General features: G+C 50.4%; 1 protein-coding gene across 1 annotated transcript; it reads right to left on the reverse strand.

The window, feature by feature from the left end:
* Positions 1-2,144: 2,144 nt before the first annotated feature.
* Positions 2,145-26,098, reverse strand: RSPO4 (R-spondin 4). The gene is made up of 5 exons (XM_077832503.1): positions 26,020-26,098; positions 9,401-9,589; positions 8,781-8,924; positions 8,054-8,239; positions 2,145-2,224 (listed from the first exon to the last, which is right to left on the reverse strand). Exons 1-5 carry the CDS (start codon positions 26,096-26,098, stop codon positions 2,145-2,147), a joined length of 678 nt encoding a protein of 225 aa, XP_077688629.1.
* Between the last annotated feature and the right edge of the window lie 45,208 nt (positions 26,099-71,306).

Below are 71,306 nucleotides of genomic sequence, written 5' to 3' on the forward strand. Positions count from 1 at the left end.
GGGCTTAGATCTAGTTTTGGTTCAGTCCCAGCTCTAGCTTGTTGGTAGGGCGGCACTGTAATTCTATAGAACAATTCTTTCTTAGCTGAAATGCTATGATGCCCCCATGTAATGTCCCCTTCCCACCCTAGGGAGTCTGGAACTCTGCCCTAACAGAACTTAATCTGGTACCTACACCACTCTGATGGGCAGGACTCTCAGGAAAGTCTGCTTTGAAACATCCTGAGTTCTCACCCTCCCATTGGCGAAGGGTGCAAGGAGGTCTGGAACTGGAAAGCGAGAGCTGCCTGTCTTCTTGATTGGGTTTTGTAATGCCACGCATCTCTGTGAGAGTGATACACATATTTGAGGAATTTGCAGATACTGTCTAACCCTTTCTGCACACCAGCATGACAGAGTCCACAGATCCCCACAGGGCATGTCTAGAGCGAGGGCTGGACTGGCCACCTAAGGGGCAGAGTTTGCCTTTGGTGCAGTGAAGAATCCAAAAGCTCAGATCCTTCTCTGGCACTTGGATAAACTCTCCAGAGTGGGTGGGCTGGGTAGCTCATGAGGAAGTTCTTTCTATCTCTGTTCTTTTTATCTCTGGTGGTCACTCATGCTTGCCTCCTACTCCTGCATGGCAATAGGACAAGAGATTTACGTACAGAATTTCAACTCTCCAGACTCTCAGTCCAGTATTTCAACCAAGTTTAAATCCCACTCTAAAACTGAGGGACAGTTTGGGGTGTTGCAGAGGAGCAGGATTCTTCTATTGCCCCGGTTTGTCCAGGGGAGGAAATCCCCCAGTCCTTACGCAGGCAATGGGAGTGGTACCCGAGTAAGGCCTGCGGGATTGGATGATGGGGCTCCGTATTTGGAGTTTGGTCCTATCCTGTGCCGAGTGCCAGATTTGCAGTGACAGGGCAGCTGAGGGCACTTGCCACCTGGCAGGATCACAGCCCTGGGGACGAAGATGGAGCATGGGCAGGTCTGGTGCAATTCTCATTCCTCTAGGCTGAGATTTCCAGCCTGGGGAATGTCCCCCTGTTTCAGTCACTTGGCTCTCCCCTGCTTTTATGTTCACAGATGCTTTCATTTCTCACACAGACAGCTGGCACCCAGGAAAGAGCCAGCACTATGTGTAAGCCTCCTCCCCCCACTTACCCCCGAGCAGGGGTCTGTGGGAGCAGCAGGCGGGGAAATTGTTGGAGGGAGAAGGCTGGGAGGCTTGGCATGGGGGCAGTTCAGACCTCTGCACGGCCACGTAATTGGGCTGAAGGTGCTGGGTGGGAGCTGGAGCATAGCCAGCCTCGCTGTAACGTAGCAGCGAGGGGGCTCTCCAAGAGATGCTGCTCCCCACCTCTTGGTTATGGTCCATTGCCGGCATTCTGCTTCAGTTCCATTGGGTCGGGGGGGGAACCTGCCACATCAATCCAGTCTGGAGGCAGGGAACGCGCCTGCCAGGGAAAGGGGCACCTCCCACCAGTCAGCTCCAGAAGAGCTGGCGAAGCCCCGTGTCCGTCGAATGTCCTGCTGGCCATTTTTGCTGTGTCGCCGCACTGGGTGATGGCGCCATGCACCTATAGCTTGCCTCTTTGCTCTCAAGACATTCCCCATCCGTAAAGGGGGAGGAGGCCGTTCAGTGCCGGACTCAAAGCTCCTCTTCCCCCTGGCGGTGCAGGCCCCGCTCGGTGCTGTTCTGTAACTCTTCTCGCTGGGCAGGGAGCTGAGCTGGGGGTGCAAACCCACCATGCTGGCCCAGCCAGCGGTGTTTTCTCGCTCGCTGTCACCTGGCTCCCTAAGGCAGCTGGCTCTGGTTGCACCAGAGAAGGAGCTGGACTGTGAGGGTGCATCAGGGGAAGGGGAAAAAACAGAGCTTTGCTCTCGCCGTCGGGCTGAAAATTAGATTTTCTGAAGAGGAAAAGTTTCACAGGCCGGAAACGGCCTCAGAAGAAGCATGTAGGGATGTGTGGGTGTGTGTGCATGTGGGCGTGGGTGTGGGGAATTGTGCAATATTCTCTGGCTGGAAAAGGTGGAAAAACGAAAGCCGAGAAGGAAATGTTGCTGAGACCTCAGGGTGAAGACCTCCTTTGTGCCCCACAGCGCTCCCATGGGGCTGCCCCCAGTGCTGCCTCCCGAAGTCCCACCTGTGAGGATGCAGGTTAGGTGCACGCCAGCGAATCTCCCTTCTGTTTCTTTTGTTTCTTTTCCCTTTTCGTTTTCTTTGTGGTCTTGGGCTTCTCTGAAACACAGAAAGGATCGCTCGTTGGCTTGGGAGCCGGGAACGCCTTCGAAACCTGGTTTTACTTCTCAGCTCACTGCGGTGAAAAGAGTTTGTTTGGAAAGGGATACTCCCTTTGCGGGGAGAGGAGCTAGTGATTGGAACAGGAGACTGGGAGCCCCACCCCTCCATCCAGCCCAGCAGGACTCCTGGGTTCTCCTCCCAAGTCTAACACTTTGTGCCCCTGGAGTCGTTATTTAATCGCTCTGATTAGACCTCCGTTTTCCCAGCTGTGAAATAGGGAGGAGGGTCAATAGTATTATCGCCATCTCCCAGGGGTGTTATACTGAGCTAAGGAAGGAGGGCCTGAGCTGAAACTCAGGAGACCTAGGTTCAAACCCCTGCTCTGTCCCAGACTCCCTGGGTGACTGTGGGCAGGTCACTTACTCTCTCTGGGCCTTGGTTCCCATCTGTACAATGGGTGGATGGATCCCATCCCCTACCTGGTGAACCCTTGAGTTCCCATTCAGTTCAATGGAGACAGGATGCGCCCCTTGGGCTGTAGTTCTGACCATGCTACCCACCTCTCTGCTCCCTCCCTTACTTTATGGTCAGGGTATGCACAGGCTGCAGCCCCACATTCAGCCCAAACAACGAGCAGCAAGGTCCAGCAGCTTAGCTGGCAAAGTTCCTACCCAGCCTCTTGGGGCCAAAACCTCCATGGAAGTCAGAGGGGTTCCCCCAGCAGAGCAGACTGGTCAAGAGGTAGAAAGGAGCCAAACATGGCCCCAGAACCTCAGCTCAGGCCAGGGCTGTTTCTTGGGCATCCAGGGTAGAGGGAAGAAAAAGCAAAAGGACAAAAGGGGGAGGGCAGCTGATGCATAAAAGCAGAGATGGGCCCACCTCTGGGATTTGGGCACTGCCTCTGGGATTTGAGCACCTCGGCCTTTCTGTGTTGGGAATAGGGGGGCTCACTTCAGACCCATCTCTGCAGTAGAGAGGAACATGAGAGCAGCACAGATGAGACCCCACCCTTTTTCTAGCAGGGAGCTGGGCACTCAGGAGCAGACCTGGGCTGTGTGATTAATGGCGAGAGACCCCCAGATCCAAAGCTCCCTGGAGCCAGTGGATAGCCGCCCAGCCGCTTCAGCGGGCTTTGGATCCAGGTCAAATATTCCTCTCAGCTCTGCCGAGCAAGCCTCTGTGTCAATGTACTGGTCTCCCTGCCCCGGCGGATTTCCCCCATGTTGGGAGAGAAGGGTATCAAACCAGGCTCCATCCTGGGCCTGGAGAGAAGGGTGTGTCCCGCCCTGGGGAGGGGGGTCTCTACAACAGCCCCCAGCGTAGTATGAAGGAAACAAACAGGAACACGGGAAAGCTGGAGGAAGGGATATTAAAGAGGAGAAACATAAAATGCCAGGAGGAGCCTGGCGCCCTGTCAGATTCCTCACATCCCTGGAACTTTCGCTGGCGGTGACAGCGTCTGACACCCACCCCAGGGCGATCCCTAATCCGGGCAATTGGGAACACATGAGAATGGAGTTTGCTTGGTGTTCCTCCTCGCCACGGCTGCTCCCAGTTCCGCTCTGCTGTTAGGAGCCCGGCTGCCAGGGCTTCCCATGTAGCAGAAGATTCGTTCTGCATTTTTCTTCTCATTTGTGGTACAAGCCACGCGGCCAAGCCCCGAATGAGTTGGCTCCCGGATTGTCCGCTTCAGCACTAGCTCCTGTCTCTGCTGGCGTGTTCCACAAAGGGGAAGTTCACACCGGGAGAAGGGGGGATTGTCAGAGCCCCCTAAACAATACAGGTTTCTACACACACAAATGCATGTTCATCCAGAACAAGCCCACGCATTCCTGCAGAGGACAGACCACCCAGGGCCTGAGCCAAAAGAACAGGGAAGAGTCCCATTGATTTCAGTAGGCTTTGGATCAAGCCCCTATATATCGCCTGTCATTGTAAAGCCTTTTTCAAACTCCACAAGCCTATATATAAAAATTATCCATGGGGGCCCATTCATTATCACGCAAAAGCAGCGACTTCTACAGGCCCATTGAGAGAAATCTGGGGCCCCAACACATCATGTTGGCTGGGGCCCAACCCCTCCCATTTCACCCCAGTTACCGAGGTTTTGGGGGGACCCTAGTGCTCTTGTCCTCTCTTTCCTCCCCTCTTGTCAGCCCTGCGCCTCTGGGATTTAACAGCCACGCTGCGGGACAGTTTAGGACAGGAAGTGAAGAATGCTGCATTCTGGAGGTGAAGTGGAAATGCCCCCTTGGGAATTTGGTCACGACACCAGGGTTGACACTCCTGATCTTGCAAAGGGGCCACTGAATCTTTATAGGCACCAGTGGTCAGGCACCAGGCTTTAGGCTTCATCTGAAGGGTGCCCAGCATCCCCTAGCCCCACCATGCACCACTGATTGAGAGAGAACAGCGCCACCCCTAAAGGGATGGCAACACAAGGCACGGGCAGTGACACACACACACAGCCCTCCTGGCTGGTCTCTTCAGACACGTACCTTTCTTGCTCTGTCCGGCTGACCTATGCCTCTGGGCAGAAAACTAGCTAGGGGCCTATGCACTGCTGAAACACCCACCAGAGCTGGAATTTGGTGGGCTGAAGGCCTGGTGTCCAGACTGAGTTCACCCTCTGAACCAAGGTGTAAGCTTGGGCTTTGACAAGACGGACCCATTGCTTGGGCATTTGTTCCCATGGGGTTTCTGATCCAGGGTCTGTGCAGGATTGTTCCCAGCTCTCTGCCTTTCCTCTCCCTACATCTGATTTCCTTGCTGGGCGTCTGTTTTCTTTTCCCCTTCTCCGTGTTACCCCTGGCAGTGTTCCGGCAGCTTTGATCACAGCCCAAACTCTCCATTTTGTTTCATGTCAGTTCCCAGCGTGGAATCAAGCTGATGATGTTACTTTGAACTGTCAAGGCCCAGAAGGACAAGCTAAAGCCTTTCCTAGCTTCCCCCGAACAGTGTCTGTAAATCAGATTCACTGACGGCCTTGGAAAGATCTGGTGCTCCACCGACTGCCCTGTGGGGAGGCAGAATCCCCATTCCAATGTCTCCGTTTGAAAGGAGCCCTCGTGTTTACAACCCCCCCAGCTCTGCTCTGGTAGCTTCAAAGGGCTGCTCCATGCTTTGTGATCCACGGGGGATACACTGAGCCATCAAAGGAAACTTTGACTTATCAGTACCATTCCCCTGTGGCTTGGATGGGAAGACTGCTCCTCCCACGAAATGGAGAGAACTCACCCGAGGTATCTGATGCCGCCACAACATCTTCTTCCTTTCACTAACCCTTGCCTCTTGCCCCGGCATTGGGGAGGGCCCTAGTTTTATTCTGTCCTCTTTTGGGTCCATGTTAACCCCTAAGGCCAGATGCCTTTCTACAACTGAGATTGGGGGAGGCCTTGGGAACATGCCTGACGTGGTGGCTCTGAAGCAACAGCTACGTTGACCCATCAAGGATCCTCTTCAGCATCCCAGCCCCTGGGATCCTGTATGCCAGCACTGTAAGGATGGTGGCAAGGAAGCCTAAGACTGAGTCAAGATTGTTGACAGAGGCTCCCTCCAAGCTGACATATGGATTGTCCTGCCTGGGTCTGTTTTTCAGCACAATAGGAGACGGAGGGGTTTGTTGTTACGGAGCAGCACATTGTTTTGAAAGGTCAGTAACGAATAAACATGCAATTGCACACACGGCAGGGAGGAGCAGCCAAAGCAAGACACACATACACACCCACCCCCCGGCTCAGGGCTAGGGGAACATCCAGCTTCAGGAGCAGTGCGTACAGGAGCAGGGGCATCCCGTTGTCACCAGTTTTCAGAGCTCGGGAGAGGAGGAGAAAGCAACATTTCCCCTAAATTCCTGCCACCTGGCTCCCATTATGCTCCCCAATGCTGTGAGTTGGATGGAATGACGAGCCAGTGGAAGATCACGGCTCCTAGGCATCATTATTAGGGGAAAGTATTTGTGATTTATTTTATTCCTAATACAAGCTGAAAGGGCCAAGAAGGAGGAGGAGGAAGAATTTCTCTATGCTCAGCCTCCAGATCTCTCTTTACTTCAGCCCTTCACTCCTCCTTTCCCCTCTCTATCACTCGTATCTCCCTCTCTTTTCTCCCTTTCCTTGCATTCTTTCCCTACTTCTTTTACGAGCTATTGATCAATCGACTGATCATTCGTTTGCTGTCTCCCCCTTCGGCTTTTGTCACTTGAAGCAATGTGGTTCTTCACTCAGCGAGTCAGGGCTCAGAGCCGTAAATCACTCAAACTCTGGGGCCAGGTACTCAGATCTCATTCCAAGAGCGACAGACCAGTACTCCTTACAAGCCAGTTATGAAGCAAATATGTCTGAGAACACTCACAGCCCGGCCAGTCACATCCAAGAATGACCTCAGCAACCTTCTGGTTTCCATTGGCCCCAAAGGTCCACAGCAAGGATTTTAGATTTGATTCCTAAACCGAGAATCCCCTGCTCTTGTCTGGGAAACTCGAGAATGGCGATCACTGGATACAGGGAGATGGTGGCAATAGAGGGGTCTATGTTTCAGCAGCAAGCTATCCTTGAAGCTGGAGGCTCCCCAGTTTGGATAATGGAACTGGATAGGTTTGGAATTAGGGCGCAGGATGGATTTCATGGCCTGTCAAGGGAACATTAGAGCAGTAAAACCCAATTTAGCGAAAACCTCCGTGGGTCGAGTCTCCTGGCAGGGGTCATTTTGCAAACCATGGATCAGAAATCACCTTTATAATACTCAATATTAATTTAGCAAATATGCATGTGTGTAATACTGTGCAGCTCTCTAGAGCCTTTTATCCAAGGATCTCGAAACACTGATGTTCTCACTCTACCTCCCTGAGCCAGGTATTTAGCAGATGGAGAAACTGAGGCAGACAGCAGCGTTGTGATTTGCCCAAAGTCACGTGAAGCAGTAGTGGAGTCTGGCCTAGAATTCAGGGGCTGATTTGTCAGGCTCCAGCTGCTCTTCCTGCACGCGCAATTTGACCCATATGGATTAGTGCCTTAAACCACATGCCCACAAGTGAGACAGTTGTCGCTGAGCTCAGCAATTTGTAATTCTGTTGTCTTTATTTTGATGTTTAACAGAACACCCTGAACACAAGCCCTGAGATTTGCAAATGGATGAACAAGAGCAAGTGGCTGCTCCCTTCCTATGGTTTGGCCTCCTCCTGTATTTTGGGAGAGGAAGGCCTTGCGGCTATGGCCAGGCCTGAGGACAAAGGGTAGGGCTGCCCAGCTATTTTTAGCACAGCGAGCATGAGCCCACGGTTGTCAGCCTGGGTTCAGCGGCTCGCTGCAGCAGGCTGGGCAGGAGTCCCCAGCAGGACCTGTGTTCAATTCCTGGTTCTAACACAGTCTCCCCAAGCGAAGTCTGATCGGTTATAGACCCTTCCTGGCTCTGCCGTTCTAGGCTGACCTTTAAGCCACAGCCAGGCATTCATAGCATAGCAGTTGACTAGACTGCCAGAACAACCCCCCAGGAAATGGGAGTGTAACGGCTGGATTGCAAGGCCAGCTCCAGAATTGCTTCACACATGTGGATGCTTGTGTGAGTGCAATTTTCTTCATAGCCAGATGGATTATGGACATGGGCCCAGGCTGATTTCAAAGATGAGATCAAGGCTTCCCGATCATGAAAGGTGTGCTGTTATGGGGAAATCATATTAATTCAGCACCCTTCTCTTTGGTTGTTTAGGGACATAAAGAAGGTTTGAGCATGAATTTTCCCCAAATGGCTCTAAATACAAAAGGACTAAATCAAGTCTCCTCGGCCAGCCTGCTTGGGCATTATCTCCTTCCACACCCCATTCCTCACCTCCAGGGCAATGCTTCTTCATTCTACATTTCCTGGATTCCAGCTGGGCCAGGCAGGTCACTGCCTCCTCTTTGGCGCTCCTGACGACTTCGCGCGTCCTGCTCTTCGATCCCCACTTGCAGCCGCATGTTCTCCCCTCATTGCTGCAGGGGCTCCATTTGCTCCAGGGTCCCATCTCACACATCTCTGGCAGGGGAAGGAAAGACCAGTAACGCAACAGCGGCAGTGGGGACCTAACACGGCCTTTTCAGAAGTGGCCTTTTTGCCTCCTGCCGGCACACTTTGCCCGGCCAAGTTTTCGCAGGCTCAGAATTTCAGATTTATTTGCACAAAACCCCAGGCAGCCAGATGCGTGCGAGCACAGCTTGAAGGAGGGGCCAGAGCTTGGATAAGAAATGCTGTGGACAGACTTGTAGAGACTGCAGCCTGAGGCTTTGGGAAAACATGCCCTTCCCCTTTAATCCTCATCCAAAGCTCACTGAAGCCCACAGGAACCTTGCCTTTGATTTCTGTGGGTTTTGCATCAGGCCTGGAACCATCTATTAGAATTCTCCGAGTGTATGCAAGGCTGGCAAAAATGTTGCTCTGGACTGAAATCCTGTATCTGGTGCTGGGGGATCCCAGACCCATGGGGGATTGTTCAGGAATCAGACAGATGGGAAAGGGCAGAGGGAACCAGGGGAGGAGTGTCCTAAAGGAGAAGGGGCAGAGATTACCCAAGACTTACCCTGGCACTCCCTGGTGCTATGCTGGGCTGTGGTATTCGATGGGCACGTGCTGAAACACTTCCCTTTGTGCAAATAAAACTTCTCTTTGCATTTCATGCAGAAATCTTTGCTGAAGCAGCTCTCACAGCTCGGCGACCTGCACTCTGCAGGAAGGCACGGGACATCAGTCAGTGAAACTGCCCCTCGGTTGGCAAGAGGAGTGTTAGGGCAACAGGGATGACAGAGCAGGGCACTTCTAGTCACCTGGGAATCTCAAAGCCCATTGGCAACATTGAAAAATCCCACCCCCATTTTAGTGATGCAGAAAGGTGAGGTGGCTTACCCCAGTCACACAGCAGAGCAGTAACGGAGCAAGGAATAGAACCCAGGAGTCCTAGTGCTCAGCCTGCTGCTCTAACCACTAGACAGCCCTGCTCCCCATGCAATGTAAAGCTGACTGGAGGGGCTGGGTTCTTAGGCAGGAAACAAAGAGGAGAAATCCGGACTTTTCCCTTTCTGAAAGGCGAGCGTATTGTTTGTCATAAGGTGGGGTACGGCAGGGGAGGGCGAAGCAAGAGGGAGCTGAACGCCTCCCTCTGGACAGCAGGTGAGCGTGGCAGCTTGTAGGAGAGCTACATACTTGTGCATCTGTTGACCTCTTGGCCTCGGACCCCGAAGTAGCCAGGTGGGCAGGCGTGGACACATGCCCCGTACTGGCGGATTCCATCCCTCCAGATCAGCAGGAAGAGACGCTGCTGGCAGGCAATGCACCCGTTATCCTCCGAGCACATGATGCAGCCCGTGCAGTTCTCAAACAAGCCAGCGCTCGCTGCAAGAGAAAAAAGGCAGAGAAGAGAGGCTGTTGCCATCAGCCGGCACATTGTGCAAGCCGGGAGCAGGGGGAGGGGGACTAGGAAGGAACAAACTGCCCCAGGCTTTCTTGTCCTACATAATCCCCAACTCCCAAGGCTGGGATGGGCTGACCATCGCTCCAGCTAGTGCTAGTCCATCCCAGTGCAGGGATGGCTGATGTGCAACGTAGGCTTGAGAATGTCGAGGAGAAGCCAGGGAAGGAGAAAGTAGAGCTAAATAATAGGCTGGTGGAGGGCTGATTAGGAGCTGGTTTCAATGAAGGGTCTGGGCTAACCCTGCACACTGCTCCCTCGCTTCAGCCAAAAGGCATCACACTCAGCATCCTGCCCCACTGCCCTCCTTAGCTGGAAACCGAGGGCAGCTAGCTTAGGGCTCTCAACTGCCGCTCATCCCCAAAGCATCTGACCGCCAGGTGTGGAATTAGGGGCTGTGTCTTTAAGGGCTGAGCTTCCCAGACAGAGTCCAGTGGTGGGTAGGGGGGTGCTATAACTTATAGGCACAGCCCGTTGGAACTGGACACAGGATAAAGCAGAGAGCTGTGCAAGCACCTTAAGTACGGAGGTGATCCCCAAGCGCCACGCTGGGGCTAGGGACTCCTCCTGAAGCTAGCTAGGAGCATGCTGTGTGATTGGAGGAGGAGTGAGAGGGTCGCATGTGACTGCTGACCGTGGGAGCTGAACATTGGGAAACTTCAAGGGATGGAGAGAGGCCCCCGGCCTGAGAGAAGCTCAGACGGACAGTCCACGTGTTTACGGGCTCCTTCATGTTCTCCTTGATACTGCAGAACACCTGGCCCCACGCTTGTGATCTCGCACCTTCGTTTCAGCAGCGCTGTCTGGATCGGATCCAGGGCCCACTGCAGCCAAGGAAGGCTCCTGTGGGTGTTGGATGGAAGTGTAGACATTACCAGGCTGGGTCAGAGCAGAGACCCACCTAGTGCAATCTCCTGTCACCAGCCATGGCCCCGTCCAGCTGCATCAGAGTAAGGTACAAGAATGCCTGCAGCAGGCAGTGAGGGGAATCAAACCTCTCCTCAGCTACTCCAAGCAGCCTAAACCCAGGGGATAGGGTTGCCAGGTGTCTGGTTTTTGACCGAAACGCCCAGTTGAAAAGGGACCCTGCCGGCTCCGGCCAGCACCACCAACTGGGCTGTTAAAAGTCTGGTTGGTGGCGCAGTGGGGCCTGGGGCTAAAGCAGGCTCCCTGCCTGTCCTAGCGCTGCACGGCTCCCAGAAGCGGCCGCCAGGTCCTTGCGGGGCCTAGGCTCGTGGGCGGCCAGGGAGGCTCTGCACGTGGCCTGCACTCTGAGTGCCAGCTCCACGGCACCCAATGGCTGGAAACCGTGACCTAGGGGCCACAGGGACCTGGCGGCCGCTTCCTGGGTGCCACGGTAAGCACTGCCGGGACCCCGCACCCCTACCCCCTGCCCCAGTCCTGAGTCCCCTCCCGCACCCAAACTCCATCCTGGAGCCTGCACCCCTGTCCCAGCCCTGAGCCCCCTCCTGCACCCCAAACCCCTCATCCCTGGCCCCACCCGAGACCCCACACCCCCAGCTGGAGCCCTCACCCCCTGCATCCCAAGCCTCTGCTCCAGCCCTGAGCCCCCTCCAGCACCCAAACCCCTCATCCCCAGCCCCACCCCAGACCCCACAGCCCCAGCCAGAGCCCGCACCCTCTCCCACACCCCAACCCCTTGCCCCAGCCTGGAGCCCTCTCCTGCACCCTGAACCCCTCATTTCTGGCCTCACCTGGAGCCCGCATCCCCAGCCCAGAGCCCATAACCCCCTCTCCCCCCTGCATCCCAACCCCCTGCCCCAGCCTGGCGAAAGTGAGCGGGGGTGGGGAGAGCGAGTGACAGCAGGAGGGGGGAATGGAGCAAGCAGGGGTGGGGCCTCAGGGAAGGGGCGGGGCCTCAAAGAAGTGGGGAAGGGGTGTTCAGTTTTGTGCGATTAGAAAGTTGGCAACCCTACCAGGCGGTAGCTCTCAGCTTTGCCTCCCCAGTCACACTTCTCCCGTCTACACAGCACTGGCCTCCTCCCCTCTGCGCTGTCCCTTTAAAATTCTCACTCCTAGGCCCCACTCCCCAGCACTGGCCCTGGGCGATGGCGTCCTACGTGCATGCATTTGCCACTCTGCTGGTGCCCTGGAGACTGAACGCTGCAGACAGAACACCAGGAAAAGGATGTTTCAGTCCCACAGCCCCCTGCAGTGATACTCCATCCATAGGGCAGGCACAGCCCCAGCAGAGCCAGCCGCCCCACATTGCCCTGCCACTCCGCCTCAGCCCTCTGCTTGGGACAGGTGCCCAGCCTCCATCTCCGTCCAGTGCTTGGCCTCTGTTGAGTTCTGCCAAGGCTGTCTGTTGTCCTGATGGGTGGGGGGAAAAGGGGGAATTAGGACACCCCTTGGTTTCACACAGGCTAAGAAACGGGGCATGATTTTTGGACCCCACAGATCGGTATCTGAATGAGTGTCCTAGAAGAGATGGACTCCATGTCTCCTTAGCTTCTGGCGTCTGTCTGCCTGTAATGATTTCTCTGAATCACTCATCACTAATTTCTCAGCCCTCCCTTTGTGCGTTGAACATTCCTGTTTGTTTTTCATTGGCCAGGACTACAATAATGTCTGCTTTTCCATTCACCCAAGGATCTCAAAGCACTACACCGATATTAACTAACCCTCGCAAGCCCCCTCTGTTACAAAAAGGGCTGAGATAGAGATCAGTCTCATCCTTCACTTACATGCACATCGGTGCAGAAGGGTCACACACAAATACACACAGACAAAACCACTGGCATCAACTATGGGACATTTCCTACATCTCTGAACTGTTGCTAGAACGCTTTGGAACTGTGGCTCTGTGCGACCAGTCACCAACTGCTCTGTAAAATCAAAGGCCTGAGACACAGAAGTTCGGTACTTAACTATGAACTTTACTGACCACTTCTGTGCTGCTTGGGTACCCGTACCACATGAGTAAAGCTCCATAAATTCTGGCCCAGCAAACTTGCCAGGCAGGAATCTAAAGGGAAGATTTCCAGGACATTCCATGTAGAGAAGGGTGATAAATACCAAATGAAATTTACAGCACAAGCCAAACCTTCCAGTCCTTGCCTAGCCCATAAGCAGCCAAATTCCCATGGAGTTCAGTGAGTTCTGGGTTTGATAGGAGTGCTGCTTAAGTACAGACTCAGGCCCTAATTCTGCGAAGTATTTAAGCCCATACTTAACTTGAAGACTTCAGAGGGATTTAAGCACATGCTTAAGTCCCTCTTAAGCACTTAGCTGAATTGTGGCCTTAGCAAAGATTGCTAGATTAGTCCCTCTGTGAATGAATAACCTTATCTAATTAGTGCCCGTAATGCAGTACATGTGGGAGGCATCTTTAGCCCATTAAATAAGAGTTGCACGTATCCTAAAGCATGTTAAAACAAGGATCAGTTAGTGGTTAAAAATATTGCCTGACCTGACACAAGTATCCAAGGCCTGTTATGCTCACAAAAGTTTATGTTCAAATAAATGTGTTAGTCTCTAAGGTGCCACAAGTCCTCCTGTTCTTTTTGTGAATACAGACTAACACGGCTGCTACTCTGAAACCTGTTAAATGTTACAGGAAAGGAAGAAAGTTTAGGAAATGTTACAAAAAGGGCAGAGCCAGATATCGTCATATTGCCCAATACTACAGTCAGGGCCGTCCCTAGTGGGGTGCGCCCTGGACAAGTCAGCCTGTATGGGCCCCCTTAACATTTTTTATACAGGTGAAATCTGGTGTGGGGAGGGAACACCAGTGCTGGGGGGCAAGAGATGATGGAAAGTCACAAGATGGCACCTGTGTTAGGGGCGAGGGGGCCCCCTGTGCTGGGGAGTCCCAGAAAAGGGAGGGGTCCGGGGCAGAAGGGCAATGGATAGGGTCAGCCTGGTGCTGGCGTGTTCCGGCTGCGCTAGGATGCTGGCGGCGGTGGGTAAGCAAGAAAAAGAAATAGAACACGCACTTCCTGCCGGTGAGTGCGGGCCTGACCCCTGCTGCCGGTGCCAGGACCCCTGCTAACTCCCTGGGCCAGCTTGGCTCCTCAGGCACCCCTAACCCCAACCCCCGGGCCAGCCTGGCCCCCGAGGCACCCCTTACCCCTTCTCCCCAGCTGGTCTAGCGCCTCCCGCATGACACATGCACACTGAAGCACGGGGCCCCCAAAGCGCACGGCCTGGAGCAGTTGCCCTGATTTTCCATACCCAAGGGACAGCTCTGACTATAATAACATCTGCTTTTCTGTAACACCATTCACCCAAGGACCTCAAAGTGCCAAAGAGATATTAACTAACCCTCACGAGCCCCCTCAGAGCGAGGTCGTAATACATCCCTGATGGAGATAAGTAAGCTGAGGTACAGAGATGTTAAACAACATAACCAATCTCACACCACAAAGCAGAGGCAAGAAAAGAACCCAGGAGTCCTGAATCCTTTTCCTCTGCTCTGCTACATCACATTCTCCCACTGGAGAAACACTAGCAGCAGCTGGTGTCACAGCTTGTTAAACGGGAAGGGAATGGAAGGGGAGAGGCCTTGGAGTTCCTGGAGGTGAGGTTTGCCCTCTATGAATCCATCACCTTTAGCCCAGGCCAGGGCGTTGACATGAACACGAGAGAGGCCGAAGCCGGTCTGAAGAGAAAAACGGGCCAGTAAATATATACAGTGGAACCTCAAAGATACGAACACCAGAGTTACCGACTGACCGGTCAACTGGACACCACGTGAAACCGGAAGTAACCAATCAGGCAGCAGTGGAGACAAAAAACAAAAGAACCCCCCCCCCCAAAAAAACCCCCAGCAAACACTGAACTGAGCCTGTATTGCGTCTGAAAGGTAGGCACATCTGGGCTGCCTGTCCCCACCCCCATGTGCTGGGCAGCCACATACAGAGGTGGGGACACTGAGATTAGCAGGCGAAGCTGTGAGCCTCCACTGCCAGCCCAAGACAGCCAGAGCAGGGGCAGCACTGGGGTCTGTGCTGCTTTCCTGGAAGCCAGGGGTGCTGTTTTTGCCCCCCTCCCCCAGCTGGGAGGGGGCTTGGTTTTACCTTTGCATCGTGCCTCAGCCAGCTCTCAGAGCCTCGGCCCGACCTGCCTCGAGTTTAACGGCCTCATTCAGGAACTCAGGCTGTCTGCCTCAGGCACCTTGTCAGCCCCTGCCTCTGACTTTGCAGCCCCCCTTTGGCTCATGGAACCGACTGGGACCTCAGAAGAGACCGTGCATTCATTTGCCACATGTGGATCCCCAACTTGCATACACAAATTGCTATCTGGCCGCCCAGCTGCCTGATTTACATGTGCAAAATGGGTGTGTTTCCATATTTGTGGGTGCAACGAAATGTGGGCACAATTGGGTGTGAAAACGTGCAGCCCCTGGCTAAAATCCCTGTGGCCGTGAAGCTCTTTAGGACACAAATGATCCCAAGGCCCCTGAATATCTTCTATAGAACCCAGACTGGGATGGGGATACAGCTGAGTTTATTCTACTCAGGCTCCACCCACAACCCCAAACCACAATGCCAGAGTCACTGGATGGCTCTGCTGAAATGACCAGCAATGGGGTAGTTAAAACATATTAAAAGGGAGGCCCCCGTCCAGGTACAAAAATGCACTCCTACTTCATCGTCTAACGGCACTGCACAAGCACACACAAACGGCGAGCTGAGCCTCTGTCTGCGCCCAGTCACACGGAGAAGGGTTTGGGGGCATTTGCTCATATAAAGAGCGAGACATTTAATATGTGTAACGAAATCTTACGTTCTGCAGTAACCGCACCAGAAGCGTCGGTGTGCCTCCAAGCGCTGATTCAATCTGTAATGGATCTTACTGCATTAAGCCAGGTTTTTCACAGAGCCAAAGCTTAATAAAAGCTAAAAGGGCAAAATAAAAATCCCAGGGGCTGAGAGAGTATCTAGATTAATATCTCTGGGGCTTGATCCAAAGTCCGTTGGGAGACTTCCCTTTCCCTTCAAAGAGGTTTGGATCAGGCCCTTGATTCTCTGGGCACTTTCGTTGCATCCGCCACTTAAACCGCGCTGCAGCTGCATGTGTTTGCATGCAGTAACCATGCATAGAGCTACAACAGATTGTACGGAACGTGCAGACAGGTTTTTGTAGTGTAAAGAACCATGAAAAGGTCATCAGCAGCTTTAACAATGGGATCTGCTCTTAAACAGAATGTAGCTTCCTGCTGTCCTGATTGCCCAGCCCAGGGCTCCTTTGCGTCCCAGCAAAATAGAGTTTAAAGCCAATGAAACAGATTGTGAAAGTCATGTAAAGTGAACCAAGGAACCAGTGAAAAGGGGGCTCTGCTCCACGTGCCAGGGGATGTTATTTGACAAAGATCTCAGAGAAGATGAAGCCACACTTGATACCAAAACGTAACCAGTTAAAATACAAACAGCCGGATTCTGATCTCACTGTCCACCGGCAGGACGCTGCTGATGTCCAAGGAGCTACTCCTGATTTACTAGTGTAAGCAGGATCAGCAGCACACCCATAAGCCCCTTTCTTCCTATAAAGCATTTGAAAGGCACATGTGTTATCAACACAGATTTTTCATGTTCCCAAGACATTGATCTGCCTGCTAGCTTCCCCAGTCATAAGTGAGACCAAAATGTGATGCTGATCAGAATCATAGAATCATAGAACTGGAAGGGACCTCAAGAGGTCATCTAGTCCAGTCCCCTGCCCTCATGGCAGGACTAAATATTATCCAGACCATCCCTGACAGGTGTTTGTCCAACCTGCTCTTAAAAATCCCCAATGATGGAGATTCCACAACCTCCCTAGGCAATTTATTCCAGTGCTTAACCACCCTGACAGTTAAGAAGTTTTTCCTAATGTCCAACCTAAACCTCCCTTGCTGCAATTTAAGCCCATTGCTTCTTGTCCTCGCCTTAGAGGTTAAGAAGAACAATTTTTCTCCCTCCTCCTTGTAACAACCTTTTACTTGAAAACTGTTATCACGTCCCCTCTCAGTCTTCTCTTCTCCAGACTAAACAAACCCAAATCAGGTTGGTTTGACACGATTTGTTCTTGACAAATCCATGCTGACTGTTATTTATCACCTTCTTATCTTCTAGGTGTTTGCAAATTGCTTATTATGAGCTACATGTTGCCTGGGATTTTACTTAAGCAGTACCCAACTCTGTGCAATGGGCAGAGTATTGTGCTCAAATTGTGGATCTGTCCTGTCTGTGCATTAAGGCGGGGGTCCAGAATGCCCCAGCAGGTTTCCTGGGAGAGGATGCTGCTTTACCAGGGACCAGACTCTTGTGGTTTAACTTTGTGGAGAGCCTGAAAAGCAGTGAGGTGGTCGTTTAAGGCAGGGGCTGCGTCTCCCAAGGGTGGATCTTTGATAAGGGTTTCCCAGCGGTCTGTAATGTGGGTTACAGCACATCCCAGTTAAGGAAGAAAGGAATCCTCCTCCAGAACCATTTTGTAGTGGAGTTTGCACACCCAGAGTGGGGCTGGCAGCTTGAGCCTATCACCATTATTATCTATCACCCGGCTTTCCATAGCTGCTGGCATCCTCCGTCAGGATGCAGGCCCCAGTGTCCAGGCACTACAGGAAGATAAAGTCACTACCCCAAAGAACTTAGAGTCGAATAGCCGCACACCCTTGGTGCTTCCTTTTCTAGCCTTACTCCCCCCCGCCCCACCAGTGTGACTGTCCTTTACAACATGCCCCCGCCCTGCAGCCAGCTGGCATTCCAGACCTGGTCCCATTTCCTGGGCAGTATCCGGCTCAGAATAACAGCACTGGTATCTGCTCCAAAGCAGTTATACGGCAGCCCACGTGCTTCCCGTCGTCAGTCTGTCTTCACGCAGGGCCGCATCCAAACCCCACTGAGATCAGTGACTCCCACCGACTTTGGATCAGGCCCTCAGTGGAGAGTCATCACTACAGAGGGGAACCATGCAGGTTCCCCTGCCCCCAGCAGCTCCAAATGCGAGGCGAGTGGCAGTCACCAGGTGGACAGTGTATCAGGAAAGCAAAAGCAGATGGGTGTGTGTGGGGGGGGGAGGTTTATGTCCTTCATTAATCATGTTCCCTCCCGCTAGCTACTGTACCACCGGGAGTATCCAGCCCCTGCCCCAAAGAGCCCACCGCGCAAACAGACGAGCCAGGCGCTACTGCTGCCAGAAGTGAGCTGGGCTTGGGCAATGAGGGATGCTGCTGGGCTGCCCCACTGCCCCTTCCGTACCAGCTGCCGCCCGCCTTTTCCAAGGAGCCACGTCCACTCTCAGGCTCTCAGGGCTGGAAGAGCAGGAGGTGGGAGAGGTCTGTAGAACACCTGGTGAGCCAGGGCCGGACTCGCAGGGGGATAGTGCAGGTTGGGGGTAAAGGGCTGGAACGAAGGTGCGGTTCTCTGGCTGGCTTCATGCATGGAGCAGCAGCAGCATTGCATGGAGGTCTCAGGTCCGGGAGGGCAGTGGGGGCTGAGACAAAGAGGCAGGTCAGAGCGGGGCTGGGGAAGGCTGGCAGGTCTAGCTCCCTGGGTTCTCCAGACTGAAGAGGGGGACACCACCTTCTGAATGGAGCCCAACCAGTTCCTACATTATGGCTGGCATCTGTGAACGTGTAGAGAGAGGAAAAGCAGAGGGAAACCGCGCCCCTCTTCCTGACTGGGCCATTGCTCTGGCGCGACGCAGCTCTCCTGCTCCAGCTCCCTGCCAGGAGAGAGCAAAGAGCGAACGTGCTTTGAGTCTGGGTTCTTGCACATTCCACCCGCCTCCAGCTGGAGCCAGGCTTCGGCTCTCCTTGGATTTGGCTGGTGATTGCCAAATCAAAGGGCCAGTCCCGGCTGGAGGTGTAATGTGAACAGGATTCATTTTCCGTTTCCTTTCCTCTTGGTTTCCCTTTGTGCCACTTGAAGAACAGCCCCCGCCAGCCACCGCCACCGGGGAGAACACTATGCACCCACAGGGCAACAGCTGCTGCAAGGGCTTCTCGTTCATCAGAGGCCAGCTCAGTCCCAGCCACGTCAACCGGGGCGGGTGCAGCGGCCCAGCAGCCCTAAGCTCCTTTAACGTTGAAACCTGCCTTGCCCACACAGCTGGGATAACTGATGTACCACTGCGGGTCCCTGCTGGGATAAGGGGGATGGGATTGGCCCTGGTGGCCCCAATCCTGCTAGCTTCCACTGACATCAGCCGCGTGGCACACCTGGAGTGTCAGTGGTCAGGCTTGCTGGCCCCCAGCCCCCCACGCTCCTCAGGCCAGGGACACCACCCAGACGGAGGCAGGGACAGCACAGTATCTCGCTGTGAGGGGGCCATTGCTCGCACGCACCCGGTGGGACAGCCTTTGGAGGGAGTGGGGGTCTGGGAGAAGCTTCTGAAGACAATAGAGAAACCCCAGGTACAGATAACAATGTAGCAATTCCCATTGCTCAGTGAGAGGAGGAGGGAGGTGAAACCTCAGCAGCTGCCTTCAGCACAAAGACCCCCGTGCGCTGCCTGACAGCGAGGGAAGCAGCCCCCAGGAGAACCCGGCAGCTTCCTTGGGGGCGAGGGCCCCGGTGCCACGTTCCAGCTGACTGCCCAAAGCAGCATCTGTCCTGGCTCCTATCCTTGGTTCTTTTACACGGAGGCATGTGCCACGGCTGCCATCTCTCCCCAGCCCCCTTTTCAGATCCCCAGGGACTCAAACTGGCACCACGCTGTGCTGGGAGGAGGTTCATTTGTGGCCAGGAGGATTCAATATGGCTTGGCTTTCCCCTCCAGTTAATAATGCACCTTGGACCCATTAAGCTGTTATGGTCGGCATTACATATTTGCTAAATGCCTGCAACATTCGTGTTCCTAGCTGCAGCTGGAGGGACTTCACTGAAATGCCGAGGGATTTACGAGTGTCTATTGCGCTTTTCGGTTTTTATGATATTTTTTGCATTCTCTTTGGACAATTTGTTTGGGAGCTGGGAGCGGAGCAGCTGAAAGAAGTTTGGAGTTCCTGGCCTAGCTTGGGATGGCACCAGCTGAAAGAGACTACGTTTCCACTATGAGCTATGAGCTTGTGACAGTGCTGAGAACCAGAAGCTGAGCCAGCACTGGTAATTGTAAATCCAATTAGTTCCCCCAGAGAGGGCCTGATTGAAGGGAGGGGTGGCTAATTACTAGTTCAGCCTGAGCGGGGCAGAGCTAAGGGGATAATTAGCCCGTTAACTGCCAGAATGGAAAAGGAGCACAGGCAGGAAGTGCTGGGAGAGGAGAGCTGAGCCAAGCGGAGGCATGCCAGGGTACAGGTAGATCTCTGCATGGAGCAATCTCTCCCCTCTTTTATGGTTGTAAAACTACTGCCCGGGGCTGTACGAGGGTGATGGTTGATAAAGCACAAATACAGTATCCCGTGGTGTTACAGACTGCGGGTATCAAAGCCATTTCTAGGAGAAGACAGGAGTGCAGGGCCATCCCTGTCTCAGGGGCTCATGCCCGGCTTGCATACACACGCTCACACTAGCTCTCATTGGCCTAGCATGAGTATAAAGAGCCGTGTAGCAGCAGCATGGGGAGTGTCGTGGAGGCAGGGCCCAGCTGTGCCGTGTACAAACCGGCCTGAAACCAGTGGGTTTGTGCTCGGCCCAGCTCAGCCGCGTCTCCACTGCCTCTGTCAGGGCTATTTATACTCATGCTGGTTCCGTGAGAGCAACACAAGGGGGGCCAATCACATCCCTAGCTCGTGGCATGGACCCAGCCATGGAGAAATCACAAAATGGTTTCCTTTCCTGAGTTCGAGCTGTGCTCAGCGTGGAAGGGAAGCGCCTTGGAGTAACGTCCCTGGTTGCGAGCCCTCTGCCTTTCGGGCACCAGCCCACTGTACTTGGTGAGTTTGGCCGTGTCCCTTAAAGTCACATGAAGGGCAACAAAACATTAGCGTTGGTGTTGATCCTGGGCTCATTTACACCAGCATAACTCTGCTGACTTCAGTGGAATTACTCCTGATTTACACTGGACACCTGATTCGTGCAGACTCCAACCTGGTGAGAATCTGTAGACGTGGGGAAAGTTTTGGAGTGTGTTGACCATGCAGCCCTTGCTCATAGACTGCAGAAGGAGCTGTGCCGAAGCCAGGGCTGCGGGGTTGGGACCATCCCTTGGTTCCCAGCAGGGATGGGCTGAGGAAACTGTGTTTTGATTTTGCAGCCCCCATCGGTAAGGTGTGGGTTTCACATAGTTGTCCCTTGAACCAAGGGTGGTTCGGAGTCAGGTTCCATTTCACCCAAACCTCCAGAGTTGAGGAGAGGGGAGTGTAAATTTTTGGGAGAGGGAAGGGAATGGAGAAGCAAATTCAAGGCCCAGGCTGGTAACTTCAACAGAGAGCAGAACAAGTGAGATGCAATGGTTAGAACTGTCCCTTCTAAGCACTGAGGTGGGGAGGGGGATGTATGCACCAGCCCTGACAACATGAATGGGAACCACGCATATAACGATGGGAGGAAGCCATAGAAAAAATTCAAGAAAGAACTAGATAAATTCATGGAGGATAGGTCCATCAATGGCTATTAGCCAGGATGGGCAGGGATGGTGCCCTAGCCTCTGTCTGCCAGGAGCTGGGAATGGGCAACAGGGGATGGATCATTTGATGATTCCCTGTTCTGTTCATTCCCTCTGAAGCATCTGGCATTGGCCACTGTCAGAAGACAGGATACTGGGCTAGATGGGCCACTGGTCTGACCCAGTGTGGCCGTTCTTATATGTTCTTAGACATGGAAACCGCTAGCATGAGAGCATGTGAAACTGTGGAAAAGGAGAGAGCAGGAGTAAGGACAGCAAACAAATAACTGATGCCAAAAGGAGCAACTGTAATTAGAAATGTTATTTTAAGCATTGATTTTATGTTGCAAGCCTCTCACCTGCCTTGTATATGGGTGGGTGGGTATGGAGTCACTAGAGATGGTCCCAATCCAACCCCCCAGACACAAGCACTCCTAAGCTGTGCATGGAGTTCACAACTCCCACCATGACAGCCCCAGGCCCCAGATCCCTCAGACCTTGGGGTGCGTGAAGTCTAGGGTCAGATCCACATTTTGCAGGTGGGCCATAGCTCTGTTGATGATGATGATGCTAGGAGAAAAAGGGATGCGAGAATCCCAAGGTAGCACTTAGTTATGCACGTGAGGTCTTTGGTCTGATTGACTCAGAGACTGTCAGTGCATCGGGGATTCTGGCTCCGATCCAGCACATCACTTAAGCACATGCTTCAGTGAGATGACTCACATGCCAAAAGCTAAGCAGGAGCGTATGTGCTTTGCTGGGGCAGAGCCCTATTTGGTACATGAGCTGGCTGAGAGAGCAAAGAGACGTTTTGCATGGCTAATGCACCAATTTGTACAAGCCTAAAAGTCTTTCTTTGCTCTTCGCTCTCGGTCAGGACCCAATCAGATCCCATCAGCTGGGGCTGGCCTGTTCCCACAGACACTTCAGGCTCTGTTTTAACATCCAGCAGCCAGGGTCATGCTGCTGCACCTTCTCTGCTCAGCTCTGTGCTACTGGGGAACTGTCCAGCAAAAGAGCCCCTAGGGAAGAAGAGCAGAAAGGATCTCAGTGACTCCCTCAAGCAGAGGGAGCCAATGATACAACGGAGCAAGAGCCACACCTAGCTGATGACTCACTTTCTCACCCGTAAAGATCACAGAGGGAGGGATGGAAAGGAAACTTGATCCATTTACCATGAGAGGAGAGAAGTTCTGGAACAGCCTTCCCAGGGGAGCGGGGGGATCAAAAAACCTAACTGGCTTCAAGACTGAGTCTGGTAAGTTTTTGGAGGGGATGGTGTGATGAGATGCCTACAGTGGCACCCAGCCGAACTGCGACTGCTAGCAGCAAATATCACCAACAGCTGGAGATGGGACACGAGATGGGGAGGGCTCCGAGTTACTACAGAGAATTCTTTCCCAGGTGTCTGACTGGTGGGTCTTACCCACATGCTCAGGGTCCAACTGATGGCCATATTTTGGGTCAGGAAGGAATTTTCCCCAGGTCAGATTGGCAGAGACCCTGGGGGGTTTTCACCTTCCTCTGCAGCATGGGGCAGGGGTCACTTGCAGATTTAAACTAGTGTAAATGGTGGATTCTCTGTAACTTGAAGTCTTTAAACCATGTTTTGAGGCCTTCAGTGACTCTGCCAGAGGTCAGGGGTCTGTGACAGGAGTGGGCAGTCTAGGAGTCTATGAGACACAACACGGGGTGTTCAGGTAAAGCCTGATCTGAAGCCAACTGAGGTCAATGGAAGTCTTTTCATTGGCCACAAAAGGCTCTGGATTGGGCCCTTAGTGTTTAAGGTTGAGAATTCTGGCCTCGTGTAAGGGAAGCAATGCGTAAGGTTTGCCCATGCTACGCTACTCTGCCAATGGACTTCAGTCCTGACCCTCGATAGCCCTGCTGCTCTGGTCTTGGGCAGCTGTTCCTCAGAATCTAGTCATGGCTCAATGTTTGCCACCCAGAATCATTTGTACCAACCACTGTGATCTACTTGAACCTGAATACGGAACATATCTGGGCCACATGGCGGCTTGAAGTTGAGCTATAAATAGCCAACGTGCCTTCAAAGGAGAAATTGGGCACCATGGGTATAGAACTCCCCTTGTCCCCCAGGATATTTCCTTTTGGGCTGTTCCCCAAATTCCCTTTGCTGGACCACTGGGCAGCTGCTGGCTGGAGCTATCCTTCTCTGATGGATCTGTGAAGGTTTAAATTCAGTGTGGACAACAGCTGAGAACTGTTTGGAGGTCAAATCCCTGAAACCATAAGGGGGACCCTGGACCCATGAGCAGTTGCAGGCATCTGAATCATCAGTAATTGTTTTTAAATATTTCTTTCACTCCCTGATGTTTCACTATATCAGGTCTTGCTATTTCTAAGTTGGCTGGAGCCAAGGCACCTGGGTTTGCTGAGCCACAATTCTGATTTTCCTTGCAGTGGCTTGGCATTGCTGGACCTCCATTCACATCTAGAGAGTAATTCCTGATTTACACCCATGTAAGTGACATCTGAATCAGGCCCAGAGGAGGGTAGGTGACTTGCCCACAGTCTGGCAGATAGTCAGTGGCAGAGTCAGAACAGAACCCAGGAGTCCAGATTCCTTTCAGCATTACAGAAAACACCCCTCCCACAATCACAGACAATGAGCCGGATTCTAACCTCAGTTATGCTGGTATAAATTTAAAGTTTCTCTGTAGAATTTAAGGGGGTTACTCCAGACTTACACTAGTGTCACTGAGGTCAAAATCTGGCCCCATATTTTGGGCCTCTTGATTAAAGCAAATTCTCTTTACAGGCTGGCTCCTCACAAGCCCCCCGTAACAGACTTCATGCCGAATCCCAGAGACGTGCTTGCCTGCCTCATGGCTGCTCTCAGAGGAAACGTTTGGCATCTGGTTAGCCTCTGCAGCCAGACACTATCCCAGAGGTACTGGCTGGCTCTCAGAACGCACTTCATGCAACACCAGCTGAAGGATGAAAGAAAATGGCGATAGGAGAGCCTGAGAATGGACCAGACTCCAGGATCCCTATCCCCCCGTGCCAGGATGAGAGCAGCCAGTGGCAATCACTGGACCCTGCAGCAAAAGCTTTGGACTCCCTGTGTCTCTCCCATGAGCAGTGCAGGGAACTTTGCTTGATTTGTCTTAGGCGTGGTGTTGTGTTCGTCAGTTGTGTAATATTTTAAATACGAGATGAACTGACGCCGTTTGTTTATCTACACCACAGAGTCAGTGGGCCAGATCCTCAGCTGATGTAAATTGATTTCCATGACACCCCATGGATTGACACCAGCTGAGGATCTGGCCTTTTGTATTGAATCTTCAGAACATGAAGAACTTTGGCACATGCCTCCAGCATGGTCGGCACATGCCATGTGCGATCACAGGGCTTTGTAATGGATATGTCTTGGACAGCACGTAATGAACAGCTGCCCGTCAACTCAACACCTCTTACAAAAACATACAATAAAACCAGAGAACCTTGATTCTACTCCCAGGAGACAACTGAGTAGCCCTCTTCCCATTAACACTAGTCACTTCTCCAGCCGATTCTGATTACAAAAGTGAGTTGCTCGGGACACAGGGCAAGCTGTAAAAACAGGCGCAGCCCTGATGGCTGCAGAATTCAGACTGATCTGTCTGACGGCCTTAGTTTGCTACCCGTGTGCAGGTGAGAGGTGCTTCCTGCCCTGCTTCGAGCCAGACACAATATGATCTTCACCCAGTGTTGGGCATTGGCTCTGACCATATGGAAGTGCTAGACATCTCTGGTGTACAGCAGTGGCAGAAAGGAGATGCCAAAGGAGGCCACTCCTCAGCCAGGTGGTGCAGAGAGTTGCGGCAGGAATGGTCTCTCTGAGCAGGTCTGTTCTTTCATGGGGGATCTATGTGTCACACCAGCTGGGAAGAGCAAAGCCAGAGCCTTCAGACGGCAGTCGGCTTGCGGTCCCCAAAGCCAGGCTGAAAACATCTGTTTCACCCAATCAATCCCAGCTAACGGAACGGACTAGGGGAGTTCACCAAAGTAGCACTTACCTCAAAGAGTCAAACCTATCCCTGGTGCAGTTGACTCAGAGATGACACCCAGGATGAATTTGGACCAAAATGTTTGAATCTGTTTAGTGAGGCGCCCTGGCCCTGGCCCTGACTTTCCCACCCTCCCCACCCAAACAGCAATATTGACACCGGAGAGGCTGGGTAGCCAAGCTTCTGTACGCAGGATTTCAGTGCTCTGCAATGGCATGGCCATTCGCCTGGCCACCTGCAGTGCTAGATGTTGCTCCCCCACTCTTGATACGAGGTTCTGCACAAAACTTTGAATCACCATGAAAACCGGCCAGTTCAAACCCATTGCTTTGCCCTCTGATACCTTGGACACGCTCTCCAGGTGACAGCCAGCTAAATTATCCATCCCCCCTTCCCCCAAATGACCCCCTCGAGAATACACAGCACTCTCCCGCTGTGCTTTGCCTCTTCCGGGCACTTTTACAAACCCCGCCTGAGCTAGCCCCGCAGCAGCGCCACGCAGCAGGGAAGTCCAGACGAGAGCCAGCTAACGATGAGGGGGCACCAAGGGATCAAAGGGCAAAGTCTGTGTCTGCTGTTGTGAATTATCCCCGGCCTCTCATTTTGCATTGCTCAGTGCCCCATCCCCTATAACTTAACCAGCTGGCTCAGCTCCAGGTACCACTAAAATGCCCCCTGCATGCCTCCCTCATCCTAGAGCAATAAAGTTGCCAGCTGATTATCTTTTTTGCCCCACCTGCCAATTCTTCCAGTTGCTCAGACTCTCTCCGAGCCCAGGCTGCCCTCCCCGAGCACAGCTCTGCCTGTTGCTATCAAGCTAGAAAGGCGAACTGCAGCATGGACTGTACCTTGTTTCTTCCTTCTGTTCTGCATGAGCATTTCCATGGAGTTGATGAATAACAGCAACATGAAAAGTATCCACTGCATCTGGGCAGGAGTAAATTAGGGCAGGAAAAGAATCAGAGCATCCAAGCAGCTGGGGTGCCTCCTGTCGGATACAGACCGAGCGAGGGCGGCCGAGGGAGACAAAGTGGCTCTTGCAGAAGCAGAGCTCACAGCATCCCACAAGTGGCTCAAGCAGTCACGCAGAAAAGCTTGAAGGTGGCATGAATGGGGCATCGAAGACCCAGGTGGTGCTCAGTCAATTGCTGGGATCATGGTGCCACAGAAGTGATGGCCGGTCCAGGGAGCTTGTCCTTTATATGCAGATCCCAACCCCCCACCCTCACACCCCTCCAAAATATCCCACAGCAACAAACCAACTTGCAAACAAATTGGCTGGAGTTTACCACTCAGAAACGCTCCAGGCTCCACCTCAGCTGGGAACTGACCCACTCTGCTTCTGCACGGCACTTGTACCCCTGCCAGGCCTGAGAATTCAGGTTCAACGCAGAGTCCACTGCTCAGAAACTCTGGGTGGAGTCAAGGAAATTAACCCTGGCTGTGCTGGCAAGCTTTGTTTCATCCCCTTTCCTTGAATCCTGGTGCTCCCCTCACAAGGCGGGACAGCCCGTGTGAATTAGTCAGACTTAGCTTTGGTCTCTCTAGCCTTTCTTCTAGGAAGGGGAAAATTAATCACTTTAATTTATTAAACCACACACCATATGACAAATCTGCTGTGTCTTGGGGACAAAGGCTGGAGGGTACAATATCTACAAGCCAGATCTGGAGCTGGAGTAAACCTCTGTCACTCCACTAACTGCAATGAAGCTGGGCCAATTTACACCCCCAGAGGATCTGCCCCCAGTCCTCTTTAGAGCTGTTGCTGAGCCTCGTTTTCCAGGCTGCTAATAAATGTTTCTCTGAGAGCTGTAGAACCTGAGGCTTGTCTCTGTGAGCCTTGTCTCTGAACTGGGAGTTTGCCAGCACATAACCCTTTCACAGCCAAGTTGGAGAAGACTGAGGAGCTGATGTGGCGGCTGGTAGAGCGACAGAAGGAGATGCAGAGGACACTTCTGGCATTCCAGCAAAACCAGCAGGCCGAGCAACAAGTTCTCCTGGGATGGCAGATGGAGCAACAGCTGGTGTTTCAGGAATTCATGAAGGCGCCCACGAGGTGCAGCAGTTAATACAAAATGTGACAAATCCTGCCGGGGGGAATGGAAGTCAGGAGGGCTGGGGCTCTGTAAAATGGGCCCCGGGGCTGGTCCTGACACATTTCTATTGACTTTTGAGAGAATTGCTGCTTGTGTGGGCGGGGATGCAGGATTATGGCTAGACCTTTGTCTGGTGAGAGAAGCACAAGCCACTTACATTGAGTGACCAGCAGGCCAATATTAGACCGCGTTGGCTTGTTGGCTGAGAGGTACAGAGAGAAATTTAGGGCAGTCAGGTAGACTTAGGGGGTCAGGCCCAGAGTATTTGTGCAGAAGTTGAAGGACTGAGCCAACCGAAGGTTAAGACCAAGTGGGGAGCATGTGGAAGAGATCATGGATGCCTTGATATTAGAACAGGTTATGCAGATCCTCCCAGACACCTCTAAAGTCCAGGTGAGGAGACATCAGCCAGCAATGGTGGAGGGAGTGGTAAAGTTGGCTGAGGAGTGTGTTGGAGGCGGGTTTTCCCAGGAAAGCAGCTTGTCCCACACAATGGGGGAATGGGGGGTAAGGGGGAAGATGGGATCCCTCAAACAGGAAGGCCTGGGAGGACACAAGAGGCAAAATAGGCCACTTTGATCAACCAGATATTACCTGCTACCAGGGCTGGGGGGAAGGCCACATTAAGCGGGACTGCCCGTTTACGGAATGCAGACTGGGGGAATATTGCAGCTGGATTGTGGTGATGGAGACGTCTGGGAAGGATGCAAAAACAATCCCTGTAAGGGTGGGAAAAAGGTCAGAGGTGAGGGTTATTGATTTGGTGGCTGATTGTTCACTCTTGCAGAGCAGACTGCTAGAACTGCAGTGATTTCAGGAGTGGGAAACCATGTGTATGGAGTGTGTACACAGGGAGAAAAAAAAATTATCCAGTGACAATAGTCCCACTGGAGGTACATGGGATGCTCCGAAGCCAAAGGGTCAGAGTAGTGGAAACCTTTCCCCATCCTGTAGTCTTGGGGACCGATTGGAACCGATTCCTTTTAAGGAGAAGAAAGGCCTGGGGCCAGGGGGAAGGAACCTCAGTGAGGGGTGAGAAAAAGAGGGGTTGGGATTAAGCATGGGACCCAGAGCCCACAAGGGTAGATAACAGAAAACCCTAAACAGAAAACAACAAGCCAAGAAAGGGGGCCCCAGGTGGAGAATACTGGGGCAGAAGAGAAACTGGAAAAGGGGGTGAAGGAGCAGGGGTCACTCACACAAGGGCAACCCAAAGGAAGGGCAGGAGGTGAACCCCACATACTCCAGTAAGGGGGCCAGGAGGAGGGAGTGACCTCAAAGGCCTCACTGCTAAAGGGGATCAGAGACTGTCAGCATGTGAGGGGTTGACTGGGGAGGAAACCCCAGCAGGCTCTACAAGGGATGAGGTAGATCCTGAGCCATCATTGTGTGATGACCTGTGGGACAAAACCGAGTTGTGGGGGTAGACCCCCACCTAAGGAGTACTTCATCTGTGGATGGAGAATGGCCTGCAGAAAGGCAGACAAAGGGACATGGGGCAGCGAGGGATCACCGCCTCCATAAGTAAGGTAGTGCTCTGTCAGGGAGAAAACTGAGCTTTAGTGGAAAGGGGGACCCCAAGCTGAGCTGGGAAACATAGAAGGGGGAGGTATGTGACAGGATGCTGTTAAAAGCTTCGAACTGGCTGCTGTGGAATCCAGCACCCTGGTCACTTCGCACGCCTAGGGCAGTGGGTGTGGTTAAGGTAGGATGGGCATGTAACAGGGTACTTGGAGGGCCAGGTGGTTTAGTGGTTGATGAACCTGACTTCCGGCCCCTTGTTTCCCTGGCCAAGGTGCCTCAGTCTTTCAGGCAGGGGGTAGGAGACCTGTGCCCTCCCACTCTACCAAGTCCCAGCCCAGGGCCCTGTGTGAGTTGACCCCTGAACAGGGGGCACTTGGAGCAGGGAGTCTAAAGCCACGGCCCTGGGATACTTCCTACCAGAGCCCCTTCAGTTTGGATTAGGGCTCCTATTGTCTAATTCTCTGGGTGGCTTCTTGTGGCGCCCTCTCATGGATTGTGGGTGGTGCCTGGCCACAGTCCCAGGCGCCTTCAGGCGGGGTAGCCATGAGTTTGGTGCAGCTGAACCCCACAATGTCTCTGGGCCACAGTCACCCAGTTACTGGTGGCTTCTCCGCAGTCTCCCTTGACTGGGAGACAGAACGTGCTCCCTGGTGACTGGCTTGACTAGCAAGCTAATGACACTTCTTTTCAGCTTCTGCCTCTTCACCAGTCAGCCCAATCTGGGCCCCTCTCTCTCCTTTTTTACCCCCTCCTGGCCTGGCTGCAGGTATAATGGGGGCAGGGCTAGCTGGGCCCAGAGGCCCTCTTCAACCCCTGCCATGCTGGCAGGCAGTTTCTCTGCTTCATCACGGGGCACTTACACCTGCTGGTTGCCTGGTGAGTTAATGAGGTAATAAGCTCATGTCCATTACATCCAGTACAAACACATTTCTTTCTTTTTTAAAATTAAAAAGTTTATAGGATTTTCAAATGGAAGAGAATGTGTCCATTCAAACTTTGCAAAACAAGGAAATACAAGAGAGGTAACAGTTAATAATCCCTACAAGAAACCCGCCGATGCTGGATCTACACGCAGTACCATATGCCGTGACTGAGTGCAAAACTGGGATCCAGATGTGGGTTCTGTGCCCCACAAATGTCTTGGGTGTTCAGCTTCAGAGCTTTGTTTTGTGCTCATCTCTTATAGTTTTTCCATCTGCAGACAATGGGGTGAATGGGAATGGCATGTTGGAGAATATTTTGCACTCCTCTAGCACCCGGTACCTAAAGATCTCAAAGCATTTTGCAAAGTTGCACAACACCCCAGAAGATAGGTCAGGAGCATTTTACACATTTCAAAGCTTGGGCAAACTGAGGCGCAAAGCGGCAACTTCTCTCTCTGACGTTGACAAGAGAGAAGCCATTTTAAAATACATGAGAGAGTGACTAGTGAGGAAGATGTTAGCCAAACCTATTGGAAGTTCAGTTGCAATAGTCTCTTGTCTTAAAATTATTTTTGCTTGGCATTTAAGGCCTGAGCCTGTAATTCTTGCTCATGTGAGTCATCCTCCCTGAAGTCCATTCAATGACATCAATGGTCCATTCAATGACATCAATAGTTAATCATGTAGGAATAGCTGAAAAGTTGCAGGATTCTGCCTGTAAAGCTTCCCCAGGATAATGAAACAGCTAATTTGAATGCAACGTAAAGTTCTTTCCTGTGATTGCCACTAATGTGACATTTATTGCGACCCTTCCAGATGTCCAAGCCAGCAAGTCCCTCAGGAGGAATTCATGACTAGCAAGGCTTTTGTAAGGATAGCCATGTGACTTCCCAGGAATGGGGACACTCTTGGCCAAACTATCACCACAGAACCCAAACCCAAAAGGGCAGTGGCTGGTGCTTGCTGCACTTCCCAATTCTCTGTTCTTCAGGTGGCCCAAAGAAGCCTGGGTCTTGAAATTGTCTGGCATTTTCCGGTCAGTCTTCAAAGTGATTCAGGAAAGGGTAATGTTGTGTTACAGAGCAAGAGAGTTGAAGCCAGCTTGAAACTGGAGCCAGGATGTTTAATAGCAGCAGTCCCCATGGCTCTTGGGAAAGAGAAAGTGGAACTCAACTGCAGCCGTGAATGAAATTCAACAAATAGGAAAACGCCTCTCTTCATTGAGTAAGTCCATCCCATCCAGCACGGTGTGTGAGTCAGTGGACTTACTGAACTAACTGAGCTTGCCATCCACTGTCTCATTTCTTACCATAGCGGGTTCCTGTTTCAAGATGCTCTAATTTTTCTTTGGGCCAGGCCTCCACAATTCTGTGAAACCTAAAAAAACAGACACACGGAAAATTCAGAATAGATTGAGAAGGACCAAGAATCCCCCATCAGAGGGGAAAATACAACCATCTCTCAAAAGGGATAAGTTGGGATAAGTCCTTAAATGCATTTCCATTCTGCGCTCACATTGACGTAGGCTTTTAACTCCTGTTACACTTTAAAATACATTGGCCCTTATGCTAAAAATCCTCTGATACTTCCTGAAAGAACAAAGTCCAGCACCTAGATAAACAGACGTAGCCTCTTATGCTTTCCCTGATGGCTGATGGAGAATCTACGGTTATGCCACCTTATGCTGTCATCCTGTCAGTTCTTTCGAACTAAGTGGATTTGGGCTTGTCTAGTCCTTCGAGGGGAGAGCACTGAGGAATCTCTGCCATGCATGCTTTGGGAAGCGGGACTGGTGATTCAACTGGGACCATGCTTTAGTCCAGACCCAGTGCTCCAATATATGGCTAGCAGCGCTGAATGGCTGAAGGTGCCTCTTTTGCAGGAGATGTACCCTTGTGAGGACTAAAGAACCCATGGTACTCTACAGAGGAGTAAGTGTGTTAACCTCCGGGCCTGGCAAAATTCCAGCATGAGCAGCCATGTTCTGCATCCCCAAAGTCCACCTGGAATTTGGCTGGTTTAGGTCACATGCTCTCTAACTGCTCAGTGACCAAGCTCCTGATCTCAAATCCTGCCTTGGGTGCCCCCCATATACAAAGAGCAAAGCGAATCCTCCAGTCTCACTTCCTTTTGTATCAGATTAAGGGAAAACAATGAAACAAGAAAGAACAATAGCAGAGTCTCCACCGGAGAGGGCACCGGGGGGCAACTCCTCTGCAATAGACAGCAGCAATTCTGAGAAGAAAAGGGCGGCTGTGTCCCGCGCAGGCAGGGTTATCAGACATGTAAAGGAGCCAGTGTTCCACCGCTGCGGATGCCCCAGCCCATGCTGTGGAAGGGCTGCGGGGAGTGAACAGCATGGGCCTGGGGGACACTTCTCCACTTCATTTTCCTCATATGCGTATGCAGAACTAGCAGCCTGAATGTGGGCTCTGGCTGTGGTCGCACAGGAGAACTTGAGATGCAAAGTGGGTTGTGCGCCATGCAGCTGGTTTGCACGTCAATATACCCAGTATTCCCCGACAGCTCACAGCTGTCTCCATAGCCACACGGGCGTCAGAATACTAGAAACAGAGATCCTGGGCCTGCGTCTCTATACAGACTGGCGTCCTGTGCCCCACGTCTCTTTTTCTCAGTAACAATGTCCTTTCCAGCCGGTGCTCAGGAGGAGGCTGCTGGCTTGGAGCCTAGATACAGACACACTTTGCCCTTTATATTGGCTTCCAGTCAATGGAAGGAGATGTTGGCCTTGTCCACCCCCTCACTGAATACAATGAGTTTAATGGAAGTTACTCATATCCTGCAAGGGAAGCACAGGGCATCTGGAGCAGGTTAATTCTTCATTGGAACAGACAGGAATGGACAGTCCATGGGAAAGAATATTCTGGGTCTATTTGATGCACAAGCATTGACTCTCAAAGTGGGATTATGATGGCAATGCTTCCAGCTCGCAAGTGTTAAAACTCTCCCAAATGCACCACTCCAGCTTCAAGTCCCCAAACAAACCTGCCCCGCCCCTTGCCCCTGCAGCCCCTATGGACTCTCAGGTCAGCTGGGTGTGATTCTGTCGGCCTGATTTCCTCTCCTTTACACTGCTCTGTGTCAGGGGGGTGAGAGAAGAGTTTATCCTAACCTTCCCTAGGGGAGCCCTTTTGTGTATGGCCCGTAACTCAGAAGGAGCATTGTTCTAGACGCAGGCGTCCGGCGAAATCCATGCTTCAGCTCAGGCTGTAAGCAACTGAGGATAGGAACCATCACTTCCTTCTATGCGAGTGCTTACCGCTGCCAGGTGCTACTGCCAGGTGGGGCCACAATACAAACCATAAATACTAATCTGGGGCTCTGTGGCCAGGCAAAGGGTTGTTCTATCCCCCCCTCCCCATCACCTATGGACGGACCACTGGCTTTAAAGAAGTAGCTTTCAGTGTTACAAGGAATCTGTAAGGAAGTGCCCCCACCCCAGTCCCTGTTAAAGATGCGGGGCTGGGTGTTGCTCCAGAAAACAAGGCTCTTCAAAGGCTAAGCCAGGTGCTTGTTGCCAATAGCAGTTATTAGCTTCAGTTCTCTGCAGCCTGTGCCGGAGCAACAGGAGTTCACTCCCTTCTCCAGCCGTGCCAGTTTGGTGCCTGGAGAGCGAGCCCTGCCTGCCTTCCCTGCACGATGAAAACGTAAAGGGTGGGAAATGCTAGAACTAGGACCATTTGGAAACAGACCCGGGTTCACACCTGGCCCCCTCTGCAAGCGCAGGGGGGATCAGTTCCGTGGCTCGGTGGCCCCAAGCGGCTAGGCGCCCGGCATCTAGGGGTGTGTCTACACTGCAGCCAGGCACGAGTCTCCCAGCCAGGCTTCACAGCCTTGTGGGGGGGGGGGGGGGGCTTGTGCTCGGGTGCTCACATAGCTCTGCAGACACTCTGTTGACCTGGCATCTCAGGCTGGAGGCTGGGCTCTGAACACTGGGAGGAGGGGTGGGCTTCAGAGCCCAGGCTCCAGCCTGAGCCACAACGGCTGCTCCTCTCTCTCGACTGTGCCAGCGTGTGGCCCGTTGGCTCACAAGTTAGCCTGTCACTCTGGTTACGCTCCCTTCGGACTGGTGAGTGCAGAGAGCTCTTAGTTTGCAGGCAGGGGTTTCCGGCTCATCACTGGGCTCGCTGCTCTAACGAAGCTGATTTAAAAGGAATCCCAGCATGACCCGGGGCTTTGAATAAGCAGACTAAGATGTCCATCCACTTTAATTCCTGCCTTTCTTCCCATCCATTCCACTGTCTCTGGGCAAATTTCACCCTCCGGATACATGCAATCAGCTGCCAATGAAATCCACGGGATGTGTGTGAGGGCAGAATCTCCCTCTCTCCTGTCTTTGTTCCTTCTCTTGGTTTTCTCCCCTGCTCCCCTCTTCCTACAACTGCCTTCCCCTTACAGTCATTCCTTCTGCCCCAGCCCTACCTCGCTCATCAGACACAAACAAATCCTTTCCCAAAGAGTTAAAGATTCAGATGACAAAGAGACCGTTTAAGAACCTGCGGCCCTTGCCATCGGAAAGCAAAAGTAATAATGGGTTGGGATTTTTTTTTTTTTAATGCCAGTGTGAAATAATTGAAAAATTACCCATGAAACGCAGGTTTTCAGCAGCTGGCTCCGATTTTCTTTCCATAAACAAACAAGCTGAAAGTAATGCCTTAAAGTGTTTCAATTCCCAGATCGCTTGAGAATGTGTGTGTGTGTTGCGAGAGAGGGCACTCAGAGTGTGAGCATCTCCCAGTGTGTATGTGTACGTGTTAGGGAAGGAGCAGATCATTCCATGAGTGTGTCAACTTCTCTGTGTATATGTGTGAGGGTGAAGCGGGACGTTCCACGTGTGAGTGTGTGACAATGCGTGTCTGCGTTCAGCGGATGGAGCTGAGTGAGCAGGGACGGTTGTGACTATGCATGTTCGTGGGGGTTGTGCCTCAATACACAGCTGCTGCTGGAAATGTATGTCTGCTGATGTTGCTTTTGCTATGCTGTGGAAAATCCTTTCCAGACATATGGCATGCCCCAACCCCACAGCTGTCTAGATTCGGTACCCTCCAGATTTATTGAAACATCAAAACAAAGAGACCTTCATGGCCAACTATTCAGCCAGCTTAGTTGTACCTTTCTGAGCTCATCTAATTTATATGCACACAACACACAAAAACCAATGGGGACCCGTGGGTGCAGAGCCCCATTTTGCTTGCGTGACTGCACATGGTGTACATGCGAAATGGATGTACTCGTGCAAATTCACGGGTGCAGTTAAGAAGGCCTGCTGAAAATCTAGCCCTAAACAGGCAAAAGAAGAGCTCTCAGTTGCTCTCCAGGTTAAGCACAAAGTACAGTAGGTCAGACAGCTGGTTAGTGTTAAGGAGAGAGGCTACTGTGTGATGGTAAGAATGATAACACAGATCAGGGCAGAAAAACACTTGCTCTACTTGAGAACAAATACTTTTTAGATGGTGCCCCACATAATTGTCCCTTTGCCCCCCCTGCAGGACAGAGGGACCAGAGTTATACAGTGGGGTAATGGGAGGAGCTGCTAGGGCTGGTCTCTGAAACATGGAAAACTTTCTGGAGGTGACATCAGCTGTCACCATGGCAACTGCCCAGCATGCACCCTCTTTATCTGGAGGTGGAGGGGATCTAGGATAGGGAATGTTAAAGTGTGAGTTGATGAAGAGCTTGGTGCAAAGTGGGTCACTGTCTCTGCAACTGCTCAGAACCTGCTCAATGAATGAATGAAGACTAGGTGACCCTGGGCTGCCCAAGAGGCCCTCTGGTGCCCAGCTGTACTGCAGCAGGTCACTTCGGAAGGGTCTAGTGTCTCATCTAGTGCTGGGGGAGGAAGTTACTGAGCATGTTCGTTAGAGAAAAGTTTTACTCTTTTCAGTATTCAGGGTTGCGGCTCCTGGAAAATGCAAACTTGTTACTGAGGTTTTTGAAGATTTGCTTGTATGATGTGTCCATGTCTTTGTCCCCGTCTGTGCTTGTGGAGTACTGGTATGAATAAATCTTCCTTTCTAGCATCATTCAGAGAGTTCATCACTCGAGAGGGAAAGGCTGAGAATGCTAAACCTAGCTTATTTTGATCCATCTTTGGGTCACGCTCAAGTGTGGGATGGATATCAGGATGCACTTTTGGCCAGATTTCCACGATGTTTAGTTGTGCAGTTTCATGCACAAAATGCTCCCGCAGTTTTGTGTGTAAAATGAATGCAAAATTGCATGCCTACCTGGTGCATACCATCCCACTGCCATGACAGCAGCCACACGTCAGGCAACTCCACGGTAAATTGGCCATTTGTGCAAGGAGTAACCCAAGTGGTGTGAGCAATGCTGATTGGTGTACACACAAATTGTACATGCAGTTTGCACACGCAACTGTATGCCTAACCCTCTGTCTGTAGAAGCTGATTAACGTGGGTGCTAGGGGCAACAGAAATATGATTATCCTCCAAACAGCTGTTGCAGACAGTCAAGCCAGTACGTGTGTGTGATGTCTGATGCACACAATGGGACAATTTGTTGCTGATGTAAACCTATTACAGTCAGTAGAGTAATCCCAGCACCAGTCATTCATTTTAGTACCATCCCGCTGACGCTCACATCATCTCATCATCTCAGGTCTTTAAGCACCAGCTTCTGAGGAGCTGATTCTCACATTAGTATCGGTCACATTTGTAGTTTCATTTCCTCGGCTCCTAATGGAAACAGTTTGAGTAAACAGAAATCTAATGTGCTGTCCTGGGGACTGGCCATAAAACAACATGAAGGGGGCATAGAGGTGCCCCCTCCCTGCCCATTATCCCAACATTGGCCCAAGTGAATTAAATCTCAGGCAAGCTGCGTCTCCCTTATTAAAACTTCCCTCGTGCCTGGCTAGTACTGAGATGAAGCCTCCTTCTAAATCAAACCATTTGTGAGACACTGAGGCAGTGCTTCTCTGACGGGCCATAAAGTTATTCGGTACGTAACATACAACTGACATACTTAAGCTCAGAAAAATCCTCCTCCAAAACCCCAGACTTTATCTTCACATTTTCCCCAGATCTATGTCTTTTGTATCTTTAATTGAAACTGACAACAAATTCCTGAAAAACAACCCCAAAGTCAGATCTATTAAAAGGGTGAGATGAAATTTCATGAGTCTCAGAGCTGGGTTTTTTCAATTATCAGACATGTGCTGTTTTCTAAGATGAGTAGAAGCCCTAGAGCAGAATCTATGTCCTGCACTCAATTTGTTGGCAAGATTTCCCTATATAGTAAGGAACACACATTACAGAATGAATACCATCAGCTTCCATTATCTTCTCTTTGATGGCCAGCTGCTTGCGTCTCACACAGAAACATTTGGTGTTGAGTGGAAATAGAGGGAATTCTTTAGCAATGATCCTGAGCTATGGTGTTATCTGTGACTGAGATCAGGGCCCGATTATGCTAGGTGCAGTACAAACACATAGTCTCTGCCCCAAAGTTTACAATTGAAATAACCTAAACAAAGGCAGGATTATTACCTATGGTAGAGCCAGGAACGGAACCCAGAACTCCAGTCCTGTGTTTTAACCCACAAGACCATCTTTCTCATGTTCTTACTGTAAGCCAGTGTCACTCATCGGACACAAAGATTGTGGCCCAAGTCCTAGCCACTTACTCACAGAAGATGGTCCACTTCAGGAAAGCCCCCTGATCAGCTGGGTTTCATTAGCATTCTGCCCTCGGGTAATAACACTCAGCAAGTCGTTCATCTCCTCACTTGAGCTGGTCGAATAGTGCAAGGAGAGCTTTGCAAATAAAAGCAGAGAGTTAAGTTTGCTGCTATGGGTGATGTAGAGCACTGGTTACTAGTGAGTATTCAGGTGGGTTCTAAGTACTGGTGAAAATGTTGATGAATACTGACGGTGTGTGTGACTACTCCCCTGAAAACTTGTACTGGGAATGAACGATTTGTGATTTGCTATTGAAGCGGTCACTCAGTTTTGGTTCTTCTGTTTCAAAAGTTTTAGATCTCCTGCCAGGGAATGCAAATGACACCATGTGACATAGGCAACCAGTCACACACCTAATATACCAAGTGACCTGTTCATGAACATTCCATAGGCTGAAATGTGTTTGCATAAACCATCCTGCAAATAGGTATGAGTAAGGATTGCACTGAAGAAGTTCAGGAATGATTTGCAAACAGAACAAAGGGCTAAATATACCTGAGTATTATTCCCAGTGAGTAATTCCATCATCTCTCCTCATCACAGCAGCTCAGAAGGGAAAGGAACATGGCCATTTTTTCACTTAAATTTTTGGAAGAGGTTTGTGGACCTCCAAAATAATTAATGGTCAAAGACACCTGAGCAACAGTCCTGTCTAACATATGTCACTGGGTGGGAGGGGAGTCCATTATTTTTTGTCAAAGTCCAAATTTATTGGTTAAGGTACAATCAAGATCCAGACTCCAGAGAAAATAATTTTAAAAACCAGCAACAATAATAATAATAATAATAATAATAAATAATAAATCAAAAGATTTCAGGATCTGTTCAAAAACATCTGGTGATCCAGATTTGGACCATGGTCCACCTATGGACTACCCCTGCTGTAGGATCTCAAGGCTTTTCACACATAAGCTTGTGCTGGATGAAGGAAGGACCATTTGATATTATTATGGAATTGTTCAGTGCCAAACTTAGTTAGAAAACAGAGAAGAAATGCATCTTCTCTGGGGTATTTGGCTTAGGACAGTGCAGTGAAATGAGAGAAAGAGATTTTTGGAGCTTGTTGAAAACAGAGGGATGAATGTAATGATGGAAGAAAAGAAGAAGGAGAAATTCTGATGGCTCTACCAAGAATAAACAGACAGTTTCACCCTAGATATGCTTGACATTTTTATAGATGTATTTGTGTTGGAGTAAACATTGGAAGAGAGATTTCCAAAAGGAGAAACTCAAGAGCATCCAAAACAATGAATATGGGTTTGATCAGTGAAGGATTTGAATGGATGGCCGTGGATAAGGATGAAAAATAGTCGGCATTCTTCTTTCATCATAACAACCCCAGATGGTGGGATGGTAGCAGCCCATTCCCCACAAGAATGGAAATTCACAGCAGCTCGCATACCAGTGTTTCAAAAGCAGTTTCTCTAGCAAGTGTGTGTGGATACACCACATTTCAAAGGAAATACTGGAGCTCTCTCCCTCCACTTCTCAGCCCTGCAGCTGATCCACCGAATAGCATGGCAACTTTGGCTTCTTCAAAGAGTGCCACCTTCCTTCGTGACACTGAGATGAGCTTTGTGTCATGAAAGCTTATTTGAGTAGACGGTGAGCCACTTTGTCTTGCCTCCTCACTGCTGCTGGGGAGCTGGGCCAATGAATTCCTCTGGTGCAAGTGAGAGGAGAATCAAGTCCTTAGTCTGGTTAAGTGAACTCCATCTACTGTTAGTCCCAGTTCCTGAGGTGACGTCCCCTCTCACGCAGGTCTCAGGCCCCTAGCCATCCCCTTTCTCTGAGAGGAGACCCAAGATTCTCTCCCTCCATGCCTGGACTGTATACTCCTGCAGTTTGCTGGGAGTATCTTAGCAGGTCTGACTTGAGTTCAGCACCTGCAGTCCTGTTCTCAGGCAAAGACAGCAAGCGGCCAGTTCTCACGCAGCAAGGTTCTAGTTATTCGAAACAAAAGCATAGCAGAGAAAACATAATGAAAACAATCCACGGCTTATATGCACATCCAGCGTGCCAGGCACTTCCCCTTCTTTCACACAGAGCCCTGATAGGACTAAACCACTTCAGGGCCTTCACACAGCACCTGTCTCTCCTGGTCATGGTTTCATGTCAGTTCCTGGAGCGAGTGAGAGATCAGGGCTGTCTCTATATACAGTGTTTTGTTCCTTGCCTGCCAGGCCTCTTGAACCAGGTCAGACCAATCCATGTTATTTCTCCAAGGGCTGTAACTTCCCCAGACTTGTTCCCTGCATTAGGGATTTGCATTAATTACCCTCCCCCGTGACGTCAGTTCCTGCAGAAACATCGTTTAGCTGCCCTATTGAGCCAGGAACACAGTCACTGGCCAGCCCATAAGAATAAACAGAACATTTTGGAAGTAGATACAATAGCCTCAGAATAGTCCATATGTCCCTGGCAATTGTCCCAGCTCAGTATAATCGTCTCTGATGAGTCCATGCTTCCAAAACATCACATTTGTCCTTAGCCACCATTCACAGAGTCATAGATTTTTAAGGCTAGAAGGTCTCACTGTAATAGTCTAGACTGACCTCCTATGTAACACAAGCAAATGAATTTCAGCCAGTTACTCCTGACTTGAGCCCAATAACAGTTCAGCTGCTTCCTTTATACACTTTAAACAGGGCAGAGAGACAGGAACAAGAACCCACTGTGGGGTCAGGATCTTCACCCCACAAGCCCTGGACGGTACATCCTATTCAGAAAAAGCGGTGCTCCCAGCAGGAAGCCCCCACCCCGGCACCATTCTCTGGCGTGGGCAGACCTGGAATAAGGCAACTGTGAGCCACTCCTAGGGAGGCACTGGGTTCCCCCGTCCAAGAAGGGTGATGGAGCCAGTGTTGGGACAGTCAGGCTTCTGCTGAAAAAGAGCAACACTGAGGAAAAGTCCGGTCCTGGCTGACGCTTCACGTCTGACCCACCCACGCTCCCTTGGCCCAAACCTGAAGCCTCACACCGCTGCCCATTCATTTGATTTGCATAATATTACCCAGAATACTTTGCACCAGGGCACTGAAATTGCCCTCTCCATTCAGGGATTTTTGCTGTTTTTAATCTGGCTTGAACCTCTGAGCCAGTGTCTAATGGGGTACACTGGCCCTTTAACACCGATGAGGGTGGTCTCCAGGGCCATGCTACCCCATGGCAGGGGTTTCTCTGCGGAGACCCAGGGCTGAGAGAGAGAGGAAGTGGTCCCGGTGGCAGAACCCAGGCTGCTAACCCTGTCTGGGGTGTGGGACTGGCACTTTGAAATGTGGGTGAGGCCCGGTTCTCCCCTCCCTCAGCCAGCCAGAGGGAACCCGGGCAAGTGCAGACCCAGGGTGGCTGGGATCTGTGAGCCTTCCCAGTTGGACATGCTGGAAAAGGGGTCAGGCTATAAACAGCCTCCTTCCCGCACCGCTGGGGCGACTCTGGATGGAACTAGTCTCGTCCTCCCCCGAGACAGGGCAAGCTCTGCTTGGGTTTGGTGACTGGATCTCCAGCGAGGGTCTGGAACCCAGCAGAAGTGCCTGAGAGGAAGAAACCCGAGGAAAGGGCTGCACTGTTGGGTTAACTCCACGGGTGTGGCTCACAGCGCCGTAAATCGGAGCAAGTCCCCACCTCCCCTTCTCAAGCAAGAGCAGCCCGAGTTGTCTGCCATTGACGTGAGCAGCTTAGAAGACGCTGATCCAGCCCCCTGGCTGTGGCTCAGCGGAATTTGAGGGTAATCAGAAGCAGATCCTATTTGCAGCCACACCTGGGCTTCAGACGTAGGCACAGATTAATTCCTCTCATTGCAACGGATTCTTTCGGCTGGAGGGGATGCCCGCCCCTCCCCATCTCACATGATTTTGCAAAACAATCTACAGCAGAAGCCAGGCAGCTTTTCTGTATCTGGGTACGGACACCCTCCCGGGTCAGAAAGGATGTGGTGAAACTGACACTGTAACTATCATTCCATCGCCCAGCCAAACAGACCAGTGCAGCTCCTTTGCTTCCAGTAGCCCAGCTTTGGCTTTCTCTCTTCACACAGAAGATGTGGCGAGGCAAGAAGCTTAAATCAGAGCTTTCAGGAGGGGCTTGCCTCTACTTTGCTCCCCACCAAGAAGGCAGAGCCAATTTTCTGATGCTTGTGGGACCCCACTTCCTGGATGTGGCCCAAAGATGCCGCTGGGTATTGAGCATGGACAGAACCTGAACGTCTTAAAATGAAATCCTGTGGCCCCAAGAGCTCCGTTTGGAATTTTCGTTCTCCCTCATCCAGAGTGCTGGCTGGATCCAGCTGTGCTGTGAGCCCGGCTGTCGAAGTTCTGCATGATCGCGGCGGAGTTTTGATGCCAGAACAGAAGCAAATATGAAAAATGAAATATGTATTGAGCAGTGACAGAGGAAAGGAGGTAGGGGAGGAGAAGAGAAACAGGTGGGGAGAAGAGAGGGAAAGGGAGATGGGAAGGAAGGTTTGGTGTTGAACCGGCATTCCTCCTTCCTGCAAGCTGAGCAAATTCCCAGGGTTTATTTTATCTCATTACTTTCATCCCTTTGAGGTAGAATATATTAAGTAGCTTGACTTTATATAATGGAAATAATTGAAACAATGCTTTTATTTTACAGCCGCTACTTGCCATGATTGCAGCCAGCAGAGGCCTGACTCCTATAGGTGGCCAGGACAGAAACCACCCTTGGCACTAGCTCACTGGTTATTGTTGACACATGTAGACAGCATCTTCCAAGTTTCTTATAGCTGTCAAAAGAGAACACAGGGCAGCAGCTCCCGGAGGCCAGGACTCCACGTCTGGGTGGCACTGGACCGTGTTCAATCTGCTTGGCATACAAGGCCACCTGTGCAAAGCTGCATGCCGGCCAAGGGACCCCACTTCCACTGCCATTGGGGAAAGAGACTTCACGGGCTGGAACTGGCTCGGGCTTTGAGCCCCGGGGTCAAGGTGCTCTCCAGGAGAGCATAGAAGGGGAAGGAAGGATGGCCTAGTGGTTGGGAGGTGGGGGCTAACCTAGGCCTTGAGAGACCTGAGTTCAGTTTCCTCCTCAGCTACAGACTTCCTGTGCGACTTGGGTAAGTCACTTACTCTCTCTGGGCCTCAGTTCCCAACTTTCAAATGGAGAAAACAGCCCTGCCGTGCTGCATGGGATGTTTGAAAATCAGTTAACACTTGTGAGGCTCTCAGATGTGATGGGGTCAGATAAATACGGTAGCTAGGCAGACAGAATCTCAGCAACGTATGTGGGGCCAGCTGCAGTCAGGCATGTTAGGCCATATCCAGCACCAGACTAAGGCAGAGGCCCAGAGCCCCCAGCTCCTGAAGTCCCATGGTGAGATCAGAATCTCACCTTTCACTTCAAAAGGAAAAAGTTACCAGCCCTTCTGGAGGCCAAGCAAAGCTTGGAACTGTGACCAGAGTGGAACTGTTGTCTGCCTGAATCTGCAGCCAGCCTGAAATAATCACTCCAAGGGCTGTGGCCTGCCCTGTTTATCCTAACTCTGAAACCTGCTGCCATCCCAAACAGGGGCAGGGTGTGCTCATAGCCCGTGTTAATCCCACCCAGACCAGACCCTGTTCCTAGACTGGACTCGATGCAATCTGGCCCCTTGTCCATCCAACGGCATTATGAGGGGCTGTGAGAAACCGCACTGAGAAGGAGTGAGGACTGGGGAGCAGCCTCCCATCCCCATTTCCTGATCACTTCCCCTGCAGGAGGGTAGATACAGGCTGGAGGCCTCAGGCTCTGGCCAGGGCACCATCTTTGTGCCGCAAAAGCTGCTCTCCCATTAGCAGAGCTTCCTTTTTTATCTCCGCCAGACGAGATAAACTCCCCCACCCTTTGCTCACTCCTCAGAGGCCTGGCTGCTGGGAAGACAGAAGCAGGGCTGTGTCCATGAGCATGAGGCCGGCAAGGTGGGAGGGAAACGTGACAGAACAAGACGGGGTGGGTTCTGAGGCAGCTCCCATTGGCACCCAGGACTGGTGCTTCTGCACCTTGGATCAGAGCAGGAGCCAGCGAAAATGGGGATGGGAGCAGACAAAGGAAAGCCAGGTCCTTTCTGCTCTGTACTTGTCTGTGAGTGTTTCAGACCCATCTGCCGGTGGGATTAGGTGATAAGAGAGAGAGCTCTGAATGAAGCCTCCGAGAGATGAGGAATCTCTCCCCCCTTCCTGAGATCTGGCCCGTGTGGCTGGGAATCATGGGAGGGATCACACCTCCGTCATCCTAATCAGAACCAGGGGAACCTCAGCCCCATGGCCAGTGCTGGCAGCTCCCCAAGGAGCGCGGCAGAATGAGGTCAGTGGTTATCTCTTCCCATTGACAGAAAGTCTGGCAGAAGAGAGATTGATGCCCCTGGCACAGCTGAGTCGAGGCCAGGCCATGCACCTTTGTGGAAAGGAAAGTATGCGTTTATCTTTCAGTAGCTCCCCACTGCCAAAAGAAAATTTGAAAAACACCTTCAGGCAGTAGCTCAGATCTTCTTGCAATGACCTGGCCCTGGCTCAGGGGAGCTGCTGTGATGTCAATGAACTTTCGGTGTCCATTTCATAGTATTTAGGCATTTTTATTCATTCCAAAGTCTCCAGGAGCACAGCCCATGTAACAACCGCGTACATCCTGACCCTGCAAACACTTCTGCATGTGATCATCCCATGGGCTTTAGCAGGACACATGCTTCAGCGTGTGTGGAAAGGTTTGCAGGATTAGGGTCTTACAACATGTGTGTATTTTTTTTAACCTGTATTGCCCACTCGATTTCTAGTTGCTTTTCACTGTTCATTTGAGTTGATTTACATTCATCCAGACAGCGAAAAATATTCCATTTCACTCTGTGCTGACAGCCACTTTCAAGATCCAGTTCAAGGCGCTGACTAGCTTGGGTTGCCAGTTTAGCTGGGGAATGGCTAATTTGTTTACAAACAACATTTTCCATTAGAAATTATGTAGGAAAATCAGCATAAACATTCCACTCAGCCTTTAGGGCTTGGAAATCAATTGGTTTTACAAAATCTAAATTTGGGAGTCAGAAATGGTGTCAGTTGATATAGTTCATGGGTGACGTGCAGCCTGGGGAGAGGGGAAGCCAAGGTGGATTTGAACCAACTCTGCACCCCCCGATCCTGAGCTGAGGAGGCTCCTGGAATAACTGAGACAGCCCTTGGGGATTACAGCAGACCCTGGGCTGTAAAACTGCCTGGAATCTCTGCAGCACTGTGTGCTTTGGCCCCACACCCAACATGCCCTACCATCCCAGGCTATGGGCGCTGGGCAGCGCTGGGAACAAGCCAGCCCAGGAATCTGGAAACCCTGGGGTCCCTGGCTTTGGGGAAGACCACATGGCAGGGCTATCCCAGAGCTGTGGTCCCTGGAAGCCCTGGCAGACTTTCTTTTGAAACGCTGAGTGTGTTCCAAATTTCCAAGTAGCTCTATCACCCTTAATGGGAAAGATGACAGCCAGCCCTGCTGCGTGTTCTTTGAAAATCCGAAATGCCACAGCCAAAACAATTGCAAAACCCCCCCATTTTTCCAAGAAAAAATACACAGCTTTTCCAAGCCCCTGAGCCACTTCTCTGGCTAGATTAAGAGCCAGTTCTGAAATGAAGACGACAGACTGGCAAAGATGCTACGCTTTGAACTTTGTTGCCGTGGGACACAAGTATAAATGCTGGAACTGGAGCAGAATATTTGCTGAGAGAAGGCAGGTTTGCAAGCCCTGGCAAGAGCTAAGCATGCTGGGTAAAAGGATGTGCAGGACAGTGGCAGGTTGGAAGGCTCTTGGAAATGCAAAGCACGTCTCCTGGGTACTGGAACGGAGCTTGTGTTCTTCTTCACACAAGGGGCAGCCAATGCACCCCTGCTGATGTGTGGCATTGGGGCAGGCCATGGTCTGTCTGGCTTAGGTACTTCTATGGCCCCCCTAACCAAAATATCTGAACACCTCACAATGTTTTTAATCCTCTTTTAACCTTTATTTGTCCTCACAAATACCTGTGAAGTAGAGAACTGCTATTATTCCCACTTCACTGCTGGAGAACTGAGGCACAGTGCCTCAGTGACATGTCCCGGGTCACACAGGAAGGATGTGCCCTAACCACTGGACCCCCTGACCCTCCCAGACCCCCACCACCGGGAGTCACTAGCGCTGTGAGCCGGGCTAGCACTTCCTACCCAGCATTCCCCAGCTCCCTGTCACTATGCTCCGGCTGCCCCTTGGGTAGGTGTGCTCTGTGGGAGATGGGGAGGGAAGGCTCTTTCACCTGCTCAGGGACCAGACAGAACTTGGTCCAGAGTGCGTGGTCTCCAATGACTCATCTATCTCCAATGAAAGAAAGATACGCTAGGGCTCTAAGCTGTACACAGCAGGTTACTTGCCTCTGAATGGGCTCCCCTCTGGGTGCTAATGCACCCGGACTGGACCTCTCTCTCTCCTCTCTTGCCGTCCGTCTGTAGCCGTGAGCTGTCTCTGGGTTTTCTTGCCATGCACCTCGTGTGTTTATTATTGATCTCAGTGAATGGAGGGTATTTTCGTAGCCAGAATTCCCTTAGTCTCTTCAGAACCCAATATACCCAGACTCACCATAGCATGCGCAATGAATCATTTTTACTAACGAAAGAAACTGTTTGGAAGGACTGATGCGCGCATCAATTGACAGATCCAGCCCAGTGTCAGCTCCTGACTCCACATGAATCCGCAGACCCAGGAGTTCTAGTCCTGTTCACATAGTTCAACGTGGGTTGATGGTTTGATCCTGCAAGTGACTAAACCCTGTGGATCCAACAGGAGGAAGCTCATGAGTATGAACCATTCCTGTGAGAAAGGGGCCGTGCTCAGAGCCATGGGGAGTGGAATCCTCTCTCTACCCCAGAACAGAAGGCAGAGGGCGCAGGCAGAGTCCTATGGCCTGGTGCCATATCTCAGCCCTGGTCTGGAAGTGCCACTTCTAGCTGCCAATTGGAACGGGGGCACTTGTGAGATGGACACCACTGGGTAATGGATTGAGACTCACCAAATTATTCAAACGGACCCAGGACGTCCATCAGTCTGTTATGACCTTTTGTCCCTATCAACCTGGATTGGAGTTGAACCAGTAATGTGGAGAGGAAAGTCCCTCATCCCATTACCAAGCCTTTTGAGCCATCTGATTCTCCTAGCCTTAGTGAGTCCTCTAGCCCTGTGAAACAAGAGAAGACAATTTTGTGTCCAGCCGCGTGCGAATCCATTACCTGCTGGCACCCAACGCTTACCACTAGTGTTGGTCATGGAGTGGATCTTTGCACCCAGCAAGAATGGATTCAGGCTGTTCCACCAAATCATTTCCACCGTCCTCTTCGGGGTCATGTGTGTGAAAAAGCAACAGAACAATAATGGCCAGACAAAAGAGCACGTCCCCAGCAAAAAAAATGCTTACAAAGATCACGGTTCATTCTGCAGCCAGCACTTTCCGGATCCACAGAGGATGTTTATTTCCTTGTACGCATTCCCCTACCGTATAGATACATCTGAAATCGGGTGGCTGAATGGCTGCATTAACAGTAAACGCAGTCCTGCGGTAAATATGGTATTATCCAGCCTGCACAACTAATATAGACAGTGCTTTGTAATCTCCTGTCTAGCTGAACTCCCTGACCAGGAGCTAAGCAGCTTTCCCAGCTTTTGTGCAGCAAGTCATAAGGAAAAAGAATATGTACTCACTGGCCAGCTATATGTAAGATCTTTGGCCAAGTGTATTTTATAAACATGAAGATGAGAATCATATGTTACAACACCTAGGGTCTACTGGAGAGGCTTATAATATAGCTAACCAGTTTTCAGTATAGTGAATAAACATGGTATGAGTCGATATAGCTTAAAGATCATGAAACCTGTCAGCTTTCCTACCATTCTAAACCCATGGCCTTATTCTTATGCATCACTGGCACCCTCAAGTTGACCCCAACACCTTGGCTGCTAGTGCTGTCGTACATTGCTCCCCCATCCATTGGCCGCAATGCTGCAACCCTTCAGGAATTCCAGTGGATAGTGGAAAATGAACGTCTTCCCATCCACCAGGACCATAACAACGTCCCTCACCACCACTTGAAGTTGCATAAGCCCTTTTGGACCCATGCATTTAACCTTCAACAACGCAACTTCAACCCTGATGAAGCTTGGAAAGCCGAATGGAGTTCACAAGAAGTCACAAATAAACACCTCGCGAAAGACCCAATGCAGAAGATCCTTTCTACCATCTCCCATGAAGCTCATGGGCAACCCTAAACCGTATCCACACAAACCAAGGCAGATGTCGATACTTGCTGCACAAATGGAAAATTAAAGACTCTCCAGAGAGCGACTGGTCACTCACAACAGACCATGGAAAATATAGCATCTCAATGCCCGATTCACCAATACGAAGGAGACTTCACAGCAATACTCTGTGCTACTCCAGACGCAATTATCAAGCTTAACCATGTAAATGTAAAATTACAGTTGTTGCTCTACATTTACATCAGCCATATGAAGAAGAAGAAGATGCTTAAGCACGTTGGTTGAAGAAATGGATGTGCATTTCCTGGGGTGGCTCTCTCAACTTGTTTCAAAGAAGGCTTGGGAGACATCGTTTTTTTTTTTTAATAATTTCAATGGCTAAGACCTGTGTTTATTTGTAAGCATTTTATTTGTATTGATTTAAATTTTCAGTCACAGGAAATTTTGGGGGAGGGTCAGACAAAAAGGGAGGTCAGAAAAGATTTAATGCCAGTAGACGTTGAGATTCAAAAAGTTAAAGCTTTGTAACCATTAAAACACCAGTTGTCAACATGGCGTGCCAAAATATACACAGTCAATATCCTTAGAAGAAGTTCTCAAGCTGTATTAGTCTCACACAGCCTATCTGTACATTTCTAGTGTTATAGACCAGTAATATTTTTACATCAGTTCGTGTGTACAGTGAATCCACATTTACTGGCATGGACCAATACCAAGCTAATCCTTCCAAGCCTATTTCAAAGTTAGCCCCCGATCCAGAGCTCCTGATGAGGCCCCTTTCCAGCCAAGGGCTGAAGCATGTGCCTAACTCCACTGACACTGCTGAAGTGCTTTGCAGAGCTGGGGGCTCAGGCTAGCCTCTCGGGCTGTTGTAGTGAATAAGCCTGGGTGTGAGCCTAAGCCCCCAGTTCTGCAATGCGACCCACCAGTGAAGGCTTTTTCACCCACACACAGTCCCACCCCAGGCAGGAAGGCTATGCATGGTCCAAAGGGTTTGCCCACACAGATCACTGGCAGGTCAGGGCCTGAGGGCTCAATCCTGCTAGGTGCTGCAGACTTAACTTCCTAAGCAGGCTAGAAGGATGATGCCTATGAGTGAAGGCCAGGTGAGCCTGCATTTCCATGCAGTCCTTGATACCACAGCTGAGACCAACCCAACAAGGGACCAATTGCAACAGTTATTTTATATCCGGATCATTTGTTTCCCCCTAATAGTTTTACATCTATTTTACCTCTAGACAGAACCTTATTTTTGGCACCAGGCACTTTTCCTCCAAGGATCTCAAAGCCCCTGATTTCTTTTGTGGCTTAAACCCAGCTTCCATATGTGCAATTTACACACATTTCATTCTGCCAATGCCTGCATGTGCACTTAGAAGATTCTAACACCGCAGGTGCAGGGGATGGAATTCTCTCCCACAAAACACCTGTCTCCAGGTAGCAGAACCTTGCCCCTGCATGCACTAGTATTTGCCCCCTGTAGAGCATGCACAAGTGGAGGCCAAAATGCAAAAAACAGGCCCATGTCAACAGTATCTGTTAGGCCACCCTCCACCCCGATGTCTGTTATGAAGCACAAAGCCAATGGATGGACCATATTGTGTGAGCTGTGAACAGACTGCACACTTACAAGAGTGCCTAGGCAGACCTATAGGCCTATATTTTCAACAGAGGTGAGGCCCACCAGCCCCTTTGCTCCCATCAAATGCGCACCTATGTCAGCCTGATTTGTGTGGGTAGTTACATGCGCACGTGATGCAAACGCTGGTATGGAATCGCTGGAAGGGGGGGGCCACACCTCAGAAAATGTGTCCCAGGGTCCATCCACCGAAGCAACGATCCATTGCCAGACAGAACGACCACACCGGGCCAGCCTTCAAAGACGGAGGGACTCCGCAGACGCGGCAACTGGCAAAACTTCTTTTTTATTGCTCGACTTTTAATTGGACACATGTCCCTTCACGACGGGGTATGCTGGTGCTCACAACATGGGCTTTGATTTAATGTCTTAAGGACCTGAAAACATATTGTTCCTTTCTAACTCGACGAGGGCACAGTCATGCAAACCCTTTCCAGCCAGCTCTAGCGGACAGGGCCTTTTTTCATTCATTGCATTTTATTATTAATTAAAAGTTCATGTCTCCACATCTGGAGCCTCTGCAGGAGGCTGCCCAGTTCTCTCCTGCATGTGTTGCTTTCATTGGGAAGCTCCAGTTCTATTGAGAAGGTTGAGTACTGTGACGGTGTCTCCCTGTTTCCATTTGCACAGCGGCGACTCTGGTACACTGGTAAAACAGAAAGACAGACTGACAATAAAATCACTCCCATCATATCTCCTTCCCCTAGCCCTGACTTTGCTTGGTTGGGTTTTTTCCATTTGCTGTTTTTTCAGTTCCAATTTTTATGGAAGTCAGAAAACAATCCAACCCTGAGACCACACAACACCAGCTCAGCTGTCTGGTACCCAACTGCGGCCTGTCCTAGTCCAGTAATCTGCAGCAACTGCCAGATGATGGGGACTACAATCTGAGGCACCTTGTAGGTTCTAGATTTGGGGGAAATGGACATGTCCCCTAGGGAACAGGCCTTTGAGGGTCATCCTTATCTGTCTGCTTACCCATCGCAAATCGTATTTTCCTAATCGCCTGATCAGGATGACACACACACCACAAGATAGCTCATGGGCTGTAGTTCTCAGAAGGAACTTTGGTTTTTCAGCTCGGTCTGCTGGGGACTAGTACATCATGTAGGTTTCCTATTTGGAAGTCTGCCCCACCTCCCAAAATTCCATTCCACCTCTCCCTGAATAATCAACTTGGCCCCCAATCAAATCAATAGATTCTGCCTTCCAATCAGTTCCCTTCCCCAATAAATTCTGCCCTTCACAAACAAATAAGTCACTGTTGGTGCGTCTATCTCGGCAGCTATCCTATCTGTTCTAGTAGGACCACAAGAGATCTTTGGTTTCTCAGTCTCTCCTCTCCATCTAGGGCCCTATTTACCTTGGAGATCTCCTGCCTAAGCGCTAATTGGATTTTGCCCTTCCTAGCTTGTGAGTGCTAAGCAGACCATAGCTGGGGAACAGATCTTCACCAGTCGGACATCAGCTCTTTGAAGTGTCTGAGTAAGATTCTTGGTAAAGCAGTGGAGAAAATCTGGCAAAAAATAAAAAGTGGAAATTGTGACGGGAAGATGCTTGCTCTAATAAAAAAATAACTGGTAATAACTCTAATGGCAGGAATTGGAAGGAGCCAGTTCAAACAACCTGCCAAATCACAGGACTTTTCTTTATTTGACTGATTTATTTTTCATTTTAAATGACAGGAATGGCTGGGACTGCAGGGTTTAGTAGAGCTACCCTGCTGGGGCAGGCTGCTTCTGAACACCCCGCTCAGCGTCTTGGGGCTTGGCTTACACGTTTTCACAATTGCAACCCTAACGAGAAAGCTTTCTCAGGAAATCTTCCCTGGCAGGGTACACCATGCTAGCAAAACTTGCCGCTGGTTGCTTTGGAGGTTGCAGGACGGAGGGCCAGCGATGAGAGATGCATGAGAGTTGCAGTAGCTTCCCTTTAGAGCGGGGCGGGCAAACTTTTTGGCCCGAGGGCCACATCGGGGTTGCAAAACTGTATGGAGGGCCAGGTAGGGAAGGCTGTGCCTCCACAAACAGCCTGGTCCCCACCCCGTATCCGCCCCCTCCCACTTCCCGCCCCCTGACTGCCCATCTCAGAGCCCCGACCCATCCAACCCCCCTCCCCCCGCTCCTTGTCCCCTGACCGTCCCCTCCCGGGACCCCCCGGCCCTAACCGCCCCCCGGGACCTCACCCTCTATCCAACCCCCCCTGCTCCCTGTCCCCTGACTGCCCCAACCCCTATCCACATCCTGCCCCCTAACCACCCCCTGGGACCTCACCCACTATCCATCCTCCCCTTCTCCCTGTCGCCTGACTGCCCTGATCCCTGTCCACCCCCTGACTTCCGACAGGCCCCTCGGGACTCCCAGGCCCTATCCAACCACCCCTGCTCCCCGTCCCCTGACTGCCCCACCCCCTATCCACACCCCCTCCCCCTAACTGCCCCCCCCCAGGAGCTCACCCCCATCCAACCTCCCCTGCTCCCCATTCCCTGACTGCCCTGCCCAGAACCTCTGCCCCATCCAACTGCTCCCTGTCCCCTGACTGCCCCAGGGGACTCCCCGCTCCCTTCCCATGCCGGAGCCAGCCACACCGCCGCACTGCTCCGCAGGAGCAGCGGGCCAGAGCACTGGCAGCATAGCGGCGTGGCTGCGAGGGAGGTTTGAGCATTGGCCTGCTAAACCCCGGGCTGTGAGTTCAATCCTTGAGGGGGCCATTTAGGGATCTGGGGCAAAAATTGGGGGGATTGGCCCTGCTTTGAGCAGGGGGTTGGACTCGATGACCTCCTGAGGTCCCTCCCAACCCTGATATTCGATGATTCTATTCTATGATCCTGGGGTGGGCTCATCTCCAAGCCCCAGCTCTGCCGCTGATTCCTGGGGTGGCCTAAAATCAGTTAGCTGCATCTCATCCCACCTTCTCTACCTTTAAAATGGGCATATTAACCCTCACCAGCCATGAGACCGCCTACACGAAGTCGCCAGCGGCCCACGGACTGAGGCCGCACTGCTGCACGGCACCTGGAGATTTCAATCTTCTCCGCGGCAGCCAGGGCGGCCCCACAGCTCACGTAAGCCCCACCCCAAAGAGAGGCTGCGAGTGCCACCAGCGTGAAACGTGGGACCCAAACGCAGCCTCGCTCTCAGCTCTGGCTCATTCTGTCCCGCCTCTTCCCTGCCCCCAACAAGTAATGGACCTCAGGAGGACCTGGTGGTTTTTATTAGTAGGCTAGCATCGTGCGGCTGTTGAATCATTGAATAGTTCATACTGTGAACAGCAAATTCCTCAGTTCCTCTGAGGAATTTGCTGTTCATGGCGTGAAATATTCAATGATTCAGCAGCCGCACAGATCTTACTTACTAATATCTAGAGATATAAAACCCTGGCTTATAACAAACACCAACAACTATCACCAGATGGTGGATTAGTGTCCTACCAGGCAAGGCCCCAGTCATGCAAAGATTCACACATGTGTAACTCCGCTTATGTGAGTGACCCCTGCTGACTTACAGGTGCCTAAAGTTAAGCACAAGGGTAAGTCTTTGTGGGATCATGGTCTTAACAAGTGTCAGCCCCTGGGGGCTCCTCTACAAACCAGCCAAGACAGAGCCATGTGGGCAAACGTCTCTGTGAGAGTGTGTAACAGAATCTCCTGGTTGTAAACATATAGGGCCCGGTTCTCATTTACACTCCAGACTGATTCTCACCACTCTGGCAGAGGTGTAAAATGGCTTTCGCGCAAATGAGAATCATTCCCATTGGCTCCCTTTTCACTGCGCGGTGGAGCTAAGCAGCTTGCCATCCAGTCCCTTTGGAGAAAGGTGACTTTTGGTTCAAACCTTTAATTATATCATTGACCCTCTTAGGTGTTAGGGGCTCTCACGTCAGGATTGAAACAATTCATCAACATGGTTTGATCCGGCATTGTGTGCTGGAGGTGCCATAAAACCGAGACAGAAAACTGAAGTCCTACCACAAATGGGCTAAGGCTGGTGGTCCAGAAATCAGGGGATTTTACGCAAATGACGCAACGACAGTGTGATTAGTTGACGACTGTGCATTCCTTTGTTTGCATGTGATGTGTTTTTATTTGTAATTAAAGGTTGTTTTTATTTTCTTCTCCTGATCCCGCACCGTGGCATGCCAGGTAAGCTGTAAAAGTCAGTCAAGTTAGAGGTGGTTGAAAAACAGAAACATTGGTTGCAAAGAATGTGTTCCTGGTGTCATCAGAAAAATTCTACATTCAAACATTTTCCATCAGCTCTAATGAAAAGAAGTTGTATTGGGCTCCTAGGTGCCTTTAAGTCCTAGTGAAACTGAAGCATAAATAGAAGCCGAAGTTGAACACTGAGGTTTATGATTTAAATTAACCTCGGGGGGACTCTCGAATCAGGAGCTCCAGCCACCACAAAGGAGTGGGGAGTGCAGAGCCCAGACACCATGGTGAGGGTCAGGAGATGGGAGCAAGGAGCCTAGACAAAGTGACGACACAAGGGGGTTTGTGCCCAGCACAATGGGGCCCCTGATCTTGATTAGGTCTGTGCCGTGCTTTGCATAATAGGGTTTTGATCTGGGGACCTCTAGATACAACTATAATACAGAGCATGAATATTAATGAACCGTGGTCATTAAAGAACTCATTTCTAGTAGCGGCGTGGAGCTCACCCTGGCAGTTTTACCAAATGCTGTCTGAAGTCATGACTGTCTCGTCCAGATGCGATCATCTTCTTCGCTTCCTGCCTCCCACTGTTCCAAAGGTGCTCAAGAGCAGCTGCATCCCACTCTCCAGGTGCCACGGCTGTTCCTGAACTACCGCAAGCTGATAGATTCAGTTACTGAATGTTTGTAAATGTGCTTTGAGATCCTCTGATGAAAGGTGCTATTAGAAATGTGAGCAATTGTCCTTCATAAATAGTATCTCCACAATGGTTTCTGCTCTGTTAGCTGCATTGTCCAGCTGTTCCCACTCTAGGGGTTGGGAGTTTATGAACTTGCTCTCTCAGGCCCAGGGAAAAAAGAACACCCTAGTTCCGCTCAGACTCCGGCCATAATTAAAGGAGCAGACAATCTTCTCAGAGTTCAGAGTAGCAGCCGTGTTAGTCCGTCTTCGCAAAAAGAAAAGGAGGACTTGTGGCACCTTAGAGACTAACCCATTTATTTGAGCATAAGCTGTCCTGAGCTACAGCTCACTTCATCGGATGCATGCTGTGGAAAATACAGAAGATGTTTTTATACACACAAACCATGAAAAAATGGGTGTTTACCACTACAAAAGGTTTTCTCTCCCCCCACCCCACTCTCCTGCTGGTAATAGCTTATCTAAAGTGATCACTCTCCTTACAATGTGTATGATAATCAAGGTGGGCCATTTCCAGCACAAATCCAGGTTTTCTCCCCACCCTCCCCAACAAACCCACTCTCCTGTTGGTAATAGCTTATCTAAACTTCTCAGAGTGTGTGTTAAAAACAGACTCATCAGTCTGGTTTCACTCACTCTGTTTTATTTTATCGCCTTTTGTTTTGGGGCCTCACAAAAAGATTTTTTCTAATTACAGAAATACATCCAATTAAGAAATGAAACAATCAGACAATAAAGGTTTCATGAAAAAGCAATATGATGATAAGAGTTTTTTTAAAAGAAACCTTTGCAAGCCTCCTTTAATGGAAGCAGTTGTCAAGGGCCATTGAATGGTACTGCTGAATCAAGCAGCTTTAAATCATGCATCCCCTTTTAGGATAGCAGGCTTTAGCTCCCATCAGAGCTGTTCTGGCTGCAGTGTTTTCAGAAGTTTCATTTCATAGTCCTGTCTCTTTGCCATCCCACATTCTGTCTCCTGTTTTCAAGTGATGTCCCTTCGCCCCTCACCCCCATCATTTCTCCCCCCATCTTTATCCATCCATGTGAAAATTAAACAAAACATCTGATCCTGCGGAAACGTTCTCATTGGTCTGTTATTTTCCCACAATGCACAACGTTCTGATCAGCTTGCTAGTAGCACTTAGAAGAAACTGAATGGATGTCAATTTTCTGATACAATATTTAAAAAGAATGGAGCAAAGGGAAGCGGATCTGGTTTTGATTAGCTGTTGGGTTTTTAATATTGTATAGGAATGCCATGTGATGTGATCCCCACAGGTTGCTTCCTCTCTTTCAGGGCGAGAGAGGGAGAAAAATATTCCTCTCCAAGCCCTTTTTTTGCAGCACTTTATATCCTGTTTATACCACCACCAAATTTAATTTTCAGGAGTTGGACTGAAAACAAAGTTAGCTTTAATATGTTTGAGTTGTTTCGAATGTTTTGTCTTTGTGGGAAGCGCGTCGGTTCGAGTGCACAGATGAAGTTCCATTTACAATCCTTTCAAAAAATGCTGAACCGCAAAACTGAGAGGAAAAGGGAACAGACTCGGAGAGAGAAAGACAAAGCAAGAGCATTTGGTGAAAGGCCTCTGCAAGTCGGTGGGGTGGGAACTGGGAATCAGATGAAAATGACCCAGTATTAAAGGCAAGAATAGAGTAGTGAGGTGACTGCATGAAAAATCTTCTGGCCCATCAAGGAGAGATTTGCAAGAGACACAGTGCAGCTCACTAACACTGGACAATCCTTCCTCACTGCTTACGTGGTCCTGTGTTGGCTCACGGAGCTTTCCTTTGCCAGTACAGCTCTAATTCTGTTTACTGATCAAACTAATAAGGACAGTAGAAAATGCCCATCTCCTGCCTTCCACTGCAGGAGAGCTTCCCCCAGCTGCTGATGTGCATGAATAGCTCAGTGTGGAAAAACCTGGAATGAAGAGGATGAATTCTTTCCCAGCATGGGTTGGTCCCTCAAACTCCATCAGTGAAATGTGAATAAAGGCACATTTCCCTCACAACCGAAAGGCAAATAATTCCTCCAGGATGGAACTGAGGCCCTATTTCTTTGTGGGAAACACTGGCTCGTAATAACCAGTTTTCCTTCTCTTTGCAGAAGATAGCAGAGTGGTTACTGCAGGAGAAGAATCTGGGGCTTCAATTTTTGGGGGCCCAGCCTGAGACATCTTAAAGGCCTGATTTTTAGGGAGCAGGCGCTCTGAAAATGTGGCCCCTTTAAGGCATCTCATCTCCTTCCTCCCCAAATTGAGGCACCTGAAATCACTAGTCACTCTGGATCATGTTGTCCTATGTTCTTTACTCATTGCAGATCTATTTACAGCAAAGACAAAGGGCAGCACCATGGCAATGTACAACCTCTCTTTTTCCAACTGCTGGCCTTTTGCAGAAAATATCTTAATACAGTATTGTAATGAAGGAGTGGAGAGTGGCACAACCCCCACCCCAATGTAGAATACCTTCTCTAATGGGAAAGGGGGATCATTAGAGGTAACAGGCATGCTGTGCTTTTTAATTGTGTTGTTTTGCTATTTTGAGGCTCTCTCTGAAGACCACACAAGGAACGGTCACTTTCTTGGCTAGAAACCCTCTCATGTACTTTTTCCATTGAGAAATCTCTCTCTGGTGCTTACTGAGGAGTAGGGCTTCCATGTTAATCCTTTGTTTCCATCAGTTTACTTGCCTTGGGTCCAAAAAAGATCCACCTAAAAGCAGGAGCAGAAGTTTTCAAAGAGAGAGAGCAGTGAATCCAATGTATTCTAATACCTATAAACTGAATTTGAATTTTGAATTTGCCTTATTCTTGCTGCTTTTGATTCTGGCAACCACAAAATAGCAGAATAAATGAAAATGGATTTTGCTGCTCTCCTGTCTTTTCCTGAGACGCTGCTCTTCCTTCTTTCCCCTAGACTCCATTCTTTTTAAACTTATGAATGCTCTCTTCACTGCTTGGAAGGTGTGCCCTTTAGGTTAGTGATCTGGTTACCTGGACCCTGCCAACGCAAAATTAAGGGAAAGCAATCGCTTGATGTCACATGAGTTGTCCCATTGCCTTCACACACAATGGGGCAAATTCTGCTCTCAGATCATTTGGAGCAACTCTGTTGACGTGCAAGGGGTCGTACTTGTGAAACAGAGCAGAACTTGGCCTTAAAACATTGCATAGTTGGATGCATCCAGATTTACAGTGCTGGTGGTTTGTGGGTATGTGTGGGCTGTAGATATTCTAACAGCAACTCATTTAGCTCCAGACTAAAGCAAACACAACTGGAGACCACTGAGCCCACAAACAAATAAATACCGTTTTTAAAAAAAAGAACTTGAATTTCTCATTCAGGCAAAAGGCATTTGCCAGTTGCCTGGCTAAGCGAATAATGCTTGGTATCTCCCTGATTCCAGATTAATGGAAGCCAATCCATCCATGACAGGAGCCAGTGGAGACTCATGGTGGGGAGCACGTTGTGTAACTTAGAAACCATCAGACTAAAAACCTGGAGGTAACAAAGCCGCCTTCAGTACAACCGCTGCTCTCTGCCCGTTCCCCAACCAGAAGAAGTCACAATGTGAACCCCAAGCCCAGACAGTCTCCCCTTGTCTTGGGGCATCTTCATAACAGAAGGGAGGTTTCATTGTCCCAGCATGTCCAGTGAGCGGAAAGGACCTAGGAAAGGGATTGCACAGAGGATTGTCAATCTGGCCTGGAGGTGGAATTCCCCTGTGAACACTTGGGCAAGATCTAAAAAGGAGTAGAAGAAAGGAGCACGCTGGTAGCCCATGTCCTTTCAGAGTGCACGCAGAGCATCCCTTCAGAGCCCGTGCAGTACATCCCTTCATGGTGCATCCCTCTAGAGTGTTTTCCGCACCCCCTGCAGAACGTATGCAGCACGCCCCTGCAGAAGGACATGGCTTTGTTCTGCATTGTGTTAGTGTTTACTCTCACCTGTCACTGAGTCTCTAAAAAAGCCCGAAGAGCATTCCCAGTTTAAAAAATCCATACTTTGTTAAGACGGGGTTAGCAATAAATGCATATCAGTGACTTAAAAGGAAATCAGATCTTGACAGGGCATTGTGCTTCCCCAGAAACCAAGGCCAAGATTTAAAAAATGATACCTCATGTTTGTTGCTGAAACCTAGATAATTGGCCTGATTTTCAAACAGGCTGAGCCCCCAGCAGCGCCCATTAAAGCCAATGGAATGACTCATATGCTCAAAGACAATGTGTCCTTAACAGGCTTCGCTGGATCAGATCGCAGCATTCAGCAGCACTTTGCAGGATCAAGCCCATTGTGAATGGCACCTCGTCTTTATATAATCTGAGCATGTAATGTAGATGAGGCATAAAATTTAGTATTGGGTGAGCCTGCAGTTAGCACCCAGAGAAGCGCGATTAGTATATTTATTTACCATAGGCCCTAAGTTAACAGAATGGCATTACACACAATTCAACAAAAACCTCAGCAGGGCTGGGCTCATGATCTGGGTACCTAAAAGGCATGCTCACTTGGCTACACTTTGGATCTCCTTTGTACTGCGGATACTTTTCTCACATGTATACAGGCAGCCTGGCCTGTGCCGCTTCACAGCTGTAATCTATACCAGATGAACACGGGCGAGACTTCAGAACAACTGCCCCTCTGTCGTACCGTTTGCAGAACGGTTCTTATAAGCAGAGACCACTTTTCTTGGACCTACTGGATGTACATACACTGAGCAATGGCTGCTGGGTGTCATGCTCCTGGTGCTTTGGGCTAGATGAGTGAAAACATTTTTAATTGGAGAAAAAGAAAAGGATCACTGCTGGAAATACAAGAAGTGAACCAATATCTGGCAAATAGCAAGAGACAAAACTGCCAGGCAAAGCCATTTCATTTCAAGCCTCTGTGAAGGTTTAATAAAGGGAGTGAAAAGGTATTTTTAAATTCTAGGGGTCTCTCTTTTCCTAGAAATACTTTATTTTGAGTGAAATTATCTAAAAGCCCTTTTTAAAATGTGTCCCACCTGTAAACATAGAATTGCAGATATTCAGTTCTTGCAGGTGATTTTAATTTGATAACCACGGAGATAATTCTGCCCTGCTTTGTGATCCGAAGCAGGATCGAGCCGCTTGTATTCCGCGCTTCCTGCCGTCGGGCTTAGCCATCAGAACAGAGCAGCCTGCCTCAGTAGCAGTGTCGAGCCATGCAGAGCAGCAGTTGGCAAAGAGGTGCAATGTAGCCTATAGAGGACTGTGGGCTTATTGAAGAGTCAGAGACAGACAGACGTTATAAAACATGTATAGAGCAACAAAAAGTGTCAAGAAATGCACTTAAAAAACTCTGCAATGTCGACATCATGAGAGATTTCCAATTACCAGCTGGGGCTGCACACATTATCTATTCTCCAGTCGCTCTGTACTGGGGGAGCTGAGGGATTTGGCGAGTCATTCTGTACTTTTAATCTTAGGATACTTTCCTGTTATAGGATTGGCCAGACCAGATCCATCTAGCCGAGGTCCATCTAGCCCACTGTCTTTGAAACAAGGTACGAGAAACCACATACTGACTTATTATAGAAAAACTACCCATGGTTACCTGATACTTCCAGTCTCACATTAGTATAAGTAAGACATGAATCAAGCCAATTAGCTAGACTATCTGCAGAAAGAGAACAAAGTCCAGCTGATATGTTCAGAAAGCCAAACGTCCAGGCACAGACTGCATTCACCTAGCTCTGTTCCCACTAATGATGTCCTGGTGTCTTTCGATTCAAAACCTGAGTCTCCTGCAGCCAGTAACTTCAAAGGCAGCTGAGTTTCTGTAAAGCTCTTTAAGGAATTCTTCAGAGGATTTGCCTATCCCTACGTTCAGGGGCCGCTGAAAAATAATGCCCTTGTGCCTCTGCAGTGCCAACAGAAGCACTGAATATACCCACCTGTGCACTTTCCGATCACTAGGGGGTTGCTCGAGAAGAAAGAGCTTGAGATGTTTCAATATATTGTAGCTGGACCTAAGGGTATTTTTAATGCAGCTTAAAAGGTGATGTGGGAAACTTTTGCAAGGTTAAAGAAGTTGTATCTGCTTTACCAACGTCATCCTGTGTCTCACTATCGTCATCTTCATCTGCCTCACTGGGATCCTCTTTAGTGGCATTGGCCGCTGATCTCAAGGCCCAAGTCAAACATCCTGTCACTGACCCCCGTGCGGAACCAGTTAGATAAAACCAAGGGTCATTTCTCCAGCAGCTCCACCAGTCCAAGTCATGTCCTCCGTGCTAAGTTTTGCCCCCAATGTTCTGGTCTAAGAAGCAGCCCTCTGATAAGGGCTTATGTCCTATGTTCAGACTGATGCAATTCCACTCATCATTCCAAGTGGACTGCGGTCAAAACACAGGGCTCACCACAGTCACATTGGCCAGATATAACTACAACCTTCAAAGAAAACAAAGAAAATCACAGTAAAGGAAACTTTGAGCCAAACGTGAAAATCACTGGCCTTGGCTGCAGACAACCATGAGCAGCAAGACTGTATCCGACAGCTGATCGTGTAGCAATTTGCCTTGTGACGGGAGAATGAAATGTAATGTTTTGTAATGGGAATAAAGAACAGAATGATTGGGGATAGGCTTCTATGCTCAGGACTCCCGGGTCCATCCCCAGCTACGTCATTGGGACCGTTCAGCCCAATGTCAATTCCTGCCCGCCTGATTCTTACTGTGTTGTAATCCTAGGAGCTCAGACCCACCCCAGCAAAAAATAACTAAAATTTGATGAACCCCAAGAACAGAGGCTGAGTCTGTTATTCTGTGTGAGTGCTCAAATTTCTGCCAACCCCTTGGCAGGAAAAGTCAGCCACACCTCATCTTCATGGCAAAGGGGCATAGTGAGCTAGGGATATAAGGTCCAACAGATGCCACAGTGGAGCAGGGAAAGAACCTGGAATGGCAGCATCCAGGGCAGGAGGAGAGAGAGCAGAGACATGTGAAAGACAAAGGCCACTGTGGATACTGGAGAGACAGACAGCAGCATGGTGGACAGTGAAATGACGAAGGCATAGCAGACAGGGATATAGCACCACAGATGCAGAGACAGCTGAAGTAGGATTGATGAAGAGCCAGCAGGGGCAGAGCCACCGGTGCCAGGGGATAGTTGTGGTGAGATCTTCAATGGCTCTGATAAATAGAAGGAGACGGAGCATTTGTGTGCTGTGATGGTCACCGTCCTGCCCTGCACTGAGTGTCTCCTTGCTCGGCCAGAGAGCACGTTCAGCTCCTAGCCTGGTACTAATTTTGAGTTTGTTTCTGCTCAGTTCATTTCTTTGGTTCGCTTCCCTTGTAATAATGTACAAGTGTGATGTTGCAATGACTCCTGCTCCCGCCTACCGTGCCGACAGCAAATGCACTTGGTTCCTGGGCATATGGTTCCATATTGGGTGGGAATGGGATCCCGTGCCTTTATAGTGCTTGCCTTGAAGAAACTGGCACAGAATGGAGCCACAACCACCTTCCCTGCTGCCGGGCAATACTGTACAGCGGTCACATTCCCATTCGGAGCTGGTTTCCTCTTTCTCCCTATGGGAGGTCATCCAGGAGGGCTGGTATTTTCCCAGGTCATTTTAAAACCTTCAGGCATTCCCCTGGTTGGGCCATGTCTGTGGGATTCCAATCGCACCCTACACATTGAAATGACCTGGTTATGGAGGTTCCTAGCATATTTTTGTCCTCCTTTCACAGCCGGACTCTCTCTGTTTTTTTCCTGTTCCTTGTTATTAATAGAAAAATCCAGTCATTTAATTATTTTCCATATTAGCAGTTGGCCCATGCCCATGTGGTTGGGATTGCCATGCATGCCTCTCTGCTTTACTGCCACCAAAAAAAAAAAAAAAAAATACAAAACAGAAAACACTCCCAGTTGTTTGGAAATTCAAACCTGCTGTCAGGAACTAGAGCAATTCCTTTCTCTCTGAAGCTTTTCTTCAGAGTCCTAGGTGAGACAGATGTCTCCCGGCAGGGCAAGCAGGATAGCTGGCATGGTCTGGGAATGAATAAGGATGAAGATCCCTTCTCACTCAGGAGAAAGTGGTCTGTGCAGGTCAGAGTGATGTTTCCATAGTGGAGCAGTGTGGAGGGAACCTACATCCTACACTGAGATAGGTAAGACATAGTGCCAAACTTCCCTCCCACCCAGTCAATGGCTATCCTCCCAGGAGATAACACAATGCTTATGTTGAATGCTTTCACAGTGGGATCTAGGCAACCCATTCATCTGCTCAGTTTGTGTTAACTACTCAGAGATCTGTTTTCTCAGAGCATCCTGGATATATCTTCAGTCGAGATACCACAATGATGGGTGCCTTAGAAATTGGAGAGATGGAAAGAGAAAATAAAGATAAATTTCACAATGCAAGTGTCTCTAGGAATTGATGGTGACTCTGTAGTGGTCCTTCACACTCGAGCAAGGAGGGAGGTCACCCTGCCTCCCTATGGGCAGACCGCAAGTAACAGTCTTATAGGGGAGAGCCCCAGTCCCCTGGGTAGGGCAGAGCCACGCCACAAACAGTCTTTAGCCCACAGCCACCTGGCTGGGACAGACAGCCATTAACAGCCTGTAATTAGCAGTCTATCACAGAGCTCTGGCCCTCGGGGCGGGGCAGAGCCACAAACAGTTAGGGCTCTGGCCTGTATTCAAGGCAGAGCTGTAGCGGTCCATAAGCCCAGGCCCTACTGCAGGGCAGGGTGGCAAACAGTTCGGGCTCTTGCAGGGATGAGCATCAAAGCAGTCCCGGGGCTCAGGCAGGGGGTGAGCGCCGACACAGGCCTCCTGGCCTATGGTGGGGAGGCTGCCACCCCAGGGGTGGAGAGGCAGGGGGTAGGGGGACACGGCCCCACCCGATTCCACGGGTCCCAGCCCCGGGCCGTAACAGTGGCAGGCTGATCTGGCACTGGGCCAGCGGGGAGTCCAGCCACTACACGCCGACTCACACTCCAGCAGCAGCACCGGACGAGAGTCTGGTCCCTCTGGGCGACTTCCTACCACGGTCTGGGTGAAGGCCCCGTGGTCCAAAGAGTCCCTGTTTCCTCGGGGTCCTCGGCCACTGGTAGCTCCGGCAGCTCCTCGCGGTCCTCGTCCGCCTCCCCTGACGGCAAGACGCCGGTTTGCTCCGGGGCTGGGCCTGCTCCCTAGCAGAGACGTCCGGGCTCCCCTGTGGCTCCAGGGCTCTCCTTTTCTGCTTCCTGCCCCGCCCCGGGACATCTAGGGAGGGGGGCGGGGCAGGGTCGGCTCCGCCCACCCAAAAGAGTGTAGTAGTCCCGCCCTCGCACTCCAGTTCGGAATTTGGCCACTCGGCCTCACTACAGCCTCCTTTACCCCTCCTCTCACTGAAATCGTCTATCGTGTTGTTCTGTTGTTCTCCCCTACGGGACTTCCAGGGATGCCTGGTTCCTATTGCCCAATAGAGGTAACAGCACCTTCCTGGGCTGAAAGATCCCCGTTCCACCACATGACTTGTCTCTTTCCACTCCTGCAGCTCAGTAATTTCTTTATTAATGGCATAAGAGAGCAGTATGTAGCAGCTACGTCTTCCCAGCTTGTTCTCATAAAGGAACCCATTAATCCTCTTGGCCAACTTTGCATTTTGTTCCCTCGTTCTGCCCCATTTAAATGTCACTGTTTCTCATTAAAGGGCTGCTGGTCATTTTCATCTCTGTGAGCATCACATTCCACTGCCCGCTAATAGGTTCCAGTAGGAAAACGACATCCAGAATGAAACTGGAACGTCAAAGATGGACATCAGAAGGGCGGGAGCTCAGGGTTTGTCTCCTGTCAAGGTATCTGTGATGTTTTTATGATCCTTCGTCAAAGAGTCCTGCTGCCAGGTGTGAGCCAGTTTTCCCTAGCTCTGATCTCCTCTCGCATAGTCATTTGTGAGGGTGAGGCTGGGTAGCCGGGGGAAGATGTGGGCTCAGGAAGCCTATAACACAAGTGCTGAGCTAACAGGAAATATGACGACTGTGGACCTTTCAGAGTGATTGAGGGCTGCGGTTTTATCCCTGGACCAAAGGGTTCAAAGCCTCCTTGAGTTCAGCAGCAGTGCCCCAGGGATGTCCCATCCCCACACACATGCCTTTCATAGGTGGTTTCAATTTCATTGATCTGTCTTGGTCATGGATGCCCGTAGGCAGTCGTTCTAGAAAAATGAATGCAGTGCTGGGAATCAGTTAACTGTGGATGTGTCGGCCACCGCATGGGGGATACTTCCAGGCTGATGCTCCTTCAGTCTGATGCTCAGTCACAAAAGCCCAGCAAGCTCCTGCCCCATGCTGCCTTTCTCCCACTGCTGATTTTGTCCCATTAAAATTTTCCACCATAAGAGATAAAGAGACTCCCCATCCATCCCCTGCCTACCCCCACTGGCCAGCGAATCCCAGACTTTCCCGAGAGGAAAGGGCAAGTGGGACATATTCCTGGAGTACAATGTACGTCAGTAGCTCATGATTTATGCCCACAAGGCTTTCCCGTAATTTAAAAAGAACCCTCGATTACTACAGCACTGACGTCCCCTCACGGGTTGCTGTTTAATGTGCGTCAGATTTACAAGGCGCTAACAGCTCTGGAATCTGTTCCTGCTGGGATATAACTCCCCAGGTGTTGTGAATCCCCAAACTGGAACCAAATGTGAACGGAGCACAAGGAGGTCGAGTTTCTCGAAGGTGTGATGGGGTGTTGGAGGGGAGCGAGAGCTTCCCTCATCCTAGGGGGCTGCGGGGTGGGAAATGTAAGTGCCGTATCATCTCGCTTGGTTCCAAGTGTCAGAAAAAGGCGATGGGACAAATGGGGGGTTGCCAACAGGGCTTGGAGAGAGAAGAAAATGTTGGTGCACCAAAGAAGTTTGAAATAGTTGGCGTGATGCATCCCTGTCTATTGCGATGGGAGGGGGCTGAAGGCTAAACCTGTGTGCCATATCCAGACTCCCAAAGTCCTTGTAATTGCCCTTTACTTGAGTTTAAATTGCACCCACAAACTGGGTGGGTTTCCTAAGAAACTTCTTCGCAGCCACAAAGCATTGGTCCAAGTTGGAGCCCATGGCTGGGTCTACGCTGCCCTTTTGTCCTCAAGATTTCCCACTGTCGCCAGTTCAGGGTCACCCGTGACAGCAATGGGGGAGGTGCCTGGGTAGACAAGGCTGCCATGGCCACCACCATTTTCACCATGGTGCTGCCTACCCCCTTCTGAGAACAGGGGAATGACTCAGTGATGAAAACACTAGCAACCATGGGTGCCTCTTCTACACCAAGGCTCCCCATCCTGGGATTGGTGGAACCAAGTTGGTGGTAGCAACACTGGGAAGTTAGAGAGTAGGATGGGAAAGACTAGTGTAGATAAGACCTGAAGGGCTGGTTCTTCTCTCAGCTACAGGGGTGTGAATCAGGAGTCACATGACTGAGTCACTGGGGTTACATTGGCGTGAAGCTGGGGTGAGAGAGGAGTGTCAGGAGGATCTCCAGTCCCTCCCCTCAATCCCTTTCACCTACAGTTGGCCAAGGGGTTAGCATGTGGCAGCTGCACATGTTAATGAAGGCAGACCCTGCTAGTGTCCTTGTGCCCAGCAACACAAAGAGAATGAGGTGTCGAACTCGAAACTGCAGCGTGGCCGCTCCTAAACCAGTGCTGCAAAGGGCAGGCAGGGTAGCGCAAACCAGACGCAGAGCTGTCGGATAACAGGCTAAAGTCATCGATCAAGTTCCCTGAGCCAAAGCACCGGCACTGGTGACGTTCCATTGGTCAAACCAAGGGAAAAGTTTAAGGATCAGGGAATAGTCTTCCCCCTTTCCCTGGCTGGGGTCACTCAACTCCACCTTTGCATTTGACCTCTGCCAGTTCTCACTCCAGACCTTCAAGCCAGTTTCTCAGGGCCAGTGATTAAATCATAAATTGATTTATTCTTCCCGTAGTGAAACAACCAAACAAAAGGAGACCAACTCAAGGACAGCAGGAAAATTGCTGAGAGGCCACTTGGAATTGAAACGCTCTTTTACTGGGAAACTGGAGACACTATACACAGTTGTGTGTGCACACGGAAGTGATCTTGCCCTGGTTTGAGGTCTTATTTCATAGATCTGGCTCTTGCTGTGTGCATTTGACCAGCCTTGTTATATGCTCTGTTTCAGAAGCAAATCTCAACACCATGAAATTGGGATTTTTTTGCCTATTATTTGAATGTGCAAAAATTGCCAGTTTGCACAAAATGAGGCTAAATTTCACATATATTTATGCTCGGATTTGTGTGTGAAGATGGGTCCATTGCATTCCAAATGTTTCCTATTGTTAATCAAGAAACACTCCGTAGTTTAAATACAAAATTTCAAGATGTTGTCAATGTGAAAAGGGCCATTTCCCAGAATCATCGTCAAAAACACCAAATGCCGAGTCGCAAAATAGCCCTGAACAACAACAGCCAAAAATGGTCATATGTAATTTCACAGGAAAAAATATCGGCACTGTCACTTCGGTGGGCCTCCGATGTTGCACTCAGCCGAGGGCCTGATGATGATACTTGTGGCTTTGATTCAACGCACAGAGTTCTGCACGTCTGGAGATAATCCAGAGACAATTTTCCAGGGCACAAAGGGAAGCAAGGCCCCTAACTGCCCTTTGTGCCTTAGAAAATTCCCCCTGCAGTCTTGCTTCTCGATCTCTTGGGGTGAAACTCTGGCCCCATTGTGCCATTGACATCAGCGTGGCCAGTTCACTCCTCGAGTCTGCACGTTTTTCAGTAGAATGAACTTAGCTTCTCGGCTCAGGGGAACGAGTTTCACACATCTGACTACGCTTCCAAAGGAGATTTTGAATATACACCAGCCCTCAACGCCCTTACAACGGATGATGCTATATGGCTCCGTCTCTTTCTCTAGAGAGAGCCTTTAGGTGGAGCAGCAGCAGTGCCCAGTGATCAGGTTGCCTAACACTTTCCATTGTAACCCTCTGTTTCCAGATGTGTAACGCATTTTGGACAGACTTTAACCTTTCGGGCTGAAATTTTCCATGCCAGGTGTGTGCCTCAGCTTGACATTTGTGTGTGCGTGTGTGTGTCTGTGCATGCATCTGTGTGTTTGTGTGGAGAGAGAGAGAGGAAGTTTAAGCAAAAATGGTTCAACCACTTTGGAAATCAAGGTTAATGGAAAATACGTAACTTTTGCTAATTTTAAAACTTAGCAGGAGTGCCCCCGCAGCTTATTGTGGGAACCTGCTAGAGATACGTAATATCAGCAAAGACAGGGCTCTGGGCAGGTGTGGGGAAGGCTGGGGTGTGTTCAGGACAGCAAGAATCTGGTTTGATGTTGTTGCTGGGGGGAAGGCTAGTGAAAGGAATGGAATGAGATCTCTGTCTCATTCACACTCATGACAGGGCCCCCTTACTTACATCAAGTAACACCATACTCCACATAGAGTCCCATCCAAATCAGTGGGACTATTCACAGAGTATGTAGCCAGGGTCAGACTGTGAACCTGTATGGACATTGGTGAGCAGTTACTCTTTTGAGTAACTGCTCACCAGTGTAGGGGGGGGTTATAATCTAGGCCAAGGTGCAGTATTTCTCAGAGATAAGGTGGCAGACTAGAGCCATATGTGTAAGGGGATGTCTACACTACGGAATAAGGTCGAATTTATAGAAGTCGGTTTTTTAGAAATCGGTTTTATATATTCGAGTGTGTGTGTCCCCACAGAAAATGCTCTAAGTGCATTAAGTGCATTAACTCGGCGGAGCGCTTCCACAGTACCGAGGCTAGAGTCGACTTCCGGAGCGTTGCACTGTGGATAGCTATCCCACAGTTCCCGCAGTCTCCGCTGCCCATTGGAATTCTGGGTTGAGATCCCAATGCCTGATGGGGCTAAAACATTGTCGCGGGTGGTTCTGGGTACGTATCGTCAGGCCCCCGTTCCCTCCCTCCCTCCGTGAAAGCAAGGGCAGACAATCGTTTCGCGCCTTTTTTCCTGAGTTACCTGTGCAGACGCCATACCATGGCAAGCATGGAGCCCGCTCAGGTAACCGTCACCCTATGTCTCCTGGGTGCTGGCAGACGCGGTACGGCATTGCTACACAGCAGCAGCAACCCCTTGCCGTCTGGCAGCAGACGGTGCAGTATGACTGGTAGTCGTCCTCGTCGTGTCCAAGGTGCTCCTGGCCACGTCGGCTGGGAGCGCCTGGGCAGACATGGGCGCAGGGACTAAATTTGGAGTGACTTGACCAGGTCATTCTCTTTAGTCAGTCCTATTGAACCGTCTTATGGTGAGCAGGCAGGCGATACGGATTGCTAGCAGTCGTACTGTACCCTCTTCTGCCAGGCAGGCAAGAGATGAGGATTGCTAGTAGTCGTATTGTACCATCTTCTGCCAGGCAGGCAAGAGATGAGGATGGCTAGCAGTCGTACTGTACCATCTTCTGCCGAGCAGCCATGAGATGTGGATGGCATGCAGTCCTTCTGCACCATCTGCTGCCAGCCAAAGATGTAAAAGATAGATGGAGTGGATCAAAACAAGAAATAGACCAGATTTGTTTTGTACTCATTTGCCTCCTCCCCTGTCTAGGGGACTCATTCCTCTAGGTCACACTGCAGTCACTCACAGAGAAGGTGCAGCGAGGTAAATCTAGCCATGTATCAATCAGAGGCCAGGCTAACCTCCTTGTTCCAATAAGAAGGATAACTTAGGTGCACCATTTCTTATTGGAACCCTCCGTGAAGTCCTGCCTGAAATACTCCTTGATGTAAAGACACCCACTTTGTTGATTTTAGCTCCCTGAAGCCAACCCTGTAAGCCGTGTCGTCAGTCGCCCCTCCCTCCGTCAGAGCAACGGCGGACAATCATTCCGCGCCTTTTTTCTGTGCGGACGCCATACCAAGGCAAGCATGGAGGCCGCTCAGCTCACTTTGGCAATTAGGAGCACATTAAACACCACACGCATTATCCAGCAGTATATGCAGCACCGGAACTTGGCAAAGCGATACTGGGCGAGGAGGCGACGTCAGTGCGGTCACGTGAGTGATCAGTACATGGACACAGATTTCTCTGAAAGCATGGGCCCTGCCAATGCATGCATCATGGTGCTAATGGGGCAGGTTCATGCTGTGGAACGCCGATTCTGGGCTCGGGAAACAAGCACAGACTGGTGGGACCGCATAGTGTTGCAGGTCTGGGACGATTCCCAGTGGCTGCGAAACTTTCGCATACGTAAGGGCACTTTCATGGAACTTTGTGACTTGCTTTCCCCTGCCCTGAGGTGCATGAATACCAAGATGAGAGCAGCCCTCACAGTTGAGAAGCGAGTGGCGATAGCCCTGTGGAAGCTTGTAACGCCAGACAGCTACCGGTCAGTTGGGAATCAATTTGGAGTGGGCAAATCTACTGTGGGGGCTGCTGTGATGCAAGTAGCTCACGCAATCAAAGATCTGCTGATATCAATGGTAGTGACCCTGGGAAATGTGCAGGTCATAGTGGATGGCTTTGCTGCAATGGGATTCCCTAACTGTGGTGGGGCCATAGACGGAACCCATATCCCTATCTTGGCACCGGAGCACCAAGCCGCCGAGTACATAAACCGCAAGGGGTACTTTTCGATAGTGCTGCAAGCTCTGGTGGATCACAAGGGACGTTTCACCAACATCAACGTGGGATGGCTGGGAAAGGTGCATGACGCTCGCATCTTCAGGAACTCTGGTCTGTTTCAAAAGCTGGAGGAAGGGACTTTATTCCCAGACCAGAAAATAACTGTTGGGGATGTTGAAATGCCTATATGTATCCTTGGGGACCCAGCCTACCCCTTAATGCCATGGCTCATGAAGCCGTACACAGGCAGCCTGGACAGTAGTCAGGAGCTGTTCAACTACAGGCTGAGCAGGTGCAGAATGGTGGTAGAATGTGCATTTGGACGTTTAAAGGCGCGCTGGCGCAGTTTACTGACTCGCTTAGACCTCAGCGAAACCAATATTCCCACTGTTATTACTGCTTGCTGTGTGCTCCACAATATCTGTGAGAGTAAGGGGGAGACGTTTATGGCGGGGTGGGAGGTTGAGGCAAATCGCCTGGCTGCTGGTTACGCGCAGCCAGACACCAGGGCGGTTAGAAGAGCACAGGAGGGTGCGGTACGCATCAGAGAAGCTTTGAAAACCAGTTTCATGACTGGCCAGGCTACGGTGTTAAAGTTCTGTTTGTTTCTCCTTGATGAAACCCCCCGCCCCTTGGTTCACTCTACTTCCCTGTAAGCTAACCACCCGCACCTCCTCCCTTCAATCACTGCTTGCAGAGGCAATAAAGTCATTGTTGCTTCACATTCATGCATTCTTTATTCATTCATCACACAAATAGGGGGATGACTACCAAGGTAGCCCAGGAGGGGTGGTGGAGGAGGGAAGGAAAATGCCACACAGCACTTTAAGCACAGCACTTTAACAGTTTACAACTTTAAAATTTATTGAATGACAGCTTTCTTTTTTTTGGGCAATCCTCTGTGGTGGAGTGGCTGGTTGGCCGGAGGCCCCCCCACCGTGTTCTTGGGCGTCTGGGTGTGGAGGCTATGGAACTTGGGGAGGAGGGCGGTTGGTTACAGAGGGGCTGCAGTGGCAGTCTGTGCTCCAGCTGCCTTTGCTGCAGCTCAACCATACACTGGAGCATACTGGTTTGGTCCTGCAGCAGCCTCAGCATTGAATCCTGCCTCCTCTCATCATGCTGCCGCCACATTTGAGCTTCAGCCCGCCACCTCTCCTCCCGGTCATTTTGTGCTTTCCTGCACTCTGACATTATTTGCCTCCACGCATTCGTCTGTGCTCTGTCAGTGTGGGAGGACAGCATGAGCTCGGAGAACATTTCATTGCGAGTGCGTTTTTTTTTCTTTCTAAGCTTCACTAGCCTCTGGGAAGGAGAAGATCCTGTGATCATTGAAACACATGCAGCAGGTGGAGAAAAAAAAAGGGACAGCAGTATTTAAAAAGACACATTTTATAAAACAGTGGCTACACTCTTTCAGGGTAAACCTTGCTGTTAACATTACATACATAGCACATGTGCTTTCATTACAAGGTCGCATTTTGCCTCCCCCCACCGCGTGACTACCCACTCAAACTTCCCCCCTCCCTGTGGCTAACAGC

This window comes from Eretmochelys imbricata, chromosome 13 (genome assembly GCF_965152235.1).
Source record: "Eretmochelys imbricata isolate rEreImb1 chromosome 13, rEreImb1.hap1, whole genome shotgun sequence".
In the NCBI taxonomy this organism is placed as follows: Eukaryota; Metazoa; Chordata; order Testudines; family Cheloniidae; genus Eretmochelys; species Eretmochelys imbricata.

Bases quoted from the DNA above. Each gene is read 5' to 3' on its own strand.
- RSPO4 (XM_077832503.1), bottom strand. From the start codon at position 26,098: ATGCAGTGGATACTTTTCATGTTGCTGTTATTCATCAACTCCATGGAA. The intron at 9,590-26,019 runs GTACAGTCCATG...TTTCTCTTGCAG, and splicing joins GAACAGAAGGAAGAAACAAG to CGAGCGCTGGCTTGTTTGAG. The intron at 2,225-8,053 runs GTGAGGAATGGG...TCTGTGTTTCAG, and splicing joins GAAGAAGCATTGCCCTGGAG to AGAAGCCCAAGACCACAAAG.